This window comes from Amblyomma mixtum, chromosome 3, assembly GCF_055824585.1.
Source record: "Amblyomma mixtum isolate Tamu chromosome 3, ASM5582458v1, whole genome shotgun sequence".
Taxonomy (NCBI): domain Eukaryota; kingdom Metazoa; phylum Arthropoda; class Arachnida; order Ixodida; family Ixodidae; genus Amblyomma; species Amblyomma mixtum.
In genome coordinates this window covers 388,746,457-388,818,332 of record NC_143014.1, presented here as the reverse complement: position 1 = coordinate 388,818,332, position 71,876 = coordinate 388,746,457, and the positions used below count along the sequence as shown (strand labels likewise).

The 71,876-nt window shown below is 50.4% G+C and overlaps 1 protein-coding gene across 1 annotated transcript; it reads left to right on the top strand.

Annotated features, from left to right (window-relative positions):
- Positions 1-14,534: 14,534 nt before the first annotated feature.
- Positions 14,535-60,146, top strand: LOC149357136 (uncharacterized). Its single transcript, XM_089576517.1, has 4 exons — positions 14,535-14,640; positions 23,220-23,926; positions 59,678-59,904; positions 60,002-60,146. The coding sequence occupies exons 1-4, from the start codon at positions 14,535-14,537 to the stop codon at positions 60,144-60,146; spliced, it is 1,185 nt and encodes a 394-aa protein (XP_089432643.1).
- The last annotated feature ends 11,730 nt before the right edge of the window (positions 60,147-71,876 follow it).

The following is a 71,876-nucleotide window of genomic DNA, read 5'->3' as shown; positions in this document are numbered from 1 at the left end:
CAGCCGATTCAGATGACTAACGACAGTGCTTCAACTGGTGCTGTTCTTCTATGCCCTAAATGTCCGGTCCATCCACTGGCGATAAGAGTTGTCAGTGCGCGCTTTGCTAACGAGCACTGAGCCGCCATTAGGCCTTAGGTTGTTATCTATTGTATCGTCTTAGCTCTCTAATCGCCCTGTGTTTAAAAAAAGCAACGCCCTACGAGAAGAAACCTTTTGTAATAGTCATGTTACAGTGGCTGACGGACTGTTCAGACAACTGTGCCTGCCTTGCATGTCATTCTTTAACCAAAGGACCGGCGCTGTAGTTAGTGCGAAGTTTTTATCCATTTTGGACATATGCAATGTATGTGCTGTTTAGATTTTAATACGCATGCCGATTTTAATTTTGCCGGGTGGAGGGGGGGGGTGGACTTTTACGTTTTACGATTTTTATCTGGGTTGTGACACTGGCCATAGGGGAGGGCGTGACATTGCAAAGTTAACGGCAACCACCTGTCTTTACGCTGACCCGAAATCTCTGAGGGTAGGCTTTTCCTATTTGGCCGCCCTTGTAAATAAGCGCAGCTACTGAGAGGGCTTTTGGCTTCTGCGCTGCCTCAAATCTTTGTATTATTTGTCTGTTCTCGCTCGAAGCCACCGGAACTCGGCTTTCATTTTTGTTTATGAAACTAGATGCGGCCAGACTCATCTCGAATGATCGCCGCCAATCGCGATTGCTCCTACATTATGGTACTTGCTTTGCCGGCTCATGTCGACAATTACTTGCCAGTTTTAAATTGAGAGCGGCTGGCATTCTTTTGAACGACCACCAAGAACACTTGTTGCTAATGCCGCCACCGTGTCATTTAGTTCTTTGTGGGCGAAAGTGAGCGCAATAAACTGCTACTTTTGGGTGCCCTCTTGTCTGGAGGACTGCCGTCACGACTTTTGTGATAATACGCACTATTTTGCAACGAATGAATGATACACTCATGTGATAAATCTGAATGATTGCAATGTGATAAACGTCATTGTCGAGAGCTCTGCACGATTTTCTGTTCGACTACAGTCCATAGCGGACTAGCCGGCTGGAGGGGAGGGGAGAGATACTGCCATTTTTTACTGCGTACTTTCGCGTACACGCAAAAGCAGCATTACAGGAAACAGGGGACCGCGTTGCCTTCGTCTTTCGTGCAGAACTTCCGCCGATAGCAGACAAGAAGAATACCGTCAACCGCCGCAAGCACACTATGCAGCGTGGCGTCGGGCGAAGCGTCCAGCGCTAGGAGGCGGACAGCTTCAGTTGAGCGTTTTTACTGCCAGCGGAGCAGAGCGGGTGAGCGGTTACAGCAGCGGAGAGGCGCGCGAGAAAACAGTTTTATGCGGGCGGATCGCCCGTCTTCTCGTGGGGCGTACAGTCGCTTGCTCTGCTGCTCCACCTATCAGGTCACAATAGGAGTTACAGTAAAAAGGATATCAATTAAGCCTGCTAATAATGCGCTCAAACTGTTTAGTAAAGGTAGATTCTGTGTTTCTAGTTAATCATTTGGTAAGTGTTGCGTTTTAGATGCACAAAAGAGGCTGCCATCTTGAATAACGATACATGCTCGCGCGCTGCCTATCGCTCCGCTGGAGATTGCTTCCCAGCGGGCGTTAGCTTCGCTCCGTGAAAACGCTGGCCGGCCCAGCGACGTGCGCATGCGCAGTGGCGTCTGCGATCCTCAGCTCCTCTCTGCTGGCCGTAAAAATGCTCAGCCACGCGCTCGAGAGTTCGTGTTAAGCATGCGAGCGTCGATACATGTGTATAATAAGTGGAGAAGTAGAGCATACACCAGCTCCCTAGCAGACTGAGCAGTACCGCCGCTAAATTTCCGTAGTCTGGTCAGGGGGAAGGCTTCCGTACACTGAGGGCAACCAGCTTGCAACTGATGTGCTATCTTCTCTTTATTATAGGGAAGAGTATGGCATAAAAAATTCTTTTTGCCTAGGACGGTATTTCTTCGTGCAAGCGCTCATTGCCTACCAAAAGACGATGCACCCCTGCGTAGTAGAAGAAATTCGTAACGTTTATCGCGTAACACAGCTGGAATCACCATTTGTGCCCCATTTCATTTTATTTTGATTTTAAAGGACTCCGTAAGTCAATGAATCGCTTTAGTCTACTTGATTCATTTAGTTCTTCGCTACCGCGGTGGCTCAGTGGTTACGGCGCTCGGATGCTGTCCCGAAAGACGCGGGTTCGCTCCCAGCTGCTGCGGTCGAGTTTCGATGCGGGCGAAATTCTAGAGGCCCGTGTGCTGTGCGATGTCAGTGCACGCTAGAGAACCCCAGGTGGTCAAGATTTCCGGGGCCCTTCACTACGACGTCCCTCGTAGCCTGAGTCACTTTGGGACGTTAAACCACTATAAATCGGGAAAAATAAACCGCTTCAGCGAACTTATCGAGGTGCTCCTATGCGGCACTCTACTCCCGGCCGTAGTGTGATGAAAAAAAAAGTGAGGAGGGTTGGTTCACGGTAAAAGCCCGTAACTAATTTTTGATAGCTTCATGACGCGTCAGTTAAGTAAGGATCAACGCTATCAGGCCACTCTGAGCAGAAATTGGTGCCATTATTTCTCATTTAGCTTGCCCAAATTACGCAGTAGTGGTTTGCAGAGCTTGTGGCATAAGTTCCCAATTCGTTCGTTGTTCTGTTGAAAGTTTCAGGTTTGAAGTTTCAGGTTTGAGTTTATAAGCTTGATTTGCCTTCTTTGGGGTGGTGAGCTCAGTCTTTAAATCAGCTTACTGCGCCTGTGTTGTATAATTCATTTTCCGTGCAAATAGACTTATTGGTATCGACTTTAATCCTGTTTTGTTAAAGCTTTGAGGGGTTCTGATTGGGTGTCTGGTAAATTATCGTCACGCAGGTCCCAGGCTGTTTTCTGTAAGAAATTTCTATATGGGCTTGATCTTTTCGTGCTGCTTGAGACTCCGGGGCCACTCGGGAAATCGCTTGCAATTGCTGAGTAATTTCTACGGATATTTCTAATCCAGTACAATCGGTTCTGCACACTTCGTAACATGAATTATATGCCATATGAGTAAGGTATCTAGTTGCCACCTTTGAACTATTTCGCGTGTGCGCCTTTCGTAATCGTAGAGAACTGCATGCTGCTTCAAGGTCTTTAGAGATCTATGGATTAGGGGCTGATATTCTCTTGTCCTATTTTCGATAGACTCACTGTGTATTGTGGCGTGTTTCGATCATATTTAGTTGTGTACAAACTGCTGTCGCTGCCTGTCGTCACCCTACAACGCCGCCTGTGACATTGGCGGGTCCGCAGAAGTTATCTGCATTTGTAGAAAATAATTATTTTTGTTATTAATACTACTGTAATTAATAAGTCTTGGACAGTTATAGCCGGATCTATATTGAAGTATTAGCTGAAAAACATGATGTCTGTCGGGCCCGCTGAGCCAGAAATTTTGTCTTTGCGAACGCCAATAATAGGTGATCAACGCTCGTGGAACGCTCGTGCAGTACGCGTCTCACTGGCTGCCGGCAGCGCCAGCGGCAGGTCCAGAGGCCGGAGGCACGGCCGATGACCTTCGCGTGGCGGACGCGTTTCGACAGGTTTCATGGAACATGCTCGATCTTATAATTTGTCAAAAAAAAAACATGGAAATTTGTATTGCAGCAGTAAGCCCGAAAGCTGCATAAAAACCACCAAATTCATAGTACGTGCGAAGAGTCCAAGAATAAAATTTCCTGTAATCGGTCGTCCCATTGCTTTCTGGTTCCTTAAATACTGAATAGGGATCAACAGAAAATATCGCCCTTCTGTCGAAAATCTCGCAGTAAAAACTTTAACGCCCCGTCTCCCATCTTCCACTACCGCATCAACCATGATGCTCACAGGAAGTGCATTGTGGCGAGTGTCTTCATCTTCATCATCTTTCCCCTATGGCACCGATATATGTACACTCTTTTCTCTACCATCACTACCGCCACTATCCTCATAGCCAATATACAGCGGTCACGAGCCAACCACGAAATTCTTGAGGCCGTTACCCTAAGCTCGTAACTGCCGCCGATCAGCCAGCAAAATGTGAGACGGAGTATATCTCTCTTGAATGGACCTAAAAAAACGCGAGGACTTCGCGGCTTTTGAGATGGAAGGCTTTTTTTTTTTTAAATGCGGGTAAAAAGAATGCAAACTTGTAAGTGGAATGCTGTTCCAGTTGGTACAAACCACTGGGCAAACCTTTTGCATATGATCCGCCTTTGCAGCTTTTCGCAGTGGGGTTAAACAAACGTCACTTTGAAACAGTGCACGATACCCTATGTGTGCCCTTCTCAGTGTTACTGAAGGTAAGAAACAAAGGTTTTCAGACGAATTCGTGTCTCTCAGCATTCTTCTGAAGGAATATCGCTGATGACTAATGCGAGAGGTGAAAAAGTAACAAATTTCAAACAGATGCACTGCATTACCCTTGATGTACTCTTCGCAGCAGATGCGGTTTTACTATCGTGGTGGAAGATAAGGGTGCCGTTAACTACATATATGGCTTAATTCTGAAACATTGTTCGCAATAGCGATCGCGACAGAAGCTTGAATGTGGGGCACTCTGCTCTTGTCAATGGTACGCCTGTGGTGGAGAAATCCAATAGAAAACCTGCTTTACTTTCACGCTCGCGCTATTGCACTAACTGTGCTTTTGATAAGCTTACTACAAAACCTCTAATTTCTGCATTGCTGAAGAACTTTTCTCCCAAATTTTGTCGTGAAAATATTTGTGGGTGCAAAAGCAGATCTAGCTGCGTATTTAACCTTCTAAAGGAGCGAAGTGATGGCTCAACATCCTTTAAATTCAGTTTATATTGTGCTACGCCTGTTTTGTTCGAAGTCATATTACAGACACTAGAGTTTCCTGCGTGCAGCTCGAAAATTTTCCGTTTCAGGAAGCATGCTTTCCTTGTCATGTTCCTATCATCAGCTCGCTCAAAAATTAAACCCGCCTCAGCTGCGATACGGCTCAGGAAAAGCGGTCCATCTATTCCGTTAAAAAACCACATTAATGGTGCCACGAGCTATTCAGTTGGCTATGCTGTCGACAACGTGTTCTACAACTCTGCGCGCTTGACGCTATCGGGCTTAATTATGCGCGGCACCATACGACAGAAATAATTTGCCGAAACAAGGTTTCCTGATCGCGTACATTGCAGCTTCTCGCACGAAAATTGAATTGAAATGGCCGCAGATTAAAAAAAAGAGGTAGATTTCTATATCCAAAGAAGGTAAGAGCCTGATCAGAAAAAAAAAACTATTTGGGAAATTATACGGAAGCAACAATATGCAGCAATTACACGATGTCAAAACCTGGCATTCGCAATTGATGGCGCGGTGCTGGAAGGCTCGTGATAGCATGTCATATGCCTTGCGCATGAGAAAAACTGAGCAGTGGACAGGACACGGGAGAGGAACAAACAGGAGGAGCTCAGAGCTCGTCTAAGCAAATGAAACCCAAACAACAAAAAAGGAAGGAAAAAAGTCAAGTTCACCCAAGTTCTTAGACGAACATGTGCGCAAGACGAACCCCGACAAGGAAGAGGTTGGTGGTAGAGTGCAGTGGCGACAAAACAGCCTAGCGCGAATTTCAAATCCCCGCAGAAAATATGTACGCACAAAACTTTCAGGGCCTCTAAAACGCAGACAGTAGGTTCGATATAAATGAAAATGGCAGCTCAACAAGCAAGAAAGCAAAAGGCAGGAATTGTTGCGAACGAAATTTTTATATTTGCCTTACTTTTTCACGAGATGACGCGATAGACCGACTTATCTGACGATTGTTCTGAATATTTACCTGTGATATGTAAAAAAAGCACCTAAGCACTTCCTTTGACGTGTTAATGCGAGAGCATTTATACTTGTCGCCGAGTTGTTGTCAGACGCTTGGAGGGTGAACGTTGTTTCGCTGCAGCAGCTCGATTCGCACGTTTCGCTGCGTTCACATGGTCTCGTATACTGGTCGGCAGTGAGCTGCCACCTCCGGCCACGCTTTGCTGTCTCGCCTGATGTAGACGCGAGCTATACTCAGCTTCGGGTGATGTAGACTCCATAAGCCGCGTTTACATGGATACTACCGAGTACGTCGCTAGCGCGGGCCAGACATGGTATTAATTAGATTACTACAATGAAATTACAGTAATTATATTACTTTTCACGGTAATTTGTAATGTAATTCATTACTTTTCTAAGCTGACAATTTAGTAATGTAATGAATTACATTGGGGCAGTATACTTCATGGCAAAAGTAATTAATTACTGATAAAATTTGTTTTGTGCTCAGTATTCAGCTAGTCCGTGCTCCTCCTTATATCGGCCATGCTCTGCCTCGTGTTTGCGGGGGTGAGCGTCTTCAAAGAGAAACGTGCGGCAGACATGGCAGTAATTAACTTACTGCAATGAAATTACTTTTCTCGGTAATTTTTAATGTAACTCGTTACTTTTCTAGACTGGCAGTTTAGTAATGTAATAAATTACATTTGGGCAGTAATTTCATTGCAAAAGTAATTTATTACTAGTGAAATTACTTTGCAGACGCTCAGCATCGCGTTTGCGGGGTTGAGCGTCTACAAGGCGAGGAAATCGTGCGGCCAGCAAGAGCCAGCACTCCAGCGCGGACCAGGGGTGACGTGTGCGCGGGCATCCGCACTGCCTTGATGAAGTCTACAGGACTGCTATATGCATCTCCCAGCACTGCGTATTCCCGCGCACACAGACACACCGCAGAGCCACCAGGAAAGCTTCATGTCGATGGTATGCAATACTTCAACTTCCTACAACACGTACTGCTAGTGCTTGAGCGTCTCTCTAGACTGTTTCATATTATAGTATCACGCTCCAATTGACATCTAGAAAACTTGGTATCGAGTTTTCGGGAAAGCTGTCTTCTGTGGCCGGATATGACTCGAGGGCAGCGCAGGCGACAGTGCCACCGTGACGTGCTATTTATTTCCGTCAACTTGCCTCCAAACGGCAGAATTGGGAGCTTGTCTGCGCCCTGGCGCATTTCCGGGACGGTGAGCGTGAAAAAAGCAGTATACGCACTCCCGCTGTTTATGCGTACGACAAATTCGACAAAATGAAGAGGGTGGCACCATTTTACACATTTAACGATGAACTTCTAATTGAAGGGTGGTGCTAGCATTTTACGATGAAGTTGACCTTATCGATGTCAGCCATGCGGCTTCTCGATGTACTAGGGCTACCTTTCTTCAAAGAGAGGCAAAGTTTCCGACGCCTACTTTGAAGCTCGGTGGCGGTGAAAGCAAAGAAATGTGAAAATTTTATAGGAACAATGACCGATGCGCCGCTTTTTATGCGTTGAAACTAAACAGTAATTTAAAAGTAATTTTCATTACTTTAGTGAAGTAATTTTAATGTAATGTCTCTACTTATGGAGAGCGAGAATTTCTAATGTAATTTAATTTCTTTGCGAGATTTCTATGAAATTAATTAGTAATGAAACTGTAGAGCGGTTTATTGGCACCTTCAAGCGCCGGCGACGAAGACCCTGGCGCAAGAAGTCTAGGAACGAGCGAGGCGAGGGACCGGCACACAAGCGGCAGTTCTCCAGCACGAGCCTGCTACGGGCGGCGCTAGCGCTTCGTCGTCGTTGGTGGCGGTGCTGGATCATCTTCTTCATTCCAACTGCCCCGGCGGAAAGAGGGAGCCATCCTGGCGACTCAAGGCGAGGAGACGACGAGAGGGCTGTAATAAGGCTTCAAGCGGCTGACATGAACGACGTCGCGACCACGGCGGCGATGGTCCAAGGAAGGTGTCACCGATTCGATGATATAGTTGACAGGTGACGTACGCTCTAAGATACGGTAGGGACCAATGTGCTTGGCCGAAAATTTGGACGCAGCCGGAACAGAGAGCCAGACCAATGATCCAGTGGAAAAATTCAGGGGGACTTTGACTGTCTAAAGTGCGTAGAGGCGAAAGCGTTTTTCGCACCACTTTCACTGCTTCTGTGGCACTGGTGGCGTCACATGTAATTGAGTACTAATTACTAAGTGATGACAAATCACTAATTAATTGTTATTTACTGATTAATGCCTGAATACTAATTAACTGCTAATTAATGACGCTTAAGTTTCGCCTTTACGAGTGGAACGCGACAGCGTGTTGTAGCGCTGCCAGGGCGTCCACGGAACGCCACCACCCGTTCGGCGCGATGCCTTGCCGTTTGAACGCAACGGTTTTTGAGGAAAGGAAATGGCGCAGTAACTCTCTGTCGCACCGTAGAGGAACGCAGGAAGTGGGAGTGAAAGAAGAAAGACGAAGATGGCCCGTAATGAAGGAAATGAAAATTGTATTTGAGGAAAGAAAATTACGCAGTAACTGTCTCATATCTCGGTGGACACCCGTCCAAATTCAGGGGGGGGGGGGTGCACTTTTTGACTTAAAGTGTGGTCACTGATGTGTGGTTAAGATGTTAGCTTCGCCTCTAAGAGTGGAACACGACAGCGTCTTGCAACGCTGCCAGGGAGTCCATAGAACCCCATCGCCAATTCGGTTCTACGCCACGCTCGTCGGTAAATTGGTTTTTCAGGAAAGGAAATGTAACTGTCTCTCATATCTTGTTGGACACTTAAACCTCGCCGGAAGGGAAGGGAGGAGGATGGGAGTGAGCGAAGACACCGTATTCACTAGGCGCCTTTGTTCATTCCAAACCGTCGAGCTGGCATGGCCGAGTGGTTAGCATGCTCGTCTCACACTCCGAACACCGGGGTTCGATTCCCGAGCTCGACTAATTTCTTACTAGGTTTTATTTATTTATATGGCCTGACTAGAGAAGTTAGTTAGGCTAATTGGGTAATTAAGTGATTAACTAAGCTTAGTCCCACTTACTTGGAGCATCACTATATGGTCCCTTCAATTGGTTGCATGGTTTCTAGCCAAAGTACAATTGGCCCTGTTTGAAATTGGTGCACTGTGACGTCACGACCGTTTCGACCAACTGAAAAGCGTGACATTCTCTGTCGACAACTGCTGCTTACAACGATGAGACAATAAAGGCTTTCGCCTTAAAAGTGTGCAGCGGGCGTATCTTGATCGGACTCACGTTTGCGGAGTCCTTGACGTTCGGCGGTGAAGGAGCGAGCCAACTGGCGGCACTGCTCAGCATGGCGGGTAATGTCAGAAAGGGAAGTATATTCTGAGCTGTCCGGGTTGTAGGGAAGGATGGTGTCCAGAAGGCAGGAAGGCTCGCGCCCGAATAAAAGAAAGAAAGGGGAAAAGCCGGTGGTTGCCTGGGATGCGGTTTTATAAGCATAGGTCACGAACGGACGGACTTGATCCCAATTAGAGCGGTCGGAGCTAATGTACATGGCGATCATGTCCCCAAGAGTCCGGTTGAATCGTTCGGTGAGGCCGTTAGTTTGAGGGTGGTAAGCAGTAGTGGTACGGTGGACTGAGTGGCACGCATCGAGAAGCTCGCGAACAACTTCAGACAAGAAAACACGGCCGCGGTCACTGAGAAGTTCTCGCGGAGCGCCGTGACGCAGGACGAAGTGATGAAGAAGGAAGAGGGCGACGTCGCGAGCAGTAGCCGCAGGTAGGCAGCGGTCTCAGCATACCGAGTGAGGTGGTCCACGGCAACTATAATCCATCGATTCCCGGCGGGCGTGAAGGGGAGCGGCCCATATAGGTCGATGTCCACACGATCGAAAGGGCGAGCCGGGCACGGTAATGGCTGTAACGGAGCAGTCGAGGGTCGAGGTGGCGACTTCCGCTGCTGACAGGCTGTGCAGGAGCGAACGTAGCGACGAACGAAGTTGTACATGCCTCGCCAGTAGTACCTCTGCCGTAGTCGCTCGTAGGTTTTTAGCGATCCAGCGTGAGCGCTCTGAGGGTCGGCATGGTAGTGTGCACAGATCTCAGACCGAAGGTGTCGGGGAATCACGAGGAGCCACTTTCGGCCGTCCGGACGATAGTTGCGGCGGTACAGGAGGTCGTCGCGGATGGCAAAATGGGAAGCTTGGCGACGAAGAGCTCGAGGGAAGGGAGACGTAGAGCGTGCACGAAGGACATCGAGCAAGGACGAAATCCATGGATCCTGGCGTTGTTGATTGGGCATGTCCATAGTAGTGAGCGCTGCGAGTAGGGAATCAGATAAGGGGGAAGAGGGCGCAGGAGAGGGCAGTGGCGAGCGTGACAAGGCGTCGGCGTCGGAGTGCTTGCGGCCCGACCGGTAGACTACGGTAATATCGAATTCCTGAAGACGGAGTGCCCAGCGGCCAAGGCGTCCGGAGGGATCTTTGAGGGAGGCCAACCAGCACAAGGCGTGGTGATCAGTAACGACGGTGAACGGGCGGCCATATAAGTATGGGCGGAATTTCGTGAGAGCCCACACTACGGCCAGACACTCCTTTTCAGTCACGGTGTAGTTCGACTCTGCTTTGGTGAGAGCACGGCTGGCGTACGCAACAACGTATTCAGAAAATTCGGGCTTGCGCTGGGCCAGAACAGCACCGAGGTCGACTCCGCTTGCGTCGGTGTGCACCTCAGTAGGAGCACTGGGGTCATAGTGCCGAAGATTAGGGGGCGAAGTAAGAAGGCGACGGAGCGCAGCAAAAGCTTCATCGCAGGCAGAGTCCCACGTAGACAGATCGGCGGGACCATTGAGGAGTTTCGTAAGGGGCGCGACGATAGAGGCGAAATTAGGGACAAAGCGCCGAAAATAGGAGCAGAGGCCCACAAATCGGCGCAACTGTTTCGTAGAGGTCGGTTTAGGAAAGTCAGCAACAGCACGGAGTTTGTCAGGATCAGGTAGGACGCCATCTTTGGATACGAGGTGGCCGAGTATTGTTAGTTGCCGGGCGCCAAAGTGACATTTCTTGAGGTTTAGTTGAAGGCCAGCACGGGTGAGGCAGCTCAATATCTGACGCAAGCGCTGGAGATGCGTCAGAAAATCTGGCGAAAACACAACAACATCATCTAAATAGCAAAGACAAATGTTCCACTTGAGGCCGCGCAAGATGTTGTCCATCATTCGTTCGAACGTGGCGGGAGCGTTACACAGACCGAATGGCATTACGGTGAATTGATATAGGCCGTCAGGCGTAACAAATGCCGTTTTAGGACGGTCGGACGCAAACATCGGGACTTGCCAATAGCCGGAACGAAGGTCCAGAGATGAGAAGAACTCGGCGCCTTGCAAGCAGTCAAGGGCGTCGTCAATACGGGGTAGCTAGACGTCTTTCCGCGTAATTTTGTTGAGCCGGCGATAGTCTACGCAATATCGTATCGAGCCGTCCTTCTTTTTCACCAGGACAACTGGGGATGACCAAGGACTGGCAGATGGCTGAATAATGCCGCGTTGTAGCATGTCGTCCACTTGCTCAGCGACGAGGCGGCGCTCGGGAAGTGACACACGGTAGGGGCGCTGGCGGAGAGGAGGATGTGTACCGGTTTCAATGTGGTGCTCGACAGTGGTCGCACGGCCCAAAGAAGAGGAGTGGTGGTCAAACGATGAGCGAAACTGATTGAGCAGGACAAGAAGCTGCGCGTGTTGAGCTGTGTCGAGGGCGGGATCAATAGAGCGGTCGAAAATGTCCGAAGACAGTGGGTGATCGGGAGGAGCGGCACGCGGGGGGAGGGCAGCGAGGTCGAGACTGGAGGAGGGCGCATCGGTGTCCAAAGAAGAGATGAAGTCAGCGGTTTCAATATGACCAAGGCACTCGCCACGAAGCAGGGGAAACGCAGAGAATGAGGTGTTGGAGACTAGGATTGCGGCAGCACCGTGGTGTATGTCGATGACGGCGAAGGGAAGAGAGAGACGTCGGCGAGAGGCAAGGAGGGGGGAAGGCGTGAAGAGAACGGTGGCGTCAGAAACAGAGGCGGCGCAGACAGGGACGAGCACAGCACTCTCAGGGGGAATATCGGTGTCCTCGGAAACAACAAGTTTATCACAACAGCGAATCGGAGGTTCGTCGAAGAGTGCATCACAGAGCGGAGAAAAGACGACATGCGCACGGGCACAGTCAATGACGGCGCTATGGCGGGATAGAAAGTCCCAGCCAAGGATTACGTCATGGGAGCTTGCACGGAGGACTAAAAATTCGACAACGTATAAAACATCGGCGATGACGACGCGGGCTGTACAAGCTGCAGAAGGATGAACGGGCTCGGCGCTAGCTGTACGGAGGGAGGGTCCAGAATATGGGGTCGTAACTTTTCGAAGCGAACGGCAGAAGTTTTCGTTAATCACAGAAACGGTGGCTCCAGTGTCCACAAGCGCAAGTGTTGGGACGCCGTCCACAAACACGTCAAGAAGATTGGGCGGTGAAAGGCGAGGACTTGAACAGGGCGATGAGAGCGCAGTTCGTGCCCCAGGAACTGCGGCTGCTAGTTTTCCGAATCGGCGGTGGCGGTGCGACGCCTCATGGGCGACAAGGAGCGGCGGCGAGGGGATGGCGATCGGTGGGAAACGTAGGGCTGTCGACCAGGCTCGCGATCAGGTGAGGTGCCCCGATAGGGTGATCCGAAAGGTGGGCGAAAGGTGCGATCCGTAGCGGGGTAATCCGGCATGGGGTGTAGAGGCGCAGGCACAGTACGTCAACAGAGGCGCGCGACGTGGCCGGGACGACCGCAGGCGTAGCAGATAGGTTTGTTGTCAGCTGTGCGCCAAGGATTGTAGGCAACGGGAGCGAAACGGTGCCGGGGAGCAGCAGGCGCAGACACCGCAGGAGGAGCGTATGCATAGGCCTGCGGCGGCGGTGGTCTGCGGACAACGTCGGCATATGTGAGAGGCACGGGTGCGGGCGCAGGCGGCACGGTTACTGCAGGATCGTAGCTCAACGGGGCGGCAACAGGAGTGGGCTGGATTGGGAAAAGACCGGCCTGGGGAGCCAAGGGTGCCGGTTGCCGAAGACAAGGAAGTGCATCGGCGACCTCCTGCGTAATGGCGTGCCGGATCTCAGGACTTAGGACGGGCGGTGACGGGTGTTGGTGAGATAGGAGCGAGAGTTGCCTGGCAACCTCGTCCCGCACGAAGTCTTTGATGGTAGCGAGTAATTCATGGTTGATGCCCAGGCCGCAGATGGAGTCGGCAGGTGGGGGAGAGCGACGAGCGCAAAGGCGTTGTTTCCGCAACTCGTCGAAACCTTGGCACAGGGTGTACACCGAGGCAATGGTGGTGGGGCTCTTCGCCAACAACATCTGAAAGGCGTCGTCATCGATGCCTTTCAGGATGTGCTTGATCTTGTCAGCCTCGGTCATAGCCGGGTCAACACGCTTGCAAAGGTCAACTACATCCTCAATGTAGCTTGTGAAAGTCTCATTGGTGTGCTGAGCTCGCACACGCAGGCTTTGCTCAGCGCGTAGTTTCCGCATGGCGGGACGACCGAAAACCTCCGCGAGTGTGGTCTTTAGAACGGCCCAGGTGGGAATGTCGGCCTCGTGGTTCCGGAACCACAGGTTTGCGACGTCGCTCAGGTAGAATATCACATTTGTGAGTTTGACGCGGTCGTCCCAGTTGTTATGGCGGCTCACCCGTTCATACGACTCCAGCCAATCTTCCACATCTTGATCGCTGTGGCCGCTGAAAACAGCGGGGTCCCGCTGCCGGACGGCACCGGAGCAGATGACTGGCTCCGGCGGAGGGGCTGGCTGTTGGCTGGGGGGCTGCTGACCGGCCTTGGACATCGGGATGGTGCGACTGCGAAGTTCCACGATGAGGGGAACGGTGGTGACCGCAGCAACCTCCACCAAATGTAGAGCGGTTTATTGGCACCTTCAAGCGCCGGCGACGAAGACCCTGGCGCAAGAAGTCTAGGAACGAGCGCGGCGAGGGACCGGCACACAAGCGGCAGTTCTCCAGCACGAGCCTGCTACGGGCGGCTCTAGCGCTTCGTCGTCGTTGGTGGCGGTGCTGGATCATCTTCTTCATTCCAAAACTTAATTACTTCACAAAAGTAAGTTTGCCATGTATGCCGTGGGCATCGTGTTTAATTGTGTATCCCGCGGAGCCGACACGCCACTGTGTATCGACATGCTTGGGGATCGAGACCGAGGATTTCACCGCATGGCGTTGCAATAAGCAGACTACGAAGGGAAGCCTTCAAGAGAATCAGCAAACTTGATGGTTTATTCTACATATTTACAAAATAACAAGCAGGCCAAAAGTCAGAAATAAAGCACTGTGGCACACGACAGATTGCGGCTTAACTACCGTTGATATTCCCTAGGCACCTAGCTAGGGAATCCAGTAGGAGGAACCTTGGCGCCTTGTAGCCGCGAACTGCGGTTTGCCGCTGGCCGACCATGCTCAAAGGGTCGTTGGCTTCTGTGCGGCGATCCCGGCTGTGCCAGGCAAGAGATTTGACTGCTCGCACCAGTGAACTCTTCAGGAGGGAACGACGAATTAGCCGTGTCCATCCCCGCTTTGTCGGTCCCCTCAGGGGCAAGCGGGCGGTGTGTTGGCGCCGCCGTCGAAGCCGCTCGATGTCTCCTCCGCAGCTCCACGGGAAAGCGCAGTGCGGGAGAAGCTACGCATTCAGCATGACCGGCGAAGAGCTGCCTTTGTTCACGGCGACGCCGTCGCCAGAAGCCGACCGCAGGAAAGCGTTTCTTGTGTTTCCTCCGAACAACCGCGCCTTTGGTCAAGGTAGCTCGACGGCACCTGCCTGGCTCGCCTGCCATCGCTGGCTGTGCCCCCGATCACGACAGTATGTAGTCTGTCCGGATGAAGCCCCTGAAAACTTGAGGAGCTTTATGTCAGGACGGTGACCTTTCAGCTCGTGCTCACGAGGGAGGGTCGCCCCCAGCTTGAGCGCAGTCTGCTTTGTTATTCAGCTGAGAGGGTACTGAATAGCCGTTGCAGGGAGGAGGAGGGGCGCCTCCAAACCTTCTTCCATTGGGTAGTCGCCTCGCCTTCATCGATCTACCCCTACCTTGTGATGGTCTGTTAATGCAGGATAACTTTTGGCGTCATTCGGAGGCTGCTTTTCTGCCACAGCTTTGTGATGACGGCAGGGTTTTCGCGCAATGAGCTAAGTAAAGCGGCAACTCGATGAACACTTCCTCGGTGTACGTGCGGAGCGCCTGCGCGCCCAGCACCCCGCCTCGACGGACGTCGAAAAGGGGCATGCATCTCCATGCTCCTGGAGCTGGCACTCTCCCCCTCTCGAGCCGACTGAAAGAATGTGAAGCCGTGAGCAAAAGATGGTTGGGGAGGTGCAAGGATTCCAAGAAAACTTTGAGGAACCTCAACGAGCTCCCAGCCATGAAGAAAAGAGTCCGCGAGAGCCCCGAAGTCCTCTGATTTAGGCCCAAACTCTGAAAGCTTCCTTCCTTCGAAGTCTTCCTAACGTTACGTGAGGCCGCCTTTCTGCGAATGTTCGATGGAGGAAGCCAGCTTACTCTGAAAGCTCTCCTCGCCTCTCCTCAAGTAAGGAACGCATGCCGCGTGTCTGGGTTTGAGGGTTCCTTCACATCGGCCAATAGGACGCCGCGTAGGAAGTTGGTAACGTAAAAGCTTATAGCGCAAAACGACTAAGAAAAGACGGGGACAGAACACAGACACAAAGGAGCGCTACTCTCAACTAAATTTATTGCCAGATGAAACAGTCATTTGATACACTGCAAACATGGCGGCGCCCTTCGAAGCTGCGCCCCTCGATTCGGTCTGAATTCGTCGTCGTTACTGCGTTTTTCAGTGCTTTCGCTGGCCAAAAATGGAGCATCGGTCTTTCGCTTCGTCTCATCTTGCCTCTAAGGAAAGTATTAGTGATAAATTTGCCTTTTTTGTTTAGATTGGCGATTCAGCCGCTTTTAGGCTTAAGACGACCATCGGTTTGTTGACAGAAATGGTTTCCGTCCTAACAACCAGATGGCGCCACTAGGCTTAGCTAGCTGGAAAACTCGTCCACTAGATGCAAAGGGAATAGCCACATAAACGTCAATCGTCATGTCATTGCGTCGCTGTTTGCATAAGCTGAATTAAAAGTGGAAATTTGAGAAATGTATAGGTCCCGCAAAATACTTGCGTTTAGCCTCACCCTTTTTATACCCCTGTCACACGGCCGACTTAGAACTCCCTTGAACTTCTTGGCCTAACGGAGTGTGAGGGAGTTTCACCTGTAAGGAGTTATCTCCGTGTCACACGGCTTGTAACGAGCTTCTCAGACGATCCGCCAGGGTCACATTATGCTCTGTTTATTTAGTGCAAACACATAAAAGAATAGCGTTAAAAAGAACTGAAATGTTATCAATCCTTCATTTTTGTTCCCAAAGTGCAACGACGGGAAGCGGGAGCCAGTGCGAGCGCGGAGAGCGGCAGCGTCATGATGACGTAGAGCGCGTTGTTAAGGGCGCTCGGGGCCGAACCACGCCGGGCTGCCAGCTCTGATTCCGGCCGCTGGCGACTGAAAAACGCGCTAGTATTGTTTGTTCACGTTCATAGCAAGCCCAGGGATAGATGCATGTCAAAAATGCATCATTTGTGACGTTCGTTGGCCAATACCGAGTTGCTCGGAAAAGTGATGACGGCGATACAAACAAATTTCATCCCACAGCCGCTTTGGTGCTGCTGCTACTTGGTGCTGTTCGCCTGCCGTCTGTGAGCTCCGTTTCTGAAGGCGTCGTGGAAATCGAACATATCTTTTATTATGGGACGAGTTCGCAGTAAAGCGATGTGAATAGTAGGCTTTTTATTATAGCACAGGCGACTTCCAAAGCGTCGCCAGCTTAGGCTTCGATGCGAAACCAGCTACGCCTAGCGACGACTAGGGCAGCCTGGGACCACCGCGCAGTACGTCGGCCGACGTTGCCGTAGGCCACGTTGGCCGTAGGCGGTGTCGTTGCCGAAAGATCCTCTTTTGCACAGGCATATTGTCGTTCCTCGAATCTAGGAAGCATCCTCTCTGGTGTGATGGCTGCTTTGTATTTTCTTGTGCGAACGTGGAGTACGCCGAGCATGCCGGCCGGTCGACGAGCCTGGATCCCGTCTACCGGCGTCATAAAAACGAGCTAAAGTGTGTTCTTGACTTAAATAATAAACCCTGGGAAAAGAAATGTAAAAAATGTGTCATTTTTGAGGATCGCTGACCAATACTGAGCTGCTGGTAAAGGTAACGACTGCGATACGAGCAAACTTCTTGCCACAACCGCCTCGCAGCTGCCGCTGGCCCGACGTTCGGGTCCGGCTCGCCTGGCGCGTGACCATACTTGACCATAATTGACCATACTATTACTTTATTGTGAGATGATGATGTTGACAGTAAAGCCATGTGTAGAGTAGGCCTTTCATTATAGCTCAGGCGACTTCCAAAGCGTCGGCCGCTGCGGCTTCGATGCGAAAAAGGCTATAGGCCTAGCGACGACCGCGGCATCCAGGCAGCAGCAGAGCTCGTCGCCCGGAGCGCCCGCGAGCGGTGCCGTTGCCGAAAGCTCGCAACATAAGCAGGCATGCTTCGTCGCTGCTCGAGCAGACTTTCTGATAGCAAGGCGATCTTGTCTTTTCTTGCGAAATTTGTACACAGTCCCAAGCAGCGCTCAGTCACCGCTGCACGGCGGCGAAGTGTGACACCAGTTGTGGGCGGAGCTTGGGTAGAGCGGCTCAGCGATGCTCACCGCTCCGTGTGTCCCTGCTTGCTGTGGGGCGGCAGTTCGCAAGCGACGATCGGTGCGGCGCGTCAGCTAAGTTTTCGCACATGTGTCCCCTGCTTAACGCTTCGCTGGTGGAGTTACTACTGTGGGATGAGGGGGGGGGCGCAGTCGATATATTAGACTCCAACATGGCTTTGCTTAGTGACAGCGTGGAGACAAAATTTATGCTCTTTTCAATCTTCCCGAATAGTCCAGATTTGAAACTCGCTATTCCCGCGATCTTTTCGCCAGGGCGGCAGGCATGATGAAAACATAGTCAAAAACAGGAACACAAGCAGAGGAACATAGCAATGCGCGCGCCTGTGCAGTTATTTTTTTGTGTGTTCCCGTTTCTTTCGCTGCTGTCATCATATTCGATGTACACCAATTTGCCCGCATGATTACCATGTGGCATTTAATAACTTTCATAATATAACACGCAGGTGAACGATAGTCAACCTAAGCGTCAAGTTGCGCGTTTGTTAAACACGTGACGACCACGACTAATGTGGCCGAATGCAATCGCATGGCTGCAAAGAATCCATTCACTGCAGAGAAGATAACTCCTAAGCGCCGTTTCAATTTCAGCAACTACGAAAATAGTTAAACCACGGTCCTCATTTTTCGTAGCCTTTTGTTATTCCGGAATGCATATTTCAATTAAAACTGGTTTTTATCGAGAAGACACAACTGAAGTGCTCTCTTATCGTCGACAGGAAAGTCTCGGTGGCTTCTGGCATTCTAAACAGATGGCGGCATTCATCGACAAAGCCAGTATTTTATCAAGTACTTGTAGAGATAGGGCTCGGTATTTATGCAGCCGGCATTCCATTCCTCACAGGTGTTTCACCCATTGAGACAATATTTTTGACAAAGTTAAACTTAATTTGCGGTACAAAATGAAAGGATAGATGAAGTGTCGGCTGAAAGTGCCGCTCTATGCAGTATTTCTGGATGTGAGAGTGGCGACATTCCGTAATGTCTTAGATGCTTTGGACACCAATACGGCAGATGAAACTCTAACGCGTAACTCTGGAGCAACGCAGTAACTAAGCAAGAGCCATGTTGGAGTCGAATATATCGACTGCGCCCCCCCCCCCCCTCCCTTCGGGGGACCAGCTCATACCACCGTAGTAATCGCAAGCAGGAGCGCAGGGTGGTGACTATGAGCTAGAAACACTAACTACAGAGTACAGAGCTATGTGCACTTCTTCACCATTAGCAACAGCGCTGATATCTTCAGGTGATGCTCCGATGTCCTTCTGCTCATGGAGCCGCCGTAAGCAGTTGACCATGTTTTCTCTTACAGTTACAGTTTTGAGACATGAAAAAACACTGGGTGACCGTGAGTATGCTTAGATTTTAACGCTTTTCACTCTAAGCCTGTATCATCATCATTTATTATCCCTTAAAGGCCCCTAAGTGGGGTATTACATAAAGAGGGGGGGGGGGGGGGGGAGATCGATAATATAAGCATTAACGATCCCAGCAGAGCACGTGTCTGAAGCGAGTTTCGATTCTACGTAACACGCAATGGCTGTTTGCTCTCTCAGAACAAAGGCACTCGCGGCTGCTATCGGTACGCTTGTACAAAAACACAAGAAAGGCTTTGGTCAAGCTGCTTTCATCTCTCCCGGAGAGAGTTGAATCTTGAACCTCAGCGTTGTTTTTCGTTGTCCCAGGAGTGATCGCCGTTTTCCGAAGTTTTTTTCAACGCAAACATACAGCTCAACGGAATCGCTTTTTCAATGCAAACCAGCGGTTGCTCAAAAGTACTTTCTTATCGGCCTCCTTCAGCAATGCGAAAGTTTTTCTCGAGTCATTCTTTTCGGTACACAAGCCCCACAAGTTTGAGTGGAGGCGCACGACTCTGTACCTTCTGGAACTGTGAAGCGCTTTCCTACGCGGCTGTCGAACGTAGCCCAAGAAGTGAGAAAAACGCGGCGCTGTTCGGTGCAGTTCACTTGCGTGCTTTTTCTCCCGCTTTTTTTATTTCTAAAGAACTTCCTAATGGGTCCAGTTCAGTATAAGCACCGCACTCGAGTTCATAACTTCACACAGCTCACCTGAAGTTACTGCGGTTGATGTTTCTGAGTCTTTCACGTTGTTCGTTACAAAAATTAAATTGCTTCTTCGGTGAACATACTGCACTGAAATTTGTGAAGAAGATGATAGACGGCGTCTTATTTGAAAGCGTCACCGAGATTAATGGCTGTAAAGTAACGTTTTAACGTGTGAACTACTGTAGACGCAAAGCGCGGCAACTTGCAAATGCGAAACCTCTGAAAGTCGTTATTGGTGATTAGAAGACCATCGTCTCGCTATGCGTGATGCATACTAAGCAATCTTCGAGGAAGACTTTCTTGCGGATTTGCTGGCTTCTTTTCGTCACTGATACCAGCGCCCTGTCGGCTGGACTAAGTTCAACAATGCTCAGCATTATGTAAGCCTCGAAGGCATCCCCCGAGAGATCTGTCCTCCTCTACTCACCCTAGAAATTACCAGAGTTAGAGGGACACTTTAACGACCTGCCGATACCACTGAAATTCGTGAAGGACTCGCCCAAAGACATATTGTGTGAATTTGCGCCTTATGCGGCTAAAGGAGGAAGCTGATTTGTGCCGCGGAAAAATTCTCTCTCGTTCTCCGTACAGAAGCGTCTTGTATTTGCACCCTGGTTCTGGAACCAAAGCCGCGAAATGCAGAACGTAATCGTACTTTGCGTTCAACAGCGTTGAACAGGTTTATTTCTACAGATTCACACGAGGAGGTTCTCACGCAGTTTCGCCGCGGCCTCTGCCAGGTTACGAGTCACTACCGCTACCATCAATGCTCCCACAAGCCGATTCAGAAGATGCAATCAGCGAAAGATTGTCGAAGCTCCTGAAATTTTTTTGATTGAAGATGGACCGGACAATTCCTTTCCGAAAGGAAAGGAGTTCTTGATAGGAACGGATTTCATTGAAATCGCTCTGATGATGCCAGAAGCTGCATTCCTTCTGGACGCATACAGAACACTGAATAACAGTGTGCACCTCATCAGAGCCAGGAATGATGTAAAATTTCAAACAGAGGTAGAGTTTATAATACTTCCCTACAGCAGCTCCCACTTTCAATTTCCGCACATGTTTAAAGGGAGACTGAAGCACTTTTTCTGAAAATCGGGCTGGCAGCGGCATCCTATAGTTTTTCATGCTGTATACTGGAATATCGCATCCAAATTAGGCAAAAACAAGCGAGAATTGCCTTTTTTAGCCGAAATATGCGGCCTGTGCCGCGGAGCACGCCGCGCGGCGCGCCGCCGCCCGTGATTGGTCAAGAGAGGTCGTGACGTCACTTTGAGGACTGGAAAAGCTGCCGATGCGGATCCGGCGCTGCGTTGAGGGCAGATCGCAGCTTTCCGTGTCGTTGTAAAAGCGAATACGGCGACTAGTTTTTTTTACTGACCACCGAAGAAAAGGATACTACAGTTTGCTCATTCCACGTATCGCCTGAAACCAAAAAAGACACAAGCAAAAAATTCTATGCCTAGCACAAGCATACGCCAGCGTCAAAGACGCGATGCAGACCATGCGTAAAAGGTGCCAGCACAACCTCGGCTCGGATTCTCGGAAAGGAAGGGGTGCGAACAATACTCAAGTCAATTACCACCACCGGACGCCTCCTGGCTCGCCCGGAAGAGCGTCATCCTAAAGAAAAGGCCCAAAGCACTGTGTACAAAAAATCCTGTTCTCAGTACCCGGCGTTGCAGGTTGGGACAGGAAAGTATTTCAAGGAAACGATGAAGGAGCACAAAGTTGGTGTCAAAATTAGAGTAGCGCAGTGGCCAAGCACTGCGAGGCATGTGACTACGAGGTAGTGACGCAATCATGGTGCGCTGGAAACCAAGCCAAATATGCGTACAAATACGCTTCACTCCTGGCGCGTTCAGCAGATGCCAGAAAATATTAATCGAAGCCTCGGAAACGTTCGCCCTTCCTAGATTTGCAGTTTAGGTTCAGTGAAGTAGTTGCCAACTGTATGTGTGTTTAAAAGCCCAGCTGGCTGCAACTCGCCCACTGCCACTACTTGATGAAGAAACCGAGTAAGGTTGCGGTGTTTTTTTGCAAAAACTCGGTTGGCATTCATTTCTCTCATAAATTTGCATCCGAAATCAACGTCGAACGCTTTCATTTTAATTGCTTAGCTAGGATTAAACGAGATGCCGCATATGAAGAGCTTCGATGCTTGCTTGCTTTGCTTTATTGTGCTTTGCTCTGCTTGCTTGCTTGCTTGCTTGGATACGTCGAACCGAGTATAAAATCACTAACCGAGCCTTGCTGAGCACGTCTCAGGTGGTCTGGCCGCACCTAAGCTGAGGAGAGCGACACATGCTTAAGCCTCTATAAGGTTTCTTCAGGGGCTAAGTGAGCATGTTTCTACTTTTAAAAGAGGCGCTTCTTCGGAATGGTGACACGCCTCTTATGCGCGAGGAAATCGATGGAACTGTGTCATGGTTCAGCCGCGCCTTTTCGACAAAAATCTCCAGAGATCACACTAGGACAAGCTCTGCCTGTAGCCGCTCTTACGAAAGTGTTTCGAGCAGAGTAAGCTTGCTTTAGTCGGCTTGAATTCTTCGTCACAGCAGCGAGCGGTTCCGCTGCGAGCTTGTGATCTTGCGGAAAACAGTGGAAGACGACACAGTCGCGGCCGTAGTTGTTCGTGGACACGAACGCAGAGTAGTACCTGTTGAATCTGATTCTCAAGGTCGGCTGACACGCTTTGTACGTCACAACGCACGCAGTACGAGAAACAACGCGCGCTGAAAGCGCGCTCGGGTGCTCCGAAGCATCCCCGGCTCCTCAATATGACGTCACGCTGGCCGACATGGACGAGGTTTCCCTCTCCGCTGTTCCCCTCTCCTGCGCTCGCACGGGGCGCGGAAAATTTAAACATCGCGTTTTTAATTGGTGATTGCGCCACTATTTTAGCCAAAATCGAAAAAATAATTTCACAGACGTGATCAGCAATGACACTACTTCAAAACCCTAGAAGGTTAGCTGATTCGAAAACCGCCTCAGTATCCCTTTAAAGACACCCAATTTTCTCCAGCAGTGCTCTGCTTCTTTACTCAACGTGGTACTGTCATGCAAATAACCTTTATTGACTCATGGATTTCGTTCACCTGGTTGATAGTCGCTTCAGTGGCTCTCGGCGCCTTCCTCTGCCTGGGCCTGTGGATGACCGTTAAGCTTTTGCCGAGGAAACACTCCTGCTCCCTGTCTGACGTTTGCCTATTCCTAGTTGGTGGCCTGCTAAATCAGAGCCCACCATGTAGGCTGGCAGAATGCAATCTAATTCTTGTTGCATGGTCCTTCGGCATGTTTTTCTTAGGTAACTATTGTCAGTGGACAACGAAGAAGACAGTGCTGGGCTCGTGCGCGGAGCGCGAAGAGGACGAAGTGTGATCTGTGCGCTGTTGGCCGTTCGATTCAGCTGCTGTCAGCATCCCTCAGTGACTACTACTTGTGTGTCTACATTTACGTAACATCTCTTGGTGGAGGTGCGGGTTCGAGCCGCCATGCCGCTGACCCGACGAGCCGACGAGCCGATCCGTAGAGATAGCTACCGTCGCGCCTGCCACGCCAACTGTCGTCCTAGCCCACCCTCGAGACCCGGGAACATTCTGCGGTACCGATGGCGTGGACGTCGAAGACTGGCTGTCGCTGTACGAGCGTGTGAGCACACACAACAGGTGGGACCCCACGATGAAGTTTGCCAACGTCATTTTCTACTTGACGGGCACTGCAAGGGTCTGGTTCGAGACACACGAGGAAGAACTGACCAGTTGGGACCTGTGCAAGCAGAAGCTTACCGAATTGTTCGGTAAGCCATTCGGACGTCAGCTGGCTGCGAAGAAAGGGCTTGCATGCCGCGCACAATCGTCAACAGAGTCATATGTATCTTATATTCAGGACATTTTAGCCCTCTGCATGAAAGTTGATTCCGCCATGTCAGAGAGTGACAAAGTCGGACACGTTCTCAAGGGAATTGCAGACGACGCCTTCAACTTGCTGGTATACAAGGACTGTGGAACGGTTGACGCCATCTTAAAAGAATGCCGCCGGTTTGAACAAGCGAAAAGCCGCCGTATTTCCCCCCAGTTCACGCGGTTGCCGAACACGGCGGCAACGTCGTCCTGCGTAGATTCATCCCAACCGTGCTCCCTGCCAACATCCGACAGCGTGACACGACTTGTACGCCGAGAACTAGAGGCAGTGTCTCCCACAATTTCCCAGTTATCGGTACCGGACAGTGCCCCTGCAGTATCTCTTATACAGGCTGTTGTCCGAAAAGAATTCGCCAATCTCGGGATCCGACCTGTATGCTCCATTAGTTGCCCAGATGTTCGTAATGTGTCTCCCGTGCTCGGTGCCCGACATCCGTACCACACTCGCCGCAGCCGCAACCCGGATGAGTGGAGAACACCTGACGACAGGCAAATCTGTTTTAACTGCTCCCGAGTTGGTCACATCTCCCGACACTGCCGAAGCCATCCGTCATCGACCTACCGCCGCTATCCTGATTCTTTCTATCCCCGCCGCTCGTCGTCACCCCATGACCCACAGCTGGCAAGCTCCGACGCTCAGGCCCTCCAACTAACCGCTCGTCGTCGCCTTACCGTCGTCGATCTCCGTCGCCCCAAACTAGCCGCCCATCATCTCCTGGCCCTACTTTCTCTTATTTGCCAATGGACCCTATCAGTATTGACTGGGTCGGTGTGCAAAAGTTGGTTGAAAACTTGAAAATGTCTTCTTCGCCCGGTGACGATGCAATCAGCTCTAAAATGCTGAAACTCTCTGAACCCTACTCTTCTATTATGCTTTCAATGCTTTTTCCCAGTCACTCTGTTCCTCAGTACTTCCAGGCGATTGGAGGGTTGGCAAGGTTGTTCCAGTACCAAAATCAGGTAACACTCATTCTCCCGATAACTATCGTCCTATATCACTCACAAGTATACCATGTAAAATTTTGGAGCATATCATATACTCTCATCTGATTGATTTCCTTGAGTCTAATTCCTTCTTTTCAGCAGAACAACACGGTTTCATGAAGACATTTTCATGTGAAACACAGCTTGTATGTTTTACTAATGACCTTTTTGCTTACACTGACTTGAACATTGATGTAGACTGTGTGTTTTTGGACTTCGCGAAAGCTTTTGATACTGTTTCCCACGATCTCCTAATTCTTAAGCTTAGCATGCTTAACATTGACCCTAACGTACTGAACTGGATTAAAAGCTTCTTATCGAATCGAACTCGATATGTCTCTGCTAACGGCTGTTCCTCCTCTCACACCTCTGTGACATCCGGTGTACCACAAGGGTCGGTACTGGGACCTCTTCTCTTCCTAATTTACATTAACGATATTCCTGAATGCATTTCTCATTCTTCTATCAGGCTTTTCGCAGACGACTGCGTCATCTATCACAAAATATCTAACCAAACTGATTCTATTTATTTTCAGGATGATCTCACAAGCGCATCTAACTGGTGTGATAAGTGGTGCATGCGACTAAACGTTAATAAATGTAAAACGATGCACGTGTCACGTCGCACTAACATCACTGATAACAAGCGTACTTATGTTCTTCACGACATTCCACTTGAATCAGTTAACTCCTACAAATACCTAGGTGTTCATATCTCACGTAACTTATCATGGCATAGACACGTCGAACATGTCGCAAATAACGCCAACAGGACTCTTGGATACTTGCGCCGAAATTTCTCTACCGCACCTCTGCCGATAAAACTAACCCTTTATAAAACATTAGTACGACCAAAGTTAGAATATGCATCTGCAGTTTGGGATCCTAATATAATCACACTGATAAAGACTCTAGAATCCATTCAAAATCGTGCAGCACGTTTCATCTTAACTATTCCCGTTACGCCAGCATTACTTCTATGAAAAACACACTTGCCTTACCAGACCTTTCTTCACGCCGGAAGTGTTTTCGACTATGTCTTTTCCACAGACTGTATCACCATAACCCCCTGTTAAAGGATCATCTTTTTTCGAGCCCTTCATACATTTCATCCCGTTCCGATCATATATTTAAAGTCGGTGTTCCATTTTCGTGAACCAAATTGTGTCATGATTCTTTTATTCCTAAAACCAGCGTTGACTGGAACAACCTTCCTCCCTCCATCGCTGCCATTACCGATGTTGAGAACTTCAAGAAAACTGTGTTTTCTGCCATCATATAACTTGTTTTGTATAACTATGCACTGTATTATTTTTTTGTTGTACCACTCCTTTCTGTAATGCCTTCGGGCCCTGAAAGTATGTGAAATAAATAAATAAATAAATAAATAAGTATGCTCGATCCCGTTCGGAAAACTGATGGCTGCAGCGTCTGGAGGTGATGCTGCTCCGACGACCGACCTTGAAAATCCTCCTTTGACTCTACATGCCCGACGGAATATACTTAGCGTCGACGTGGACGGGATCCCTGTTACCGCTCTCATCGACACGGGAGCGCACGTCTCCGTTATGAATGTCTGTCTGCGCCGTCGCCTAAGGAAAGTGCTCACTCTTGCCCACTCCGCTGTTGTTCGTGTCGCCGATGGGGGTACTTCCGCTGTCGTTGGAATGTGCACAGCCCGTGTGTCAATCGCCGGCCGCCATACTTCGGTTCTCTTCACTGTCCTCGAACACTGCCCTCATGACCTCATCCTTGGCCTTGACTTTCTTTGCGAACATTCTGCCCTCATTGATTGCGCCACAAGTGTCGTTCAACTCGCCCTACCTTTTAACGAGGAGCCACCCCCTATGTACCGTGGATTTTGTCCGCCTGAACCCCGAAGCCGTCACATACGTATCATTCTCTTCCGTCCCACCAGTTCCCGATGGCCAATACATTGTTACTCCAGCCCTTGATGTGCCTCTCACACGGAGTGTTGCCCTCGCACATACAGTGGTCACTATGTTTGCCAATCGAGCGTCCCTTCCGATCCTCAACTTTTCATCGCACGTTCAGCCGCTTCCCCAAGGCATGTCGCTCGCCACGCTGTGCCCTGCTTCCGACTGCGTTGTATCAGCTGTCACCGGCTGTGTACCTCCCTCGCCGAAATGCCCCGAGTCCGACGTCCCACCATCTGACCAATACGCAAAAATGATTGCCCCTGACCTCTTACCAGCGCAAACTCACGACCTCAGGTGTCTTCTTTCCTCATTTCACGACATCTTTGACTTCGACAATTGCCCTTTGGCTCGGACCTCTGTGGTTACGCATCGGATTAACACCGGTGACGCCGCTCCTATCCACAGACGTCCGTATAGGGTCTCCAGTACTGAACGGAACATCATTCAGCAGGAGGTGGACAAAATGCTTACCAAAGACATTATAGAGCCCTCGTCGAGTCCTTGGGCCTCACCAGTTGTCCTAGTTAAAAAGAAAGACGGGAGCTGGCGCTTTTGCGTTGATTACCGGCACCTTAACCGCATCACGAAAAAGGACGTGTATCCCCTCCCCAGAATTGACGACGCTTTGGATTGCCTTCACGGAGCCAAATTTTTCTCTTCCATCGACCTTCGATCCGGCTATTGGCAAATTGCTGTGGATGACCAAGACCGTGAAAAGACTGCATTCGTCACACCAGACGGCTTATATCAGTTCAAAGTTATGCCGTTCGGTCTCTGCAATGCGCCAGCTACCTTCGAGAGAATGATGGACTCCTTGCTTCGAGGATTTAAATGGGTTACATGCCTGTGTTACCTAGACGACGTCGTGGTTTTTTCGCCCTCATTTTCCACGCACCTCGAACGACTGACGAGCATTCTTTCTGTCTTCCGTAAAGCCGGGCTGCAGCTCAACTCGTCGAAATGCCAATTCGCTCGTCGCCAACTGACCATCCTTGGACATCAGGTCGATGCCTCGGGTGTCCGCCCGGACCCTGCTAAAGTTCAAGCTGTCAAAGACTTCCCTCTTCCGCAGTCGTCCAGGGACGTGCGCAGCTTTGTAAGCCTGTGCTCTTATTTCCGACGTTTCATCAAAAATTTTGCTGGCATCGCTCGTCCCCTCACCGACCTCCTTAAGAAAGACAGCCCTTTTACCTGGGGCCCTGCCCAAGGAGAGGCCTTTTCCTCCTTAATCCAATTGCTCACTTCCCCTCCTATATTGGCCCATTTCGACCCTTCGGCGCCAACTGAAGTTCGCACAGACGCCAGCGGATATGGTATCGGCGCTGTGCTCGCCCAACGTCACCAAGGTCAAGACCGTGTCATTGCATACGCCAGCCGTCTTCTTTCCACCGCCGAGCGCAATTACTCCATAACGGAGCGCGAGTGTCTCGCCCTTGTTTGGGCGGTCGCTAAATTCCGACCCTACCTGTTTGGCCGCCTTTTCTCAGTTGTGACGGACCACCACGCTCTTTGCTGGCTTTCTTCGCTGAAGGACCCGACAGGCCGGCTTGGTCGTTGGGCATTCAAACAACGATCACTGCGATACAAAGCGTCCCAAGAATTTCAAAAGGAATCGAAACTGTAGCAGAATTGAATCTTCTGATCGACAACGGTTTAATACTGCCTTGCGCAACGAACCATTGGTTAGGAGTGAAGGACGTGATCCATTTAGAGGGAGAAATGTCACCCGATATAGAAGCGATCATGAAAATATTCCAAAACTGTTACCCAGACTGCATTCAGGGAGCTCGAGCGATTGACCATTGTTTCCGCTTGGGCAGCGAAGGCGCTCACGCTGTTCTGTCCGTGTGTAGCGATGACATGGTCGCAGAAGCGTCGTGGTGGAATCTTGTACCTGGAGAGCATTTCTTAAATCGGGGTGTCGCTGTCGCCCTTTACGACACCAACCCGCGTAGGTAAGCGTATGGTTTACACCTTGCTCAGAGTTGTATGTGCAAACATGTCGAATCGGACATGCAATCCCGCTCGTTTTATGCGGTGTCCATTAGTCTGAGTCCCCGAAGGAAAGCAGTTAACTGCAAACGTATCTTGGTGCAACTTTATAACATTTTTTTACCCACCTTTATCGGACTTCACGAGTGGTGCGAATCACTGCTACATTTAGAAAGTCGCACTTACATTTTGGAAATAAATCGACCAAAAACATTATCAACAGCTTTGACCACGTCCGGCAACTTTGCTTCTTTTGTAATGGGCTTTTCGGGTACAACGCACAAAGCACAGCTCGACACAAAGCACAAAGCGCGGAACGGCGTTCACCGACAGGCACTGGTTCCAACGGCACCAACAGGAAGCGCGCGCTCGCCGAGAGCAATCCCGCTGCCACGCGAGCACTTCTTCATCACAATGGCCCCCGGCGAAGGAGGAGCCATCCTGGCGACTCACGGCGTGGTACACATCACGGGTTCGTGGTAGGGCTTGAGGCGGCTGATGTGAACGGTTTCACGGCCACGGCGGCGGTGGTCAGAGGAGGGTGTCAAAGGTTCCACAACGTAGTTCACGGGGGAACTCTGACAGACAACACGGTAGGGGCCGTGATATTTTGTGAGGAACTTGGACGACAGGCCAGGAGGACCAGAAGGGACCCAGAGCCAAACAAGGGAGCCGGCGGGTAGGTGGGCAAAGGGTTGACCAGAATCACGCCGTTCTTTCTGACGATGTTGGTCGTCAGACGTGAGGGATCGGGCTAGTTGGCGGCATTCTTCGGCGTACTTGGCGATTTCAGAAGCAGGCGAGCAGTCATATGCGTCAGGATGGTAGGGGAGAATGGTGTCAATCAAGCAGGTAGGTTCGCGTCCATAAAGGAGGAAGAATGGCGAAAACCCTGTAGTAGACTGGACGGCGGTATTGTAGGCGTACGTCACAAATGGGAGTACGAGGTCCCAGTTAGAGTGGTCGGGAGTGACATACATAGTGAGCATGTCACCGAGCGTCCGATTAAACCTTTCGGTCAGCCCGTTCGTCTGAGGATGGTACGCCGTGCTTGTTCTGTGAACTACGCGACATTCTTGTAGAAGCGCCTGAACAACGTCGGATAAAAACACGCGGCCGCGATCGCTGAGAAGCTCGCGGGGAGCACCGTGGCGAAGAACGAGGCTGCGAAGAATGAAGAAAGCGACTTCTCTGGCTGTAGCCGTCGAAAGAGCGGACGTCTCGGCATAGCGCGTAAGATGGTCGACAGCGACGACAATCCAGCGGTGACCAGCAGTAGAAGGCGGCAGAGGCCCATAAAGGTCGATGCCCACACGATCAAACGGACGGGCAGGACAAGGTAAAGGCTGCAATGGCCCGGAAAGGCGCTGCGGTGGTGACTTGCGGCGTTGGCAGTCAAGGCATGAGCGAATATACTTTCGTAGAAAGGTATACATGCCGCGCCAGTAGTACCGGTGCCGAAGGCGCGTGTATGTTTTTAAGAGACCAGCATGGGCGTTCTGGGGTTCGGCATGAAAAGATGCGCAGACTTCAGCACCTAAGTGGCGAGGTATGACAAGCAGCCATTTTCGACCATCTGGCATGTAATTCCGGCGATAAAGAAGACCGTCTTGCAAAGTGAAATGGCGGGCTTGACGTCGAAGGGAGCGGGAGGGCGCTGACGTAGTGCGGCCGGAGAGGAGGTGCACGAGAGAGGTTATCCAGGCGTCTTTGCGCTGCTCCAGATGCATGTTTGGAGGGCGTAACGAAGAGAGGACGGGGTCAATGCTAGAGATTGTCGCATCGTTGGCAAGTAGCGGTGAGCGGGAGAGGGCATCGGCGTCAGAGTGCTTGCGTCCGGAACGGTAGATGACTCGAATGTCGTACTCCTGAAGTCGCAGTGCCCAACGACCAAGTCGGCCGGATGGATCCTTCAAGGACGAAAGCCAGCATAAAGCATGGTGGTCGGTGACTACGTCGAAGGGGCGGCCGTAGAGATATGGTCGAAATTTGGTTATTGCCCACAAAATGGCCAAACATTCTTTTTCGGACACGGAGTAATTGATCTCGGCTTTAGAAAGTGTGCGGCTGGCATAGGCGACGACATATTCATGAAACCCAGGCTTCCGTTGTGCCAGCACAGCACAGCACCAATGCCAATGCCACTAGCATCCGTGTGGATCTCGGTCGGAGCGTCCGGGTCGTAATGGCGAAGTATGGGTGGTGAAGTAAGGAGCCGGCGCATTGTAGCGAAAGCATCATCACATTTGGAGCACCACGACGACAAGGAATTTTGGGCTTGAAGTCGCGTCAAAGGTGAAATGATGGTGGCGAAATTCCGGATGAAGCGGCGAAAATATGAGCATAGACCGATGAAACTCCGCAGTTCTTTGGGCGTGGACGGCTTCGGAAATTCGGCGACCGCACGAAGTTTTGCGGGATCCGGAAGGATGCCGTGTTTAGAGACGACGTGACCGAGGATGGTCAGTTGGCGAGCTCCGAATGGCACTTTTTCAAATTTAATTGCAGCCCTGCGGTGGTGAGACAAGTGAGCACTTGGCGCAGGCGAGTCAGATGCGTCGAAAAGTCGGCCGAAAACACGACGACGTCGTCAAGGTAGCAGAGGCACGTCTTCCAGCGTAGGCCCCGCAGGACATTGTCCATCATTCTTTCGAATGTAGCAGGGGCATTGCAAAGCCCAAATGGCATGACGTTAAACTCATATAACCCATCAGGCGTGACGAATGCTGTTTTTGCGCGATCATCGTCGGCCATGGGTATTTGCCAATAACCAGATCTCAGATCGAGTGACGAAAAAAATTCTGCTCCTTGTAGGCAATCGAGGGCGTCATCTATGCGCGGCAGAGGATAAACGTCTTTCCGGGTTGCAGTGTTCAGCCGTCGATAATCCACGCAAAATCGGATAGAGCCGTCTTCCTTTCGAACGAGAACGACCGGGGAAGACCATGGGCTCTTCGAGGGCTGTATAATCCCGCGCTCCAGCATGTCGTCGACTTGCTCGGTGATGACGCGACGCTCCGAAGCTGACACGCGATATGGTCGCTGGCGCAGAGGAGGATGGGTGCCAGTATCGATGGTATGGGTGACAGCGGAAGCACGGCCGAGTGGAGTTTGGCACGCATCAAAAGACGAACGAAATTCGCACAAAAGGGCGAACAGCTGGTCACGGCACGCCGAATGAAGGTCTCCATCGATAGCACTGTACAGAACGTCAGAGGGTGGTCGGTGTGATAGGGGAGCCGGAGCGAGAGCATCGAGCGACGGTGTAGGAGCGGCCTGGGCGTCGTCAACGACTTGTAGAAGTTCAGCCGATGCTACGTAACCAATGCATTCACCACGAAGCAGAGTCAAAGGAGTGGGCAGATGATTGCTGATGAGCATGGTTGCGGTGCCAGAAGTCATTGTGAGGACAGCGAAGGGAAGCGGTAGGTTCCTGCGGCGAACGAACAATTCCGAGGGAGTAAAGAGTACAGCTGTGTCGGGTGGGTCGGCTGGAGAGACACAGGACAGGGAGACTACAACGGACGAGGAAGCAGGAAGTTCGACATCATGGGAAAGGAGAAGTTTGTCCGGATACTCAGCGGTTTCGGCAGTGGAGTCGTCGGGTAGGACAGAGAGTGTGACTTCAGCACGGGCGCAGTCGACGACAGCAGAGTGGTCCGACAGAAAGTCCCACCCAAGAATGACGTCATGCGAGCAGGAGGAGAGTACCACAAACTCAATTGCGTAGATGACGTCTTGGATAGCAACTCGTGCAGTGCAAGCGGCGAGCGGCTGAATTTGCTGGGCGTCAGCAGTACGCAGTAAAATACCAGGGAATGGCGTCAAAACTTTCTTGATGCGGCGGCAAAATTTGGCGTCTATAACTGATACGGCTGCTCCGGTGTCTATCAAGGCACACGTCGCAACACCGTCTACTACTACATCAACGACATTGGCGGGGGACGTCAGAGGCCTTGTAAAGTTCGCCGAAGGCGCAGCTCTTGCCTCGTGAACTGCGCTCACTAGTTTTCCGCTTCACTGGGGCTGGCGCGGCGGCGCATCGGAGAGATGGAACGGCGCCGCGGAGAATGGGAGCGGTGCGGCGCTGCGGACTGGTTGTCAGTGGTGAATGCAGATGGTGGCGAACTAGGCTGCATGCGGTACCGCTGCGTGTGAGGTCCGTATGCTGAGTGCGTCATGACGTCAGTAGGCGGATAATAAGAGTGATTGCGGCAGTAGCGAGCGACATGTCCGGCAATGCCACAGGCAAAACAAATGGGCCTGTTGTCCCGAGTGCGCCATGGGCGACCGTAGGGGAGGGGGGCCGACGCCATGTGCGGCAACGATGGTGGGGCGGGAACCCGATACGGCCGGACAGGTCGTGGTGCCAAGGGCGGCGGAGCTGCTGTGGCGTCGGAGAAATTGCCCGTGGTATGAGGAGCCGGGCGGGACAGGACGGCGGCGTAGGTAAGCGGGGCAGCCACTGCCTGCTGGGGGACTGGTGGCACGGCATCCGCGATCTGCAGGGCGTCTGCGACCTGTGCCTGGATGGTCTGCTGAAAGGCCGGCGGAAGTGCTGGTGACGGAGCTGGGGGCGCATGCACGAGTGCGAGTTGACGTGCAACTTCTTCACGGATAAACCGCTTCAACTCTTGCATGAACTGGGGTTCTCCAGCGACCATGGCATCCGCAGATAGTACCTCGGCCTGCCGCAAAGGGCGACGAGCGAGGACGCGTTGCTTGCGCAGCTCCTCGTAGCTCTGGCACAAGCTGATGACGTAGGCAACGGTGTCCGGCTGCCTGGCAAGAAGCATCTGAAAGGCGTCCTCGTCGATGCCTTTCATAATGTGCTGGATCTTATCGGCTTCAGTCATCTCAGAATTGACGCGCTTGCACAGGTCTACGACGTCTTCCACGTAGCTGGTGAACGTCTCACCTGGCTGCTGCGACCGCTCACGCAAGCGCTGCTCAGCGCGGAGCTTGCGCACGCCAGGACGGCCAAATACCTCGGCAAAGCTCGTTTTGAAAGCCGACCAGGTGGTTATGTCTGCTTCATGGTTGCGGAACCACAGGTTGGCGACGTCAGCAAGGTAGAAAATAACGTTGTTAAGCTTCATGGTATCGTCCCAGCGGTTGTGCGTGCTTACCCGCTCGTAGGACGCCAGCCAATCTTCGACATCACTGTCACCTGTGCCGCTGAAGACAGCTGGGTCTCACTGCCGAGGCATGCCAGCGCAGATAACAGGTGCTGGCGGAACCGCCCAGGTAGCACACGACGGCGGGCCAATATTGGAATTCCACTGGCAAAACGTGGCCCTAACTAGGCCCAGAGTTGCCAGTGAGCATCCGATATTGGTTGTGCCACTCCTTAGCACATCCAACAATGGCCCTGGTTGTCCGTCGCTTTACCAGTATTGGCTGAGCCCTCATTAGATCATGGCTATCATGGGCCAGGTTAGCCAGGATTGCCCCACTGTTTGCCATTGCTGGCTGTGCCATCATCGAATCATGGCTATTATGGGCCATGTTAGCCAGTGTTGTTCCACTCTGCCAGAATTGGCTATGCCATTTCCGGGAGCTGGCTATATTGGCCTAGGATTACCACCGCTTATCCAGTGTTCAAAGCATACTGGCAAACGTTGGTAAACATTGTGTCATCCATTAAAATGGGTTCAAAATTAATTTTATTGTCGAGTACCATATCGGCAGTTCATAATTTTTGAACGCGCTAAAACATGCGAGTTCAAAGATTTGGTTTTATTTATTATTATATTTTAACCGAACACTTTTGCAGTTTGTGAGCAAAGCTACCCATGATTCCGTTGGAAAAACTGCACTCTGGTTGCGCAGTGAGCAGCAATAATACGTTTAGAATTGCGATCGAAGTCCTGTTGATCAGAATTAACGTTCTGATTACACCCGAGACGCCTTCAACAAAAATTGTGAACAGGTGGCTTCAACAAAAATCAAATAAGTTTCATTTGATTAAATTTTTGGAATAAAAAAATCACTTTTTTTTATTCGCTCTAGGAATTCACTGCCCCAGTGCGCAGCTGGTGTCTGCTTCAGGGAGATCGCGATACAAACGTAATAGATTAGCGCAAGTGCATTCGCTAAACCGAAATTGTGCTCAGTTTTGGCAATGTCCAGAAACGAAGCAGTCGCCTCGTAATTTCGAATTATGCGTTGCGCTCGTGAAATATTAGGCGGGTGCTTCATAAACGCACGCGGACACGTGCTAAGCGATTCCTACGCTTCCCGACGTCGTGCCCTGTGATTGCGCCTTTCCCGTGTTTTCTGATTTGCTATTTCCTTCCTTTTCTGCAAATCGTTGTGTTGGAAATTGTTGTTTTTGACCATTTTATTCTTCTGTTGCGTAATTTGCATTGGGGGCAATATAGCTCTTGCTCACGTCCTTGCATATTTACTCGCAAGTTTTTTTTTTCTTTCGAACATGACCTTTATTGATGAAAACCGTCGAAAGTAGTTGCGAACCACAATTCAACATGCCTTTGTTTGTTTTTGCTTTTTTTGCGCGAAACTTCCACACCAACAAACAATTTGAGGATTCTTCGACGACCACTGAATAAATGGCCTGACAACCTAGCTTGTTTGGCGCATGTACGGTACATGAAACTATGAAAGAGCGCGCATTCTGCTTGGATTTTTTTTTTTGCTTTATATTTTTGTTATTATGTGGTAACATTTTAAGCTATCTTGAACTAACAGAAGCCACATCATACGGCCCCACAAAATACGCGAGTGTCTCAAGTCGTTTTGGCGAAATGCATCTTGAAGCTCCAAGTTTTTCACTTCAAAATTTTCAGGCTTTTGCTGCAGCTTTGTAGCAATACTTTGACGCTTCCGTGTTTCCCATCCACTTCTCTCTTGTAGATATTCCTTTCTGTACTGCCTGTGGCCATGTGACTCATTCTCCAAAAATTCCAAACCCTTTTCACGTGTTTTGGCCTCTTTCCCTTTCTCTTTCAAGTCTTCAAGTCCAATATCTCCTCACCTGTTCTCCCGGCCGTGCCCTTTTCCAGGTAGCGGGCTAACCCCCCACCCCGCGAAGCGCTATTTTTTCTTTTTGGTTGTCACTTTCTCAAACCTGTTTTCCCTCGCGCGCAGCTACGCGCTTCGCTGTTCCTCCACCTCCCTGTCTCCACCTTTCAGCTCGAGGACTTTTCTCGGAACCACAAAACCTGTGTAAAGGAAAATTCCTCTCTCCCCTCCAGCCAACCCCCCCCCCCCACACCATCGTCTCCACTGCTCGTCTTGGAACCGCGCGACTCATCACAATAAGACATTCTTGACTGCACGGCGGAGCTCAACCACGTGCAAACCAACGCGACGTAAATGCATGCACACTCGAGCTAGCACCGTTCATAGTCTGCGCACGCGAAAAGCCACACTCATATATTAGGAGAGCTCCGACGCTGTTCGTACCGCCTGCAAGATCTTTTGTAAGTACTAAAACTCTTTTATCTTGATATACGTCTGGAAGTTAAAGTGGTTTTTGTAGTAAATGTTGCTTTGACTACATGCGCCTTTATTTTTTCGGCAGGAGAAGAGAGCGAGCCAAAAAGCACGAGGACGACTTCTGTGTACCCACTCTCATTGCGAAATGGCTTGCTTCACGTCGTGCGCAGTGGAATTGTGGCCGAATGGTGAGAATTTAATTTTTCGTCTTTGGTGAGATGAACTCACTAAAGATTCACTACTTTGGCTAACAGCGGGTTTGAACTCATATGAATTGAGATAGGATGCATTCGGGAATATGTCCTTTACCGCTTATGCACGACGGAAATCAGAACCGCTTAATTAATTTTCCACTGCAGACTAGTTGGTAAGGATATGTGTAATACTTCCGTAGTGTTTCTTTTTGCCTTCTACTCTTGCAGACTCAATAGAAAATCCGCAATTACTGGTTAAAGCTTTTGCCCAAGTTCTCTCGCAATGAAAGAGGGCAGTACTCTGGACTATCAGACTAGTATTTTTGTGTGGTTTTCAAGTTGCAGTTTCGAATCCAACTATAGCATGCATGCGAAGCAACTAAGGTAAAACAAAGGTGCCCTGAGCTCCTTGCGTTCAGCGTATTTCGTCAAAAGTCGCAAGCCGCATTTTTGACCCCATTAAATAAAACTAATCAAAAATGTTGTTTTGACGTCCATGTGGAAGAGACGCTACAACCTGTGCATATTTACTGGAATAAAAAATTACCTCGCAATTTAGAGATACAAGTTATGATATTAAAACAAAATAATACATTAATCTGTTTTCAATATCACATTAATTTCCTTATCTCGCATTGAATATATTTACTGGGAGTGCGACACGACGCATTAAACTAAATTAAACCATTTGGTGTAAGGGAAGTTTAGTAAATTAAATTCCACTTTGTGCAACTAATGTGGGGCTGGTTCTTAAGAATAAATTAAAAATTATCCTGTAAAATATGTTGCTAGTGTTCACGATGACTGTGTTTCACAAAATTCGGTGTTATTTTTGTTATGTTTGTTATGTTATGTTTGTTTTTGTTCTGTGATGGCCATAATTCAACTTACCATGACATCATGCATCTATTTGCAGGCTTGGCACTTCGTGAGGCCATCGTGCAAGAACTGGACGAGGAATTTGTTTGAATGCAGTCCAGCAGCCCCCTTGCAAGTGGAGTGCAACGATTACTTCGGATATGACTGATCAGTTCACTGGAGGACAGCTCCGTTGAGCGCTTTATGGATGCCTTAGCCATGCCGCAGCAGCTTGCCGAGATGCTTTGTCCAACCTGATCGGCACTCACCAAACTTGAAAATAAATTGTTTTCCCACAGCCTCTGCCACCATGCTCTTGGGCCCCTTTTCTTTACTCCCCAGGGTGGCTGGTGGTAGCGCAAACCATCCTGTGTGCGCTAGAAGCGTGATTCTTGTAACTCAAAGCAATAAACGGGTCTTTTTTCTGGAATTCTTTCGCACCCTCATTTATGAATATTTGCTAGGTAGAATGTTATGTATGTATATCTATCCACAGTGCCGGTCATTGGCGAGTGGGTTAATTGCATGTGCCAGCGTTCGAAAGCTGGAAACCATTATTCGAAAGCTGGATGCCAATATTCGAAAGCTGGAAACCATTATTCGAAAGCTGGCTACCAATGTTTGAAAGTTGGCTACCAATGTTTGAAAGTTGGATGCCAGTATGAGACCTTTGCTGGTCCATGCTGCAGAACGAACATCGGGACTGCGTTGGCCGCTTGATCGGCCGAGCGTTGGCCCAAAACTGGCATGAAAGTAAGGCCAATGTCCCAGGTAGCACACGGCAGCGGGCCAATATTGGAAATCCACTGGCAAAGCGTGGCCCTAACTAGGCCCAGAGTTGCCAGTGAGCATCCGATATTGGTTGTGCCACTCCTTAGCACATCCAACAATGGCCCTGGTTGTCCGTCGCTTTACCAGTATTGGCTGAGCCGTAATTAGATCCTAGCTATCATGGGCCAGGTTAGCCAGGATTGCCCCACTGTTTGCCATTGCTGGCTGTGCCATCATCGAATCCTGGCTATCATGGGACATGTTAGCCAGTGTTGTTCCACTCTTAGCCAGAATTGGCTATGCCATTTCCGGGAGCTGGCTATATTGGCCTAGGATTGCCACCGCTTATCCAGTGTTCAAAGTATACTGGCAAACGTTGGTAAACATTGTGTCATCCATTAAAATGGGTTCAATAATTTTTTTTGTCGAGTACCATATCGGCAGTTCATAATTTTCGAACGCGCTAAAACATGCGAGTTCAAATATTTGGTTTTATTTATTATTATATTTTAACCGAACACTTTTGCAGTTTGTGAGCAAAGCTACCCATGATTCCGTTGGAAAAGCTGCATTCTGGTTGCACAGTGAGCAGCAATAATACGTTTAGGAGAATTGCGATCGAAGTCCTGTTGATCAGAATTAACGTTCTGATTACACCCGAGACGCCTTCAACAAAAATCAAATAAGTTTGATTTGATTAAATTTTTGGAATAAAAAAATCACTTTTTTTATTCGCTCTAGGAATTTGCCGCCGTGCGCAGCTGGTGTCTGCTTCATGGAGATCGCGATACAAACGTAATAGATTAGCGCAAGTGCAATCGCTAAACCGAAATTGTGCTCAGTTTTGGCAACGTCCAGAAACGAAGCAGTCGCCTCGTAATTTCGAATTATGCGTTGCGCTCGTGAAATATTAGGCGGGTGCTTCATAAACGCACGCGGACACGTGCTAAGCGATTCCTACGCTTCCCTACCTCGTGCCCTGTGATCGCGCCTTTCCCGTGTTTTCTGATTTGCTATTTCCTTCCTTTTCTGCAAATCGTTGTGTTGGAAATTGTTGTTTTTGACCATTTTATTCATCTGTTGCGTAATTTGCATTGGGGGCAATATAGCTCTTGCTCACGTCCTTGCATATTTACTCGCAAGTTTTTTTTTTCTTTCGAATATGACCTTTATTGACGAAAACCATCGGAAGTAGTTGCGAACCACAATTCAACATGCCTTTGTTTGTTTTTGCTTTTCTTGCGCGAAACTTCGACACCAACAAACAATTTGAGGATTCTTCGACGGCCACTGAATAAATGGACTGACAACTGGCGTTAGACGCATGTTAACCTAGCTTGTTTGGAGTATGTACGGTATATGAAACTATGAAAGAGCGCGCATTCTGCTTGGATATTTTTTTTGCTTTATATTTTTGTTATTATGTGGTAACATTTTAAGCTATCTTGAACTAACAGAAGCCACATCATAAGGCCCCACAAAATACGCGAGTGTCTGAAGTCGTTTTGGCGAAATTCATCTTGAAGCTCCAAGTTTTTCTCTTCAAAATTTTCGGGCTTTTGCTGCAGCTTTGTAGCAATACTTTGACGCTTCTGTGTTTCCCATCCACTTGTTCCTTGTAGGTATTGCTTTCCGTACTGCCTGTGGCCATGTGACTCCTTCTCCAAAAATTCCAAACCCTTTTCACGTGTTTTGGCCCCTTTCCCTCTCTCTTTCAAGTCTTCCCATATCTCCCCACCTGTTCTCCCGGCCGCGCCCTTTTTTTAGGTAGCGGGCTAACCCCACCCCGCGAAGCGCTTTTTTTTTTGGTTGTCACTTCCTCAAAGCTATTTTCCCTCGCGCGCAGCTACGCGCTTCGCTGTTCGTGCACCCTTCCACGACCTCCCTGTCTCCACCTTTCAGCTCGAGGACTTTTCTCGGAACCACAAAGCCTGTGTAAAGGAAAATGTCTCTATCCCCTCCAGCCAACCCCTCCCCCCCCCCCCACCCCCCACCATCGTCTCCACTGCTCGTCTTGGAACCGCGCGACGCATCACAATAAGACATTCTTGACTCCACGGCGGAGCCCAACCACGTGCACAACCAACAGGACGAAAATGCATGCACACTCGAGCTAGCACCGTTCATAGTCTGTGCACGCGAAAAGCCACGCTCATATATTAGGAGAGCTCCGACGCTGTTCGTACCGCCTGCAAGATCTTATTTGTAAGTACTAAAACTCTTTTATCTTGATATACGTCTGGAAGTTAAAGTGGTTTTTGTAGTAAACGTTGCTTTGACTACATGCGCCTTTATTTTTTCGGCAGGAACACAGAGCGAGCCAAAAAGCACGAGGACGACTTCTGTGTACCCACTCTCATTGCGAAATGGCTTGCTTGACGACGTGCGCAGTGGAATTGTGGCCGAATGGTGAGAATTTAATTTTTCGTCTTTGGTGAGATGAACTCACTGAAGATTCACTACTTTGGCTAACAGCGGGTTTGAACTCATATGACCTAAGATGGGATGCATTCGGGAATATGTCCTTTACCGTTTGTGCACGACGGAAATCAGAACCGCTTAATTAATTTTCCACTGCAGACCAGTTGGTAAGAATATGTGTAATACTTCCGTACTGTTTCTTTTTGCCTTCTACACTTGCAGACTCAATACAAAATCCGCAATTTCTGGTTAAAGCTTTTGCCCAAGTTCTCTCGCAATGAAAAAGGGCATTACTCTGGACTATCAGACTAGTATTTTTGTGTGGTTTCCAAGTCGCAGTTTCGAATCCAATTATAGCATGCATGCGAAGCGACTAAGGTAAAACAAAGGTGCCCTGAGTTCCTTTCGTTCAGCGTATTTCGCAAAAAATCGCAAGCCGTATTTTTAACCCTATTAAAAAAAACTAATAAAAAATGTTGTTTTGACGTCCATGTGGAAGAGACGCTACAACCTGTGCATATTTACTTCAATAAAAAATTAGCTCGCAATTTAGAGATACGTAATGATATTAAAACAAAATAATACATTAATCTGTTTTCAATATCACATTAATTTGCTTATCTCGCATTGAATATATTTACTGGGAGTGCGACACGACGCATTGGACTAAATTAAACCATTTGGTATAAGAGAAGTTTAGTAAATTAAATTAATGTGGTGCTGGTTCTTAAGAATAAATTTAAAATTATCCTGTAAAATATGTTGCTAGTGTCTTCACGATGACTGTGTTTCACAAAATTCGGTGTTATTTAATCATTTTTCTTTGTGTTCTGTGATGGCCATAATTCAACTTACCATGACATCATGCATCTCGATCGTTGCAGGCTTGGCGCTTCGTGAGGCCATCGTGCAAGAGCTGGACGAGGAATTTGTTTGAATGCAGTCCAGCAGCCCTCTTGCAAGTGGAGTGCAACGATTACTTCGGATATGACTGATCAGTTCACTAGAGGGCAGCTCCGTTGAGCATTTTATGGATGCCTTAGCCGTGCCGCAGCAGCTTGCCCAGATGCTTTGCCCAACCTGATCGCCACGCACCAAACTTGAAAATAAATTGTTTTCCCACAGCCTCTGCCACCATGCTCTTGGGCCCCCTTTCTTTACTCTCCAGGGTGGCTGGTGGTAGCGCAAATCATCCTGTGCGGGCTAAAAGCGTGATTCTTGTAACTCAAAGCAATAAACGGGTCTTTTTTCTGGAATTCTTTCGCACCCTCTATTATGAATATTTGCTAGGTAGAATGGTATGTACGTCCATCCACAGTGCCGGTCATTGGCGAGTGGGTTAATTGCATGTGCCAGCGTTCGAAAGCTGGATGCCATTATTCGAAAGCTGGAAACCATTATTCGAAAGCTGGATGCCATTATTCGAAAGCTGGAAACCATTATTCGAAAGCTGGCTACCAATGTTTGAAAGTTGGTTACCAATGTTTGAAAGCTGGCTACCAATGTTTGAAAGTTGGATACCAGTATGAGACCTTTGCTGGCCCATGCTGCAGAACGAACATCGGTACTGCGTTGGCCGCTTGATCGTCCGAACATTGGCCCAAAACTGGCATGAAAGTAGGTCCAATGTGTAAAGTGGTAGCGCTCGGCCCAAATGCCAGTGTAGGACCGATGTTCGTGCCAATTTTTGCCAACAGTTGACCGACCTTCGGCCAATGTTGTTGTGCTGCCTGGGGTGTAAAGTGGTAGCGCTCGGCCCAAATGCCAGTGTAGGACCGATGTTCGTGCCAAGTTTTGCCAACACCTTCGCGACGTTCGGCCAATGTTGTTGTGCTGCCTGGGCGATGACGGCGGCGGGGATGTGTTTCTCGGCATTTGGGTGGTAACGGTGCCGTTTCTCAGCTCCAGGACGGGATCAGAGTCCACCTCCACCACTTGTAATGGGCTTTTCGGGTACAACGCACAAAGCACAGCTCGACACAAAGCACAAAGCGCGGAACGGCGTTCACCGACAGGCACTGGTTCCAACGGCACCAACAGGAAGCGCGCGCTCGCCGAGAGCAATCCCGCTGCCACGCGAGCACTTCTTCTTCATCACACTTTATTCTTTTCTGCTCGTGGTTCTAACGACATGCGCACGGTCGATGACCAGGTATTACGCCTCGTTTATCCGAGGATTTTGTTGTTGTGCAACTGTTCTTAACCCTATAACGCATATAATGAACGGTTGCGGTTCCTGCAAGGCTGACGGGTATTTTACAATGCACCCGAGCACCCCTCCCGTTTCGAGCTTCGGTAGTTCTTTCTGCTGAACCGCCGCTCTCTCCAGGACGTTACCAACACTAGTGATTCACTTAAGGCGCCTATAAAGGAGAAGGCGCTCTGAAATTCCCTCATCGGACAAACCTTGGATGTTACCGGGAAACTAGTATGCACTTCTGTCATTTCCTCATAAGTGAGTCAATTCTGGTCTGGTCGTTCTCCCTGTTCGCTTAGGCAAAGCTTATGTTTTGACGGTAAAGGACACTCCTCATCATTATGATCATCAGCCTGACTACGCCCACCGCAAGGCAAAGGCCTCTCCCATGTCTCTCCCATTAAACCTGTCCTTTGCCAGTTGCGGCCACCGTATTTCCGCAAACTTCCTAATCTCATCCGCCCACTTAACTTTCTGCCGCCCCCTGCTACGTTTGCCTTCTCTTGGAATCCATTCCGCTACCCTTAAGGACCAGCGGTTATCATTATATGCCCTGCCCAAGCACATTTACTCCTCTTGATTTCGACTAGGATGTGATTAACCCGCGTTTGTTCCGTCAGCCATTAAAAGGACACTAACTGCGGTGCAAAGAGATCCCGAGCGCAAGGGCGTACGACATTCTTCACTTGTGCGCTTTTTCGGTAAGCCATAGTGTTATTTAACGCCAACGATCTCTCTCGCAGGTACCTGCACCGTCGCACACTGCGGGCTGTTATTGAAGCCGGCTTGGCCGCTCGCCATCAGAAGCCGAAGGCTGTGGACCCCGGGGACCCCAGCGCTGCGCCGCAGCCTTTCCACGTGTTCCTCTTCGTCTACGCGCTGGGCTGCGCGGCGTTCGGCTTCACTGCAAAATTGGTCAATCTGATAAGGTTTTTTTTGCAGCGGTGCTCGCCGCCCGGGAATACACACGCACCTTCAGAAACGATGTCATAGATTTTGTCCAATGAGTGACGAAAAACAGACGACTCATCCTGCAAACCCTCAAAAAAAGGGTCGCATAATTTACTCAATGCAGCTTTCCACTTTCCTGAGCTGGCACTGCAAGTTAGCAACGCCGCTACTGCAGCTCTATTTGGAATTTCTGGTATGACCAAGTTGATGTCTTCACGCATTGTCGAAGGGTACTGAAGACCCCGAAGAAAGCACCCGGTACTCTTTAATTTGCCTGCTCCATCAATGCTTCTTTTCGCTATTCCCGGAAGCTCGAACTCTATTACTGAGTCCAGGCCCACAGATATCTGCTCAACATGCCAGCTGATAGTGTCGCACTGATACAGACTTTCCTTAGTCACTCAGAGTATCTGCTGGTGTATGTGGCACATACAGGAGTCATTCACATGGCGCCACTGGATATATAGTGATGCCATCCTGACATTTTCCGACGTCCCACGCACTTCCTGATCGTGAAGTGAAACTGCTTGTAACGCCGCCATTAGCTTCATGTAACGGCAGCGAATACCATTCGGCTTTAGAGAAAACAGATGAAGTTCAGCGCTGCCTAGACCCGTACTGAATCCTCATACGGTGGGTCGGTGGTTGTGCAAGGGATTACACGAATTGAGGTGGGTCATTAGTTATCTCGCAATTCAGGAAACTGTGATTCGTTAGTTAAACTCACCAACAGTACCCAGAGATTTGGTTTACAAACGCTCAGCTAGGAAAACTGGCAGCCACTCAAGACGTTAATTTTACATGCAGTGGGACTGTTACGACCCAAGTTGAGACCCGCGATGAAAACGGTGGCGGATTCAACAGCGGAAATTTCGAAAGGTCGTTTGACCCCAAATGACCCCACTAAAAAGAATGACTAGCTGGGAAGTGGTCGATGGAGCTCTTCCCACGCTCGGCTCGGTGCGAACGACCTTCCCTTCTAGAAGCGACCGACGACGGACCAACGACAAGGGAAGAAAGGATTCACCTCGTCTGAGAGGACCCGGAACGAATCGTAGGAAGCCGACGCAGATGCTACCGCGGCGCCAGCATGTCTACGCCACACCTGTGTTCGATGGACAAGTGCTGCTTGCAGGAATGTAGCACCGCAGTGCGAAAGAAGTGCAGACTTACGTTTCCTCCTCGCCAGTTTCCACGTGTGGACTCTGCAACAGGTGCCTCCGTTTGCTGTGTTGTGTTGGGCCGATCTTTGTGTAGCGATGAATTGCCGCCTGGTTAAGGGGCGGAGCTTTAGGCTATTTAACCAGCGCCCTAAGTGAGAACGAACGGAAAATATCTGTGGCATTCGGCTCGCAGCCTTCGGGCTGCGGCCGTGTATCTGTTTTTTCAGCCAGCGTCCGTTCCGGCGGACGCGGTTGTTGCGACGCGCGTCTTAAAGGGGTGGAGACACCAAATTTTGAAGCTATAAAAAGCCTACTATGGGATTCCTATGTATGCAAGGGCACTCACAGCCAGGTGTTCGACGCAACAAACGTTTAAAAGATATTTTAATTCGGTTCCAAAGATTACCTAAATGCTCACTCTCACGATCTAGACCCATCGCTAGCGCCATCAACCATGACGTCACAAGGGGTGTAGAAAAATGAAAGTTTTAGTGACGTCATACCAAAATACAGTGACGTAGGATGAGCGGGGCACAGCCGCGTGAGCGCAGTCGCCGCGCCAGCGAGCCGCGTTTGCTGCTAACCGCCGCTCGCTCGGTTTGTGGCGCGCCGTTGCGAACAGCGTCGCAACGTCCGATTGCAGCTCGTTGCCTGCGTCCGGCCTGCTAGATGTCAACGGCGGGCCGCTCGCGGCAACAACAACGACGAGAAGCGGCAGCCAATGCGAGCGCGGAGAGCGGCAGCGTCATGATGACATAGGGCGCACTCCTTGGAGCCGGGCGGCCTGCGCCAGTCTTCGTGCCGAACGCCGGCATCTGAAGAACGCGATAGTATTGTTTGTTCACGTTCATAGCAAACCCTGGGATATATGAATATCAAAAATGCATCGTTTCTGACGATCGTTGGCAAATACCGAGTTCCTGGTAGAAGTGATGACTGCGATATGCATGCAAATTTCATCCCATAGCCGGTTTTGTGCTGCTGCTACCTGGTGCGGTTCGCCTGCCGTCTGCTAGCTCTGTTGCTGAAGACGTCGTAGAAATCGAACATATATTTTATTATGGGACGAGTTCACAGTAAAGGGGTGCCGAGCGGAGCACGTTTCTGAGCGCTGGCCAGTCCCGAAGCGCCCTCAGCTGCGGAGTCTATGCGAAAGCAGCTAGGCCTAGCGACGACTAGGGCAGTCTGGGACCAGCGCGCAGGTCGTCGGCCGGCGTTGCCGCAGGCAGTGTCGTTGCCGAAAGATCCCCTTTTAGCACAATCATGCTGTCGTATCTCGAATCTAGAAAGCATCCTTTCTGGTAGCATGGCTGTTTTGTATTTTCTTGTGAGGACGTGAAGTACGCCGAATCTGCCGGCCGGTCGGTCAGCCTGGATACAGTCTGCCGACTTCATAAAAGCGAGCTAAAGAGTGTTCTTGACGTAAATAATAAACCATGGGACAAGAAATGTGAAAAAAGTGTCATTTTTGAGGATCGCTGACCAATACTGAGCTGCTGGTAGAGGTAACAACTGTGATATGAGCAAATTTCTTGCAACAACCGCGCCTAGCAGCTGCCACTGGCGCGACGTTGGGGTCCGGCTCGCCTGGCGCCCGCTAGCTCCGCTGCCGAAGGCGTCGATGAGATTGACCATACTATTATTTTATTGTGAGATGATTCTGTTAACACTACAGCTATTTGTGAAAAGTAGGCCTTTCATTATAGCGCAGGCGACTTCCGAAGCGCCGGCCGCTTGCTAAACAGGCTATAGGCCTAGCGACGACCACGGCAGCCAGGCAGCAGCAGAGCTCGTCGCCCGGAGCGCCCGCGAGCGGTGCCGTCGCCGAAAGCTCCCAACATAAGCAGACATGCTTTGTCGCTGCTCGAGTATAGCTGGCAGTTCTGATAACAAGGCGATCTTGTCTTTTCTTGTGGTATTTGTACACCATCCCAAGCAGCGCTCAGGTACTGCTGCACGGTAGCGAAGTGTGACACCGGTTGTGGGCGCAGCTTGGGTAGAGCGGCGCAGCGATGCTTACTGGCATTTTGCAAAGTGTTTCGCATCCTCACGCGAACCCGCGAAGGCGATATTAGCGTGCGAACAAAAAAAAGTCGATGTCCTCCCTCATTGGAATCAGATCTGTCAGAATCCGAGCTGCTGGGACTAGATATGCAGTTGTTTGTTTTCATGTGCTGGTCAGCACGTGTGTGAGAAAGCAGACGATGCAGCAGTAGGTGCGTCACAACTTTTTGTGGGCCCACGTGACCAAGCGAAGCAGTTGATCTTCCCCCTCTGTGACGTCACTGTACAACTCGGCGTTCCGAAACCGAAACCGAAAATCATTCACCTAAAAATGCTATAATAAATTATTCACTGTGAATATATGAATCTTTGAGTGTGTATCATGCTTCCTGGAGCCATAAGAAACGTTTGAAACTAAGAACGCGCGAACCACAAATTTGGTGTCTCCACCCCTTTAACTCTCTCTTTTACTCTGTCCTCTTATCTTTGACCTCTCTTCTATCTGGACGTGGCAGCGGTGGTGGCTCGGCAGGAGCCAGTTGGCAGGCCCGTGCACTTTTCCTTTTCATCCTTCTCTCAGTCGCAACCAGAACGAACGCTCTGGGCCTTGGGTAACATGCTCATCCAGTCGCTCGACGCTTTGAACTCTTAATTTTTGTTTCTTTGCTTTTCTGCCTTTCTTTATGTAAATAAGTGTCTTAAAAAAAAACCATTAAACCTGCTTGTTCTCGTATCCCCAACCTTCGAAGCTTCAGACATTCCTCAGCCCGAGGACGCAACACGCTACCAAATGGAGCCCGGGTTCGAGCTTTCATGGGCGTCACAACAGGGACCTAATACACTTTTTCATATTACCTAGGCACAAATCGTTGAATTCAGACACGCTTATCGAATGCGCCCGACTATTTCTTATAGGACTATGTTGTGAGAATTTCTCTTTCAACTTTCCTCATTTCTATGGCAATCTAAGTACCGTGTATTCTGGTGTCCACGCTCTCTATCCAATCCGTTTGTTCCCATCCCACCACCCCATGATTGAGACGGTCGGCACGTATTGTGGACTTGCTCTTGGGATTCCCGCTTTGCGAGTCCGGGTTCCCGCATTGCATTCGCCTTTGCATTGAGAGCCTAAGCATTGTTCTGACAAGGTTCTATGCTTTGCTGGAAAACAGTCTTTAGCGCGTGTGCGGGAGACGTCGAATGCGCGTCGGCTATCAGTGCTTGGTAGTCGTTTCTTCGGCTGCCTGCAACAGGATTGCGCTGTTGGCGCAAAATGATTTGTAGAAGTTATAGCTGTTCAGGCTGATGCAATAGCTGTGATGAGTGTAAACTTGGCAGCGCCTGAAATGCCAAGATTTTATTAACTGATTTTGCAGCGAGTAGCATTTTGGTGACGTGAATTTGCAATTTTTTTTATTTGATACCTCGAAGGCCCCTGATATGGGGCTTTACATGAGACACAGGCATGGCAGTTAAACGACAATGGTCTTGATAGCGTTTTTAAAATGGATGGCGTTGATGTGATGCACGGCGTCCTGTAGATCATTCCAGTCCCGGGATGACGTGACGAAAAAAGATCGAGAATGAGCGGTAGTTCTTGCGGTGGGGGAGTAGACGGCCTTATGGTGGTTAATACGGCTTGAGAGGCGATAAGCAGGTGATATGGCCGATTCTCAAAAAGATGAATGATAAAACATATGAAAGAGGCACAATCGAGAAATTTTTCGTCGCGTTTCAAGGCTGGGTAAGTTAGTTCTAGATTTTAAAGCAGACACACTAGTGTAGCACAAATAATGTGAATAAATGAAGCGGATAGCCCCATTTTGTATTTTTTCTAAGGTTAAAGAGAGGTTAGTCTCGTGAGGATCCCATATTGCTGAAGCATATTCTAGTTTAGGACGGACAAAAGTTATGTATGCTAATGATTTGATGGATGGGGTGGCAAATCGTAGATTACGCCGTATGAAACCGTATGAACGATTAGCGTCGTTAGCGATGTTCACGATATGAGATGGCCATGTTAGGTTTTGCGTTACAGTAATACCCAAGTACTTACAGGAAGAGACGAACGACACTTCTGAACCGAAAAGAGTGTATTTAGAAGGAGTATGCATCTGCCGACGATGAACGAAATCAAACATGTTTTGGAAATTTTGAGAGACATTAACCAACGTACGCACCAAGTTTGGATTCGGTTAAGATCTTGTTGAAGAATGCCAGCGTTAGTACTGTTAGTGAATGGGCGGTAAATTACACAATCCTCAGAAAATAAGCGGATGATAGACGAAATACTAAGGAAGATCGTTAATATATATGTGGAAAAGCAAAGGTCCTAGGACTCTACCTTGGGAAACACTTGAAATGACCAGGCTACGTGGAGAAGAATGATTGTTAGCGTAGACGAATTGCTCTCTGTTAGTCAAAAAGTTACAAAGCCGTTCCAATACTAACGAATTAAGATTTAGACACGATATCTTTAGTAGCAGTCTTTTAGGCGGTACTTTATCGAACGATTTTTCGAAATCAAGGAAGAGAGTGTCAGTAGGAACCTTTAGGTCACGGTTGGAGCTTAGGTCATTAATAAAGAGAGCCAATTAGGAGTCATATGAACGGCCTTTCAAAAAGCCATGCTGGTTAGTATGGAAGAATTTTACGGAGACAAGGAATTTGTGCGAATATGTGCGAATAAATAATATGTTCCATTAGTTCCGAATAGACGCTTGTGAGGGAAATGGAGCGGTAATTTTTGCATGAAACAGGTGAGCCCTTTTTGGAGACTGGAATGATCTTACCAACTTTCCAATCTTGTGGAAGCACACCTGTTGATATGGACTGCTGAAAGAGGTGGCGCAATATTACACTTACAGTGTTTTTAGTATTTTTTAGGATATTAGAATTTATGCCGTCAACACCATATGAGGATGTAAGTTTCATGATTCTGTTAGCATCAAATGTAATCTGTGGCATAGCTGGGAGGGCCGAACGCTGGGAAATCCGGTAGGTCACCTTCAGGTTCTTTTGTAAAAACTGGAGAAAAAAAGTTATTAAGAGCGTGGCTAGATTCGAGTTCCGCAATAAGGTTGTTGTCGTCGTCATGTATTGTTAGAGGCTGTGCTTTATAACTCTTTGAGCACTTCAATGTTGGAACACACTAAGATCAAAGTTTCAGGCGAACTAGAAGTGAATCTTTAACACTGCGGGAAGGTCAGGAACGGAGACAGAAACGGGACGCAAACAGCGGGGGAGACCGGTTCTGACCTTTGACCGAGTTTGACGTGTTTGTTGACGCTCCTTCGACTTCGGCCGGGCCTAGCTAGGCCGTGCAGCAACCGGGTTGGGCCCGCATCGCCTGCACGTACGACCCGCAGGCAACGGACCTGGACCTAGGATAACCACCTCCCGTGGCCCCCCGGCCATGGAGCCCCACCAGGAGGCCCGCAGCCGCGGAATGCGCAAGCCTAGGACTGTGCCGGACGGACCTCGTTCGCAGAGCGCACGCCGCGACCGGTCTATCGATTCATCTCCGCTGCTAGAGAGGTGGATAGAGTGCGTGCAACGCGCAACACAGCGCGCTGCCCTGACTCCGGAGACGGCGAAGGCAACGCTACGCACCTTGGCCCTTCCGCCACGTGCTGCTGCGATGGCGGCGCGCGCGGACCAACACGTGGGAGCCGCCATTGCCAGCTCGCTCCTGCAGCCACCACTCGGCGGCGGCTACATTCCAGCAGCGGTGGAAGCAGCAGTAGAAGAGCCAGAGGGGGACGACGCCATTGATCAAAGCACCCATCGCAAGCGGCGCCATTCCACCCACTCTGAAGAAGGGGAGGGGAACAAAGGCAGCGGGGGCGAGGAATCTGCTGCTAAGCGCGAAGCGCTGCAGCTAACTGCACCTGCCTCACCTCCCCCTCCGCGTCCAGAGGGAGCGGCACAGGACAAAGAGCCAGGGAGGTGACAGCCGACAATGGCGTGTCTGCCAGTGCTGGCTGCTTTCCCCCTGCTCTCGCCGGAACGCAAGCCCCCACCCTGAGGGACCAGCTGCCGGTGACGACTTCGGCTGACGCGGCGCAGAAGCCAGCAAACCCAGCACGTGACCCAGAGGCCGCTGCTGCGGCTCTCAGACGGAGCGCGGTGCACGCTGCCAGCGTGCCTGACAGCAACGAACGCCACGCCCCCCTGGCATCCTCATGCTCACTGGAGACCGCCAGCCTGATCCCCTGGTGCCAGGCTTCAACCCGAGCACAGCGAAGGCGTAAGGCTGCCCTGCAGAGAGCTGCTGCTGCTGTGGCGGTCCATGAGGAGCTCCACTGGACAGTCCTGTTCCGGCCAGCGGAACGCGGCGTGGCCATAAGCAGGGAACAGGGCTGGGAGATTGCTGAGGAGCTGGGCCCGCGCCCAGGCGTGCTGGCGGTTCGCGTTAATACGCGGCGGAACGTGGTGGCGGTGGACACCGGCTGCGCAGCTACCTTCGGCTCGCTTCTGGCCACGACTATCATCCGTGGCCTGGCTGTGTGCGCCAGGGAGCCAGCTCCTCGCAACCAGTCCAGTGGGCTCGTGTTCGGCGTGGACGCGCGCCGCTCAGCGGCCCAGCTGCTTGCCGCAGTGGAGTCGGCGGTGGCAGTGACGTCGGCGTCGCTGTCGGGAAGCACGCTGCTTCTCCGATTTGCGGCGCCGATCCCGCCGCCGCATGTGTTCATTTACAGGCGGCGCCTCGCTGCCCGGCCCTGCCGCCCGCGCCCACTGCAGTGTTCCCGCTGTTCCAGCCTGGGCCATGCCACCGAGACCTGCAGAGCTGCTGCCCGCTGTGCCCGCTGCGGTGACCACACGACACTGGAGCGTGCACCAGCGGAAAATCGCGCTGCTCAAACTGCGACGGTCGACACCCTGCCACGGACCCTTCATGCCCGCACTGGCAACGAGAGAGGCATGTCGCCACGATTTTGGCTTCGTCAGAGGTGCCTCTCTCACGACGGGCCGTGCGCGCGGTTGTACGCGAAGAAACGGCTCCGCAGGCTGCACAGCAGCAACCAAGCAAGCGCAGCTATGCGCAGGTTGCGGGCCACAGCAAGCAGCAGCAGCAGCCTTCTCAGCAGCTCCGGCCTCAGAAGCAGCGGGGGCGGCATCCCAAGCAGCAGGCCGGTTCACGCACCGCACCAGTGAGGCCCGCACCGACTAACTCCGGTGGCTCCCCTCTGGACGCACGCGACGCCTTAATCGAGCGCCTGCAGGCCGCGCTGAGAGCACTAAGCGTGCTCCTGCCAGAGGGCTCCGAGGGTCGCCGCATCTGTGAGGAAGCGACAGTCCCTCCTGCACTAAACAGCCAACAACATGGCTAGTCGCCGGGCAGTACCCCGCATTCCCACAGTCCTGCAATGGAACGTCCGCTCCCTTGCAGCGCGATACGCTGAGCTCCGCTTACGCATAACATCCGAACAACCAGAGGTGATCGCGCTGCAAGAAACTTACGTCCGGCTGCGGGATGGGGAGCCCCAAAGGCGGCTGCCCGGCTACATCGGTTACTATTCACCAACGAAGTGTGAGGAGGAGTCATGTGCATCAATCCCCTGCGGCGACCAAGCCCATCGACCCGGAAAATCACGGGCCTCCATTTATGTGCGACGCGACGTCCAGCACGCGCTCGTCGGCACGGCGGCGGCGACGAGTGACGTTCAGGAGTGCGTGGCAGTGACAGTGCGCGTCAGGGGTGTTGACACATCAGTGGCCAGTGTTTATGTGCGCCCAGCTGTGGCATGGAACGCGCTGTGTTTTCGTGCAGTGTCGTCGTGTTGTGCCCCGCGCCAGCTCATAGTTGGTGACTTCAACGCCCATCATTGTGCGTGGGGCAGTGCGCGCAACGACCGGCGCGGCGACGACCTGCATGACACAGCAACGCAGCTGGGACTCACTCCTCTCAACACTGGCCAGCCCACCTTCCGACGGCGTGGATCGTCTGGCTCCTGCAACGACGTTGCGTTCGCGTCCAGCGGCATCGAGGCGACCTGGCGTCGTGCACCATCCCTCTGGGGCTCGGATCACTTCTCCATCACCATAGAGCCCACTGCTATAGAGGCGCGCCCCATGCGTACGTACGCAATCGTGAATTGGGGCCGCTTCCGCCAAGAGGTGGACTCCGCCGCTGCGTTCGGCGCCGATTACTTCACCAGTCTTGTCCGGAGCGCCCTCGCAGCCACGCGTCGCGCAGAGGTGCGGGCAGGTCAGCCAACACCCGACAATAAGCTGCTCGATCTGCGCGACAAAAGGGACAAGGCGGAGCGCAGGGCGCGACGGACGGACAAGCCAGAAGACTGGACGGTCTACAATCGGCTGGACGCAGCGGCAAGGCGTCACTCCAACAAGCTCTATCGACGGCAGTGGGCTTCTCTCTGCAACACAATGGAGAAGGATCGCAGCTCGCGGCGGCTCTTCACCACCCTGCGGCGCATCACTACACCTCAGGCGAACCCTCAGCCCCTGGCCGCTCTCGCCATCTCGAGCGTCCAAACAAACCAACAGCTGGCTGAGCAGTTCGCTGACCGATTTGCGCCACAGCGTCCCGCGAGCAGTGCAGTGACGACATCGGGCCCCAGTTTTGACGCCAGGTACTCTTCCCCCGCCCCGGATGACGGCCCGTGCAACGCGCTCTTCACAGCGGCGGAACTGAACGACGCACTGCACCACTGCACCCGCCGCTCATCGCCCGGGCCAGACGGGGTTATGTACCAGATGCTGCGCAACCTGGACGCGGAACAACGTCAAGTCCTCCTGCGGCAGCTCAACCTGGTGTGGGTGCTACCTGAGGAGTGGCGCACAGCGGTCGTCTGCGCGATACCGAAGCCAGGCCGCCCACCCACGGAGCTCAGCGGATACCGGCCAGTGGCGCTAACGTCGGCGGCATGCAAGCTGATGGAGCATATGGCGCTCCAACGCCTGCATGCGCTGGCCGCGGAGGCAGACTTGTTCGACGAGCGTCAGACAGGGTTTCGCGGGATGCGCTGCGCGGCAGATTCAATCGCGGAGGTTGTCTCCGCACTCGAGCACGCCGTGGCGGCGCGGCAGGTAGCACTGCTCTTGCTGCTCGACGTGTCGAGTGCGTTTGACAACGTCCACCGTGCGGTAATTCTCGCGAGGCTGGAAGAGGCGGGCGTGGCCGGTCGTCTGTTGCGTTATGTGCAGGGGTTCCTCAACGCGCGCACTATTCGCGTGCGCGTGGGAGCGGCTCTCTGTCAGCCCCGCCCGGTGGATCTAGGCGTGCCGCAGGGGTCGGTGTTGTCCCCGTTCCTCTTCAATGTGGCGATGTCGGCGGTGCCGGGCTGTCTGCCCACAGGCAACCGGCACCGCGTGTACATCTCCATATACGCGGACGACATCGCTCTGTGGTGCTTGGGACCTCCGGGTGAGGCTTCCCGCGTGAGAGACTGTCTCCAGGGGTCCCTTGACGCTATCGGCGACCGGTTGCGGGGCCTCGGCCCTGCGCTTTGCGCGGAGAAGACTGCAGCCATGGCCTGCGCAGCTCGCAGATGCGCCCGCCTGGCGCCGCTGACGTTGGCTGGGACGCCGCTGCCGTGGAAGAGCTCCGTGCGGTACATCGGCCTGGAAATCGACCAGCGCCTCTCCTTCCGCCCCGCGGCGACTAGGGCCTGCCAGCAGATGAATAGGACTACAGCCGCTGTGCACAAGCTCACCGCCCGGGACCAGGGGATTTCTCAGCAGGCTGCGCTGCGCCTCTACAACGCCGCAGCCTTAGGGGCGATACTCTACGCGCTGCCCCTCGTCACGGTGCGCAAACCATCATGGAAGGCACTGGAGGTGCAGCATCGCAAAGCGCTGCGGACCTGCCTCGGTCTACCCGGAAACTCGCAATGCGAGGCGACACTGGCCGAGGCGGGCGCGTGGCCGCTGCAGCTACAGGCCACGCAGCGCTCGCTGCACCACACTGACCGCCTTCACCGCGCACCAGACGGCGCGGAACTCCTGCAGCGCCTTCGTCACTACCCGCGCTCAAGAATGGGCGCGGCACTGCAGGAATATGACCAGCTGACGCGCGCCACGCCCCCCTACGGCCTTTGCTCCCCCTGGCCCCTCACGACGGAGGTACAGCGAGAGATCGTCGGCATCGCGGGAAAACGCAGCACACCACTATGTGCAGTGCAGCAGCTAGCCGGAGCCGTCATCTACGAGCAACTGCGCGACCATCTGCTTGTGTTCACTGACGGCTCCGGGGTGAGCGAAAACTGCTCGCTCGCCGCAGCGGCCACCATCCCCGCCCTGCAGCTGCACCGCCAGCAAAGAGTGGCTTACCTGGGCTCTTCGACCACGGCGGAGCTACTGGGTCTTCGCCTGGGCTTGGAACTGGTGCTTACCCTTACTCCGCCGCCACCCAGGTGTGCTCTGCTGTGTGATTCCCGTGCCGCCCTCAGCCGCCTGCAGACTCCCGGCCGTGGCACCCCGTTGCTGTGCGCGTTACGCGAGCGCATTGAGCGCCTCGCGGAGCGCAGATGCAGTATTCGCGTGCAGTGGGTGCCCGGTCACTGCGGCATCCGCGGCAACGAGCAAGCCGACGAGCTCGCCACCGCCGCACTTCAGCTTCCTCCCAGCGACGAACCGCTCGCCCTGGAAGACGTGCGTGCGGTGATCTACGACCACCTCCGTCAGCAACACCCGGACCCTCGCATCGCGCGAGGAGAGCGCATTTCTCTCGTCGGCGCGCGCTCACTGTCGCGCCTCCAGCGGGCGATGATCATCCGAGTGCGCGTCGGCTGCGTGTTGCCCGGGGAAAGACGGGTGCGCCACGGACTTTCGTCGAGCGACGCGTGCGCTGACTGCGGCGCAGTGGAGACATTGGAGCACATGCTCCTTCGCTGTACCGCTTCTGCAGTGCCGCGTCGCGAGATGCTCGCGGCCTACAGGGCGCTGGGAATCATCCCGGACAGTCTCGAAGCGCTCCTGTGGCCGCGCGGCAGTGCGCACACCCGTGACAGAACAATGGTGAGCCTCTGTGCGTTCATTGAGCAGGCGGACTTGACTCCCCGCTTGCTCTATGCCAGGTAGTGCAGGCGTGACACGAACGCTCCGTGGGTGCTACCTCGGACGGTATACGCGGCCGGGCGCCCCACCCCGGCCGCTAGTGCAGTGTACCGCGCGCGCGATTAGTCCGAGACAGGAGGCTACGTGCGCGCGGCTATGTACATACAGTTTACTTCTTGTGTAAGTGATTGTGCGCAGTGGCCGCTCGCGCGCACTTATTTTCGGACAATGCTTGGACATTAGCGCGCGAGCGGCGCGAACTTGATTACTTTTGTATTTTGTAAATAGTGTACAAAGCTCTCCCCTGTCCTTTCTCGCTGTCGCTCCCCTCTATACTTCTCCTTACTATCCTCTTCCTTTCCCTTTCGTTTCCGCCGGCTGCAGCTCGGGTGCTTAAGATATTAGATAGCAATTGGCGCGGCCGGCAACACTCTTTTGCTTCACTTTTTATTTTCTTAAATAAACCACTACCACCTACCACCGAACAGCGCTGTGTCCCGACCATGCGCATTCGTCCTTGGCATCAGCGTCGCTTTCTGACCATTAAAAAGCAACTAGCCTGCACTTCTAGCCTTGTAAGTAGAAAGTTTAACGTACTACTTGAATACAAAAACAGTTTCCGTGGTTACCACCATTACCCGGTTGGCGTTTAAGAACGGAAATCGGGGCATGAATTTCAACTATTTGGAACATGCTAATAACTTTCTGCGGCCGTCAAAATTAGCGGGTCCAAGCGCAGCAGTTCTTTTATCAACCCATGTTTGCAGTACGTATGAGGAGTAGCCAATCACAGGAACCTTGTTGGCGCACCATATAAACGCACTTTTCCGTCTTCTGGCAAATACAAGCTAAAATAGCAGAAGGGAATTATGCGGTTGTAGCTACTTGCGCACAATACTTCCTGCTAATGCAGAAAAACTGCGCTTACTTACGCTGCAAAGAGCGAAATAAAAGTTTTTTATTCCGATCGAGTTTTGCTATAGATGGATTGATGTCAGTGATGATCCTCTTGAAACCGTTGCTTATAATACTACACCAGAGATATTGAGTATGTCATGGGTCATGTTCGGATGCCTTTGAAGATATCTCGGTCTTGAGAAGCACACTTCTATCCGCGCACTTGGGAGGCACCCGTGTTAAGTGAGAGAATTTATTTCACCTCAGACCTAATATATAGTGTTGCAGCAAACAGCATCTTGAGTGTATTGTGCTCATTACATGCTCACTATTCGTGTTTTCTCATTGTGGCACATTTCTTGTTCATCGCGCGGTATGTCATTGATCGATTGTGTGTTACATATAGCCAACGTATCATAGAAAAACAATCAATGCCCCACCTTCATATGTGTGTCAAAAGGTTTCCCTTGTCGCACTACGAAGAACTTGAGCTGTTTCAAGCACTCGCGCGCTCTTGATGCACAAAATGCGACAGCTTGTACTCTGCCCATGGACACGTCCATACTGTAGCAGAGCCGAGCAAGTCTGACGTCACTCGCTGCAGCATAATCTGCGCATGATTGAGTACGTCAGCGCACTGTATATATATGCCATCTTATCGGGAATAAACGTTGTTCATCACCCGATGCCGGCCCGTACACATGGTGGCAGCGGTGCCCATTCACTATGTCCGCCCCGTCGACACTGCTCCCGGCCCCGAAACCACTGGACACCTCGGGCGACGCATGGACTGCTTGGAAAACATGGAAAAGTGAGTTCATGCTGTTTTCCACGGCCACCCAGTTAAGCAAACAGCCTAAAGAAGTGCAAGCAGCGACGTTACTTGTAACGATTGGAGAAGACGGCAGGAAAACTTACAGCACTTTCAAATTCGACGGGGAAAAGGACAAGAACGACGTCGACATTTTGCTTGAAAAGTTTGAGGAATTCTACAAACCATCGACGAATCTGACATTCCATGAGTTCCGCTTCGGATCAAGAGACCAAAAACAAGGGGAACCTTTTAACGACTGGCTGACAGACCTAAAGCTACTAGCAAAAAACTGCGAGTTCGGAGACTTGGAAGACCGCTTGCCCCGCAGCCGGATTATCCTGGGAGTTCAAGACAAAGGCTTACAGCAAACGCTTATTGCCGAAAACCCGTCGTATGAGAAGACAGTTACAATATGCCGAGCCCACGAACAAGGAAAGGAGCAGTTTAAGGAAATCAGGGACGGCACCGAAAGAGCAGGCGACGCAGTAGTCCATGCGGTCGGGCCGCGAGAACGGCCTTGTAGTCGTTGTGGTTATCTCACTCACCGTGGCGTGATGTGCCCGGCTCAAGGGAAGGTGAATTTTATGGCCGAAGAACGCTGTTAACGTTACGCGACACTCTTGGTGCGGTTTGCTCGGCAGTTTGTCGACATCCTTGCTTGAAATTACACAGCAGTTAGCTCCTGTGTCCAGCTTGCACGTGTATGGGCGTCCTTCGATGTAAACTGTCGCGCTCCAATGGTCTGAGGCTAGGGCACCGACGGTCAAAGTTTGCAAAATGAAATCACTGTCATCGTCGTCTTGCAGTTGGCGCACTTCTTTTTTCGAACCTCTGTCCTGACGGGGCGCCAGTGCTTTGCATGCTTGAGCGAAGTGATTACGCCCACCGCAATTCGTGCACACCTTCCCTTGAGCCGGGCACATCACGCCACGGTGAGTGAGATAACCACAACGACTACAAGGCCGTTTTCGCGGCCCGACCGCATGGACTACTGCGTCGCCTGCTGTTTCGGTGCCCTCCCTGATTTCCTTAAACTGCTCCTTTCCTTGTTCGTGGGCTCGGCATATTGTAACTGTCTTCTCATACGACGGGTTTTCGGCAATAAGCGTTTGCTGTAAGCCTTTGTCTTGAACTCCCAGGATAAGCCGGCTGTGGACCACGTTGCTGGGTATAGCTTATCCAAGGTAAATGAGCCAACAGAATGGTCCAGTCATATGGTCACGGTGCTTAAGAAAGAAAAAGTGCGCATCTGCCTAGACCCCACAGCACTAAACAAAGCTTTGCTACGAGAGAACTACCCCATGCCGACCCTTGAAGATGTTGTGCCTAGGCTTGCCGGAGCAAAGTTCTTTACAACTCTAGACGCAGCGTCAGGATTCTGGCAAATCAAACTAACAGACGCAAGTTCGAAGCTGTGCACAATGAGCACACCTTACGGACGATATCGCTTCCTGCGCATGCCTTTCGGAATTGCCTCAGCCCCGGAAGTGTTTCAGGCAGCGATGCATCGCGTGCTAGAAGGTTTGCCAAACGTTGCAGTAGTAATGGATGACATCCTATTATGGGGCACGACAAAAGAAGAGCACGACTACCACTTACAGCTTCTTTTAACACGCTGTCGCGAACATAACTTGAAACTGAACTTGAAGAAATGTTCATTTTTCCAGACCGAGGTACGCTATCTGGGACACGTGCTCACTGTGGACGGCCTGCGAGTAGATCCACAACGCGTGCAAGATATTCTGGAAATGCCAGCACCAAAGAATAGTAAGGAACTGCAAGTTTTTCTGGGCACAATAAATTTTGTGCAACGTTTCATCCCTAACATGTCTGTAGTGACCGCCCCTCTTCGGTCTTTGCTGCGCAAAGAAATTGCATGGGTATGGACGGAAAAGCAGCAAGAAAGCTTCGAAAAGTTGCGCCAGGCCCTTTAACAGCCGCGAAACGCCAAAATGCCCCTTTTAAGTCACGACGTTCCCACCCTACCCTGGCAAGTTGTTGGCATTGACTTGTTCTTTTACGAAGGTCGCGAATTTGCCCTCATCGTCGACTTTTACTCGTTTTTTTTCGAACTGCGGGAACTTCGCACCACCACAGCAACCTCGCTGATCTCCTGGTGCTCTGAAATTTTCTCTGTTCATGGCTTGCCTGTGAAGTTATGCAGTGATAATGGACCGCCCTTTAACAGCCGTGAGTTTAAAGATTTTCTGAACAGCCTAGGTATCGCCCAAGTCACGTCAAGCCCCTACCACCCGCGGTCTAACGGCATGACGGAAAGAGCGGTGCAGGAAGCCAAGAAGCTTCTAAAAAAATGTTCCCTTAAAACGCCTGCATTTCAGATGGCTTTGCTGGAATGGCGCAATACACCGCGTGATGATGTGCTACAGTCCCCTGTGCAGAGGCTGATGGGACGCCAAACACGGACTCCTCTCCCGGTGCCTACCAGCCATTTGGAGCCACAAGCTATACCCAGCAACGTGGTCCACAGCCGGCTTCGTGAGATACGCCAACGCCAAAAGACGTACTACAACCGTGGCAGCAGGTACCTGCCACCTGCGACGCCAGGCCAGCAGGTCACCGTGTATGACACAATCAACCGGGCCTGGTCTCCAGCTGTAGTCCTCAGGCCAGCTAACGAACCTCGCTCGGCGATCCTCAAAACTGAAGACGGCAGGGAAATTCGTCGCACACGAGAACATCTACGACTGATGGGTCCGCAACAGGAAACCAGTTCCGCCCCTCAAGAAGACCCTTGCACAGAGCCCGGCCAAGAGCTACGTCGAAGCACAAGGTTGCGACGTGAACCTTGTCGGTACCCTCTACCGGAGCGACGCTGAACCCGGTTTGTTCGAAGAAGGGAAGATGTAGCAGAGCCGAGCAAGTCTGACGTCACTCGCTGCAGCATAATCTGCGCATGATTGAGTACGTCAGCGCACTGTATATATATGCCATCTTATCGGGAATAAACGTTGTTCATCACCCGATGCCGGCCCGTACACACATACGTTTCCTCTTGTCTGCTGCAGCAACCTCGCATCGTTTAAATAATCAGAGTGTGACCTGTTAACTTGGTGGTAAGCGCTTGAGTTGTGTGTGTTTCCTCGTTTGTCGTGCGTTCTTTCCTCGCTCTTTTAAACGTTACACATCGCCTATCACTGTTTTTCTTTTACGCTTTGTGTTATGCGGTTTCCAAGTCATAAATGAATGTTTCATCAAGTTAATCATTTCTTCTTTTTATAGGCGGAAAATCCTCTTACTACAGAAATTACAGGCAAAGGGCTCAGAATTTGCCACACTTACATATTAAATGTCAGCTCAGTTCGACGCGCGGGCGACAGAAGACACAAAGAGATCTGGCTACCTGAGAAATGTTTTGATAGCGCTCTCTGTTTGCTCTTCACTCCTCCTCGAGTTCAGTGTCACGCTGAACGTCAAAACTAGCCAGAATTTAGTAATACTTGCTGGGGAACTAGTCAGTGCATATTTTCTTAAAAAGATTTAGCGCCAAAACAGACAACACACAGTGTTGGGCTTGTCCCGTCTCTCTTACTGTGTGCGGTCGGTTTTGGCGCCAAAGTTCTTTTACGCAAATATCCACTATTTCTTTTTCCCCACCGAAGGAAAGCAGGCTATCAGCGCACCCTTTTTTTCTCTAATGATATCTCTCGCTGTTTCAGTAAAAAATGTTCATAAGCAGGGCATGAATTGTGAAAGTAAGATTGCCGATGGTCGTTAACAGTAATGGACTGGATTCGAAGAGAAGGCATGCGGGCGTAGCAGAGGATAGCAGAGAGTAAGGTGCGAATGACACTAGGAAGTTGGAGGGGTTAAGTTGGTTGCAGCGACTTAGGACAGGGTTTATTGGAGTTATATGAGAGAGGCCCTTTACTGCACTGGGCCTAGTCAAGACACTGCTGCTGCTGTTGTTGTTGTTGATGATGATGATAATGATAAAGGGAAAGGCCTACGAGGACTCAGCAGACGGGATGCCAGGTTGAGCGCTTGGGGAAACTTGTGCCACGGGGGTGCGAGTGCGTGACGTGGGACAACATGAGTTGTCGCTCAGCGAGTGGTCTACGAAGGCCTGACACGTCGACCGTGGAAACTCCCCGGTCCCGAGTAGCCACATGCGGAGCTCTGCATCCATAGCCATGGCAAAGATGCGTGCACTGCGATAAGAGCGAATAGGAATGTTCGCAAGCTACAGCGTAGCAAGCGTTGTGGACTTGCCCGCTGTTAACGAAACCACTCAGGTTTCCGAAGGATTTAGCGAGGCTTGTCTTGCTCTACTGCACCGAAGCTTGGCAGCATTGAGTACTTTATAGAGCTCTCGTTTAAGGTTACGAAGACATCTGGTGATCAGACATTGTTGCAGAGCAGAAGAGTGTGAAGCGGGAAGTGGCCCGGGACGGAGTACTCTCACTAGACCTGCAACAATTACATATATATAATCATGTAATCGTGCCTCCCCCCCCCCCCCCATTACTACATTTCTGTGGGTACGCTGTTGTTCATCCTCATCTGAGCCGGGCAGAATCGACGCTTTCAATGCCGTCCGAGGCTCCTGGATCCCGCCGCTAGGCACTGACCCAGCCCGATCTGACCTGTCGCTCTAGCTCACCCCGTCCGGAGTACTGACGGAGTAACGACACGAAGACGCGGCCGCAATAACCTAACCATACGGCCATGCGAAGGATCACTGCAGCTACGACGCCAGGACGACACGAAACAAGACGTCATTGTCCCGCCCATGCCGTCCGGCGCATCTTTAGCCTATGGCGTGTGGTTCTTGACAAGTGATGGTCATCAAACCGCGAGGACCGTAAATATCAGACCAGTTCATTAATCGCTGTGGGAAGTCTGTACACTTTTTTGCATGCCTTTCCTGCCGATATCCGTCCTCACCTTGTACCTCAGTACTTCAGCCATTGCTCGGGACTGTCCCTCGATGGCGCCGGGTAATGTTATGAACCAGAAGAAGACGAAACGTGGCAGTGGCGCGCTAAACCGAGGACTCGCAACCTGAACCCAAATTCAACCAAATTCAACCGGTGGCAGCACCTGCCATCCCATCCCAGGGAAGTTGTCAATGTTAATGAACGTTAATAAGAGAAAGATCAATTCTGCACATATGGACATTAAAGGTGCAGTGAAGAGGAATCTGAACTCGTCTTTTTGCCGCGGGAACTCGACCTATACTTCCCGAGCATTCTTAGAAACTGCGATCTTACTGCCCTTTGTGGCCGATTTCCCTAATTAAATGGAATTAATGTCCGGCACCCGCCTTTATTTTTTGAATTCTCCCCGTACGGTGGGCGGAGTCAACCAACAGTGGAGTTTTTTTCAGCCAGCTCCGCGGAGGCTTTGCTTTCGCTTTATTTTGGTTTTTAGGTTTACGTGAACAGTTTCATTCGCAGATAATGTAGCCTCAAAATAAGCCCGCCGAAATAAAAATACGCGCGGACTATTTGCTACTACGGATTACTACGTATTACTCCGCCGGTGGCAGAGCGGTAAGCCGCCGCGGGACTGGGTGAAAGGCACTCCACGTTTTGGTCGACTCCGCCCACCGCACGGGGAGAATGCAAAAATAAAAGGCGGGAGCCGGACGTTAATTCGATTTAATTAGGGAAATCGACAACACATGGCAATGAATCGAAGTTTCTAAGAATGCTCGGAACGTGTAGATTGAGTTCCCGCGGCAAAAAGACGAGTTCAGATTCCTCTTCAGTGCACCTTTAATTCATTAGCTATCGCCTCATACCCTTGAGACGGAGCGCAGGCCGCGGTACGGCGGCGACTGCCATCACGAAGTTAGCGCACATATCGGAAGGGTGCGGCGGCTAGGTAGGGCCATGCAGAGGTAGAATTACCAGCTGCGTAACATCCGGTTACACCATGCATCAGAGCGTGGCGACTGCGTTCACAAAGTGAGCGGGCAAGCTTATACGCCTTCTCACCAGCAAGCAGTCTTAAGTGTCTCTGCCGACTTTCTTTATTCCGCCGCTTCATTTAAAGTGACGCTGAGGACAAATAGAAGTCGGCCTGTACTGAGAGGGTTGATTACCATTGATTACCTATGGCCGCCAGGACTAGTCCATGCGAACGCAGGAATCATTTGATAAGTGAGATTCTGCAGCGAGAGTGGGCCATGAGTTTGAACATCTTCGCGAATCATCTGGCACCGCTATCTAGTCTTGTATCGAAGACAGATGAAAGTATTTCCAATGAGACGCGCAGTGTCCGCTACTGGCGGCCGACGGATGGTACCACAGTCGGGTCCAACTCAAGAGCAAAGCAGTTCTTCCCCGTCAAAGGATCCCCTTCCAGCCAAGAGCGTCGGCCGGTTCTCATGGACCTGCTAGCGTGGCAATGCAGGCAGGGGACTATCCCCGACCATAGATGGGGGGGGGGGGGGGACTATAACTTTTCATCTGCCACTTCTTACCACTTATCACCAGTAAGAGGTTGACTGCAGATGGTGAAACGTTACATATAAGCCGAAAGGCCTGTCCATCCTTCCGAATAAGCTTCCTTCCAAGAGAACGACTGAAGCACGTGTACTAATCTTCTAGCACTTCGAAACGTTACCGATGACGCACAGGAGTCAGAGCCGCTCATTCTGGTGCTCATTGTGGTGCTGCGCCAGACCAGTGTGACGAAAAAATGGCTGAGACTTAGCTAATGTTAATCCTAGTCAGATGCGAAGCATATTGATGGCTAGGCTTGGTAATACATGGCTTTCCTTGGTTGACGTTCATCCCGCTCTTCATCGTCTCTGTGGCACGCTGAAGCTTTCGCTTCTCGTTCAAATCAGCCCTGCTTCTAGGCGGCATCCCAACACCTGGCCGCCTCGTAAGTGCCCGGAGAGCGAGGCAAGCTCAGCTTTATACCGCTGCTGTAGCGTCACGTGGTCAGCTGCAGCGCCTCTGATGTGGAGCCTCCACCGCCGCGGCCGACCGCGCGAGCCTGCAGCCCCTCTCCACTCTGCTGTGACGTCATGTTGTCACGTGGTGTCACGTGGTCACGCTAAAGGTCAACGGTAGCTCCACCGCCGCGCTCGACGGGCTGTAGTGTAGCTCTAGTAATATGCTTCGCATAAAATACTTGCTGTGGACTTGCCCGGCTACAGCTTCCGTGAGACGACGCTTCCTAAAGAAGGTAGGCCTGCGATGGGACGTTGCAGACGACTATCGCAAGTGGACTCATGATAATCGCTTTATCGTGAGCTTTTGCCACTTTTGAAGCGAGGCTTGTTTACACTCCTTCTTATAACTTTCTTTCCCTTTTACATTATGCCTAATGGCAAACATCTCGAATAAAAAGAAAGAAAAAAATATTCTAGCACGTCTGCGATCCGTGATGAGAGTGATCAAGGGTGGTCATACGTTAGGAAAACAAGCAAACGGGAGCAAAAAAGGCAAAGGATCAATAACAGGGTAAGACAGAAGTGATCATTCACAAGGCATTGGGTTACGTATTCCTTGAAGCGAGCGCGCAACCGGATTCATTCGGGGTCGACTACAGCGAAAACAGATGTGACGAAACGCCCTAAAGAATCACCCTAGCGAGAGCGCCTCACGTCCGGGGGTGTAGCTAACATGGTAGAGCGCTCGCTTAGCATGCGAGAGGTACCGGGATCGATACCCAGCACCTCCACGACTATTCTTTTTTCGTTGTGCCAGCTTCGTTTCATGGCGATGTTGAGAAAGGTGTATATATAGAAGTGTGTGGTTCGAAGCCCCAAAGCTAGTGGATTGTCTTTCAGAGTCCGCAGTGAAGGGCGCCAGGTTGGGGGTGCTGCAATAATACAACTTCGGCGGCGCTACTTGACACAGCAATAAACTCTTCTTTTATACGCAATGAACGCCTTCCTTCAGTGCTCGATTTTCGCGTAAGTAAGAAAGTCGCTAGCGTTTTGTTTATTTCATGAAACTGAGGCGGCACGTTTTTTCAAATATTACCAAGAACAAATTTTCCGAACGAAGAACTATTCTCTGAAATTGATTCCATTCCAGCCTGGTGGTTGATTCAAGGGAATCGTATCAACGTCACTTCGGCCTGAAGCTCGCGATGAAGTCCAGGTTGCCGCGTAGCCCCTGGTGGTCATCCTTTTCAAAACTGCAGGCAGACTGAGGTGCTGGATGTGGCGGTAGGCGTCGATTTTAGATCTTCTACGGAAACAACTTGCGCCTTTTGTGATTACTTCAGAAAGCCGAAATGTTATCATTTATTTGCGCATGTCTGTTTTCAGCATGTCTGGCCTCAGCACCCGACGAGTATCTATTTATTTATTTATTTATTACAATGCCTTCAGGGCCCCAGTGGGGCGTTACAGAAGGGAGTGGATAAAAAAGTAAAAACAATGCAGCAAAATGAAAACAAAAAGTAAACGGAAAATGTAATGTAATACAGCAAGGAATGAAAAAACGTAAGCTTGAACAAAATACAAATCAGATTACGTAAGAAAACAGCCTAGTCAAACACATAGTTTTCCGCGGCATTTTTAAATAAACAGGTGTCAGAGATGTCGGCAACCAAGGTGGGCAGGTGGTTCCAATCGCTCGCCGTCTTTGGTATAAACGAGTTAAAATATGCATTGTTTCGGCAGTATGGAATGCGTACCTTGTGGCGATGATCCGTGCGAGATGATATGAACGATGGTTCAGATAGAAGATCCCGTTTTAGCTGATGATTGTGGTAGTAAATCTTGTGAAAAGTTCGTATTCGCGCGAGTTTTCTACGAAGGGAAAAGCTAGGAAGGTTCAAAGTATTTTTCATTGTAGTTACACTAGCAGTGCGGAAAAAGTTAGACAAAATGAATCTGGCGCTACGATTCTGTACTGACTCTAACTGATTAGTAAGAGTTTCAAGTCCCGGGTTCCACACAGAGCACGCATATTCTAATTTAGATCTAACTAAGGTTTTATAAAGTAGCAGTTTTAAAGAAGATGGAGCCATGGAAAAATTACGACGCAAGTAGCCAAGCATGCGGTTAGCATTGTTAACAATATAATCAACATGTGCCTGCCATGAAAGGTTAGAAGTTATATGAACCCCTAAATATTTATATGTGGTAACTTGCTCAAGGAGAGAACCTGAAATATTGTAGGGAATAAGATTTTCGTTAGCAGACCGGTGTGAAATACGCATGACCTTACACTTGTTAGTATTCAGTCTCATGAGCCAAACATTACACCAACTAGATACCTTATTTAGGTCACTTTGAAGTAAGGATGAGTCTGAAGCGGATTTGATTACTCGATAAATAACGCAATCATCTGCGAAAAGCCTGATTGTGGAGTTAATAGAAATTGGAAGATCGTTAATGTATATTAGAAACAATAGCGGCATAAGCACGGAACCTTGAGGCACGCCGGAGATAACAGAGCATGGTGAGGAATCAGCGTTATTTGCAGTGACGAATTGAGTTCTGTTACGCAAAAAACTCTCGATCCATGAAAGAATGTTTGGGTCGATATTTAGTTTACCGAGCTTAAAACAAAGTAGTTGGTGATTAACAAGATCAAATGCTTTCTGAAAATTTAAAAATACACAGTCAATGAAACATCCCTTGTCTAATGCATCAAATAAATCATGGGTGAAGGAAATGAGTTGCGTTTCACAAGAAAATGATTGACGAAAGCCATGGTGATGAGGGAAAAAAAAACGAATGATTTTCTAGAAATTTAACCAGATTAGAATAAATGACATGTTCAAACAGTTTACACGGGACACTCGTTAATGATATGGGTCTGTAATTAAGAGCACAATGAGCATCACCAGACTTGAATATTGGTACCACCTTACCCACCTTCCAGTCCCCGGGTAGCTGTCCTGAATTCAAAGATTGCGAAAAGAGTGCACACAAGTAAATGGAAGAATAAACACTTGTATTCTTTAAAAATTTAGAATTTATGTCGACGATTCCCGAAGACGAAGAAATTTTGAGATTATTAATTAGACTTTCTATACTAAGACTGTCAAACACAATTGGGTCTATTAATGGATTCTGCACAGGCTGAAAAGAGGGCAGAGAAACAGATGATTGCTGGAAAAAAGTATTAGAGAAGGCATCGTTCAGCACTTGAGGGCACTCTGATGAAGGAATGGCTGCGGCGCTTCTATCGTTCAGAGCTATTGTTTTATGCTTGGGACCAGAAATGATGTTCCAAAATTTTTTGGCATTATCAAGCAACAAAAACGGAAGCGTACTGTGGAAAAAAACCTGCTTGGCGTTTCTTAAGGCTTTTCGATACTCAGATGTTATGGCACGATACACATCCCAGTGATCAAGGCAACCGGTGGTTTTCGCTCTACGATAAACTCGTTTTTTTTTTTTTACTTAAAAGGCGTTTTAATGCGGCAGTGAACCACGGGGAACGTTGCTTGTCTGATATGACGCGTAAAGGTATGTGTTTTTGGACGAGAAAATGAACTTTTTCTTTAAAAAGGCGCCAGTTCGTTTCCACAGTACGGTTATAAAAGTTTGGCATGCACTCACCTAAGAAGATTTCGAGTTCTGCGTTAATCGACGGAAAATTGGCCTTTGAATAATCTCTGATATATTTGGGATTGGGTCGCACGCGTGTGTTAGTATCTTTAAGGTCAAACTGGATGAAGGAGTGGTCACTGAGGCCTGGTAGAAATGCCAATGAATGAACTAGCTCAGGAAGCGTAGTTAGAACAAGATCAAGGATGTTAGCGCTAGTAGTGGTGGTACGGGTTGGCTGGGTAATCAGCTGAGAAAAATTGAAGTCAGTGCACAGATTTATGAAGCCAATCGTGTCAGGTGACGAATCCAGAGTGGAAGGGAACGCACCAGACCAAATTATTTTTGGCATGTTGAAATCGCCAAGTAAAAAGATTGGCGAAGAAGGAAACCTAACTAAAATGCGATTGAGCGCATCATGAAGTTCACTACAGAAAGACGGTGGAGCATTTGGAGGGCGATAGCATGCGCAGAAGATTACGTCTTGATGATTAATGCGTATAGAGGCGCATACAATTTCTAGTGAAGAAACAAGTGACACGTGGGAAGAATGCAGATGATCAGCGACCGCTATCAGAACACCGCCTCTTATTCTGTCTCCACGGTCACATCGATAAGTAATGAAATCCTTTTCGCAGTTTAGTATTTCATCATTAGGAATCTTTGAATTCAGCCAGGTTTCGGTGTGGACCACAATGTCTGCATCGCACGTGTCGATGAGAGTACACAGATCATCACGCTTGTTTTCAACACTACGAATATTAGAGAACAAAACACATATGTCATTTGGAAGCTCATGACCACGAGCAGGTAGCTACGCTGTAGAAAGATCGGCAGGCAAGGCACTACTATCAGGGCTGCGTGGGGATGCTTGGTTATTGATATGATATTCACAGATGCTATCTGATGCCGAAATGTAGATGCAACACTTATTCTTTATGAACAATTTGTTCTGACGAATAGCGTACTTCTCTCCACTTGCTTGTCCAAAGTCAAAAAGGTTTTAAGTACGTTGCGAGTTGACAAGCAGAAACCTTTATACCAGCATTTTTCATTTTGCTTCGGTCAGTAAACACGGCTTCTCGGATCTTAAAATTCGTAAACTTGACTATGACAGGACTGCATTTAACATTCGAAAATTTACTCAGCCGATGCGCGCGGGCTATGGCCTCGCTGGGTAGCTCAAGGTCCATTTCAGAAAGAAGCTTTTCACGCACGAGCTTTTCAGATTCATCCCATGTTTCGTTTTGCGTGTCAGGGAGGCCGTGAAAAAGTAGATTATCGCGTCGTGACCTGTCTTCGAGGTCGTCGAGTCGTTTATGAAACGCCTCTGCTTCATTCTGTACAGCCTCAGACACTTTCTGGGTAATGTCAAAGACGCTGGGGGCTTGCGAGGCGGCTACTTTTTCTTCGACGGCAACAAGCCTATCGTTCATACTGGCCATCTGACGCTCAAGCTTTGTTTGTGTTTGCCGAACTTCGTTGAGCTGGGAGAGCATTTCGCCATGGTTCTTGTCAATTTTTTCGTTTAAAGATTTTAACAGAGTGACTACGTCATCATTGGACTGGCTAGAATCTTTTTAGGGGGCCCTGGGTTCTGTTCAATGTCGCCACCTAAGAGCAATAATTTCAGCACATATACACATTCGCAGACAATGCACATGAATACGCTTGGGCATGGTACAAGCAGCAGGTTGACATTACTTGTGCGTTTACAGTGCAAAGAAGGACATGAACTGACCTGCACCAAGAAACAGAAGAGCATTGGTCGTTCCTGCATTGCTGCTGCTGTTCCATGCCCACTGAAATCGCTCGGTGATTGCCAGTGCTTAAATGGGCGCAATACACTTGATGATTGTGACGATGGGGCTTCCGCGGCCAAAGGTGCAGACCACTTGAAGGCGATGGCTTCTTCCGGTGGCGTCGGGCAACATTCGCTCATTCGTAGCGAGTCGGGCTTGAACTGTACAGGCAGCTGAAGAGGCGATACGGGGCGCTCAGTCGATGTCAGGCAGGGAACGTGCTGCCGGTCGCTCGAATCATGACTAAGGCCGCTCCAAGGTAGTATCTGCACCAAGAAACAGAAGAACATGTGTTGTATGTCTGTATGTATGTCTTGAACATGAGCGGATAGAATTCCTCAAAGCTTGGGTAACTGATCGTATCAAGTGGAGATCGTATTGAAAGCAATCGACTACACGCTGGACAGTATTTGAAGCTTTTCGGCAGCTTATTTATGCGGATGTGAGAGCGCTCCGGCGCACCGCGGCGCACGTCACATACTCTCGATGACGCATCCAACGACGGCTGGGGTGAAATGTTCAGGAAATGTGTTTGTGACACCAACTTGAATAGACAAAGGAAATTTGTGTCATGCCACTCCTTAGCCGCAGATAACCTTGCGCCGTAAAAATTCACCACACTCAACAGTAAACGCGAAGGTGAGAGTATAAAATGTGATATTTGTGAATAAAATGTGGATATTTTTAGACGAGCATTGATGTTCCATTTTTGCTACATTCATTTGACAGAAGTCATATTCTCTTAACACCGGACACTGATGAAAAGGAAGAACTGCGATAGGCAGATGGCTACGAAGCTCTCACGTTTTAAAGCGCAATCCTTTAATGCCTCACCGTTGGCAACAGAAGGTTGCCAGCAGAGGTGTCACGCTTTTCGGTTGGTCGAAATGGTTATGACATCAGAGTGCGCGGATTCAAAGTAATGAGGTCACCCACTGATGCCTGACGCCACCTTTTGAAGCGCGCGACAAGTAATAAAATAGTTGTCGTCCGCTCCGACAGCGGGCGTAAGGCGTCCGTGGCTGACCGCATTACATACCTCATTACTACGAACAGAGCCATGGATACAACCGAACTCATCGAAGCAGAGACAGAGTAGTGCTAGAGAATCAATCAAAGTGTGTAGTTGTAATCTGTAGTCAAAGTGTGTAGTCAAATAAAGCCCTAGTACACCGCAAATAGTCTTGCAGTCAACGCCAAATAGTGCGCCAGGAAAGGCTTTCGCCTTGCAGCACTTTGGAGAGCCAAAGTGCCCCCTGAATTTTCTCACCTTGTTTATAAGATTTTCGCTTGAGCTCTCTCAAATTGACTACAGCTATCAATGCCTACTTTGAATGAACCTCTCCAAACATGTGGCTTAATTTACATGCAGTGCGTACGGTGCTGAAGTATTGCAGTGGCGCTCACGAACAAGTACACAGCCGCAAATCGACCTGGCAAAGGCATTTGATCGCGTGTGCTATCCGTTTCTTTATTCTGTTGTAAACCACGTCAATCTTGGTTAAAGTCTTCTGAATGGGATGCGCCTTTGCCACAAAAACTGTTCCTCGTGTTTTATTGAGAAACACCCTCTCCCACAAACAGTCCGCATACGCTGCTCCCTGAAACAAGCTTGCCCGTGGTCCCTGCTCCTGTTTGCAGAAGAACTGAGGATTGGGCGAGTTGGTGGTGATCAATCATAAAAAAACCAGCGCCTAAGAACACGGACCGAGGACAAAGTGAAACAGACTGACGGCGCTGAACTTACAACTGAATTTTATTCACACGTAGGCAGCCAATTTATACATTTAGCCGCCGCGGTGGCTCAGTGGCTATGGTGCTCGGCTGCTGGCCCGAAAGACGTGGGTTCGATCCCGGCCGCGGCGGTTGAATTTCTTTGGAGGAGAAATTCGAGGCCCGTGTACTGTGCGATGTCAGTGCACGTTAAAGAACCCCAGGTGGTCGAAATTTCCGGAGCCCTCCACTACGGCGTCTCTCATAGCCTCAGTCGCTTTGGGACGTTAAACCCCATAAACCAAACCAAATTTACACATTTACACAAACATGAGCAAAGGCGTCTTGTCAAACCCAGATAAACTGTTGCCACTCACAAGCGTAAAAATAGAGAAAACAAAGCAACGGCAATCATCCATTCAAGGCACGTGTGCCATTACCTCACCCTCCCTACCGAGAATGAAATGAGCTTGCTTCATTCTGGGTAGGGAGGGTGAGGTAATGGCACACGTGCCTTGCACCCGTGCCTTGCACACGTGCCGCAGTAATGCACACGTGCCGCAGTAATGGTCCTGTTCTCAGGTCCGGCAT

Bases quoted from the DNA above. Each gene is read 5' to 3' on its own strand.
- LOC149357136 (XM_089576517.1), top strand. From the start codon at position 14,535: ATGACCGGCGAAGAGCTGCCTTTGTTCACGGCGACGCCGTCGCCAGAA. The intron at 14,641-23,219 runs GTAGCTCGACGG...GCCGATCCGTAG, and splicing joins CAACCGCGCCTTTGGTCAAG to AGATAGCTACCGTCGCGCCT. The intron at 59,905-60,001 runs GCCAGCTAACGA...GGTCCGCAACAG, and splicing joins TCTCCAGCTGTAGTCCTCAG to GAAACCAGTTCCGCCCCTCA.